The sequence below is a fragment of the Gracilinanus agilis genome, chromosome 2 (assembly GCF_016433145.1).
Source record: "Gracilinanus agilis isolate LMUSP501 chromosome 2, AgileGrace, whole genome shotgun sequence".
Taxonomy (NCBI): domain Eukaryota; kingdom Metazoa; phylum Chordata; class Mammalia; order Didelphimorphia; family Didelphidae; genus Gracilinanus; species Gracilinanus agilis.
Window position 1 is genome coordinate 299,378,616 of NC_058131.1, and position 72,089 is coordinate 299,450,704.

Here is a 72,089-nt window from a genome sequence, read left to right on the forward strand (position 1 = left end):
ATGTATTAATGTCTCTTGAAAAGTGTCTAATGGCTTTGGAATTACACATTTTATTGGTACAGTGACTCAAAATATACTGCCTAGTTGATAAATGGTGAAGACAGAGCTGGTTTGAGCCAATTTTCTGTAAGCAAAGCCAAACTGTGAATTCAGACTCTTAACTACATTTCTCTGCATTTCTAATTGTCTACCAGACAGTTCCACCTAACTATTCCATCATCTCTCCTTCTAAGCCCCAATTCCTTTCAATTTACTGTTTTTCCTGTTTAAAACCTCAGTTATTTTTGCCATTTCTCTCCACCTCACTCCTCAGACTTATTAAGACCCATTGATTCTACTTCCATATTTCTCACATCTGGTTCCCTCTTTCCTGTTGCTACCACCATCACACTTCTGTAGGCTCAAAGAAAGGTTAAGCAATCCATGAAGAAAGGCAGAGGGAGTGAGTGTATTCTAGCCAGAAGGGAATAGCCTCTGTATGAAGTTGATAATATGATTCGCATGGAGAACAGGAGGCATGGATGGCCATTGGATAGCCAGCTTGTGGCAGGAAGAGGAGTAATGTATAAACCTAGAAAGGTTAGGAGGAGCAATATTATAGAGTAGTAGAGTAGCTAGGTGGCTTAGTGGATACAACACCAGACCTGGAGAGGGGAGGTATTGGGTTCAAATGTGACCTCAGACATTTCCTAGCTATGTGACCCTGGACAAGTCACTTCCCCCCATTGCCTAACTCTTGCCCCCCCCCCTTTTTGCCTTGGAATGGAGAGTATAAATTCTAAGACAGAAAATAAGGGTTAAAAAAAGAGTTTAGTGTCAAACAGAGATATTATCCTAAAGGCAATTGGGAGCCTCATATTGGAACTTCTTGAGCAAGGGGAGTAACCTAGAAGGTGGAATGAAGAGGAGTTTTTGAAGGAGCGAGTGCAATCAGGAGACTACTACAATGATCTAGGTGAGACATGATGAGGATGTTAACTTAAATCTATGATTGGAGAGAGGACCGATAAAAAGAAATACTACTGAGATAGAATTTACAGGATGATAACCAACTGGCTATAAAAAAGGAGGAGAAGGGGCAACTAAGTAGCACTATACCTGGGGTTAGGAGATCCTGGGTTCAAATGTAGCCTTAGACACTTCCTAGCTGTCACCCACAGCAAGTCACTTAACCCCCTTACTATTCTTCTTTCTCAGAGTTGTTATTAAGACAGAAAGGATTTAAAAGGGAAAAAAAGGAAAAGAAAAGAATGATTTTTAATACCTGGGTGAACTAGTGAAGGAAAAAACCTCGAGGGAGTGACTATTTTCAAACTTTAAGTTGCTTTTTCCCAAAATATAACGAAACACCCCTTTGAAGACAAAATACTCTTTCAGTTTAGCAACAAAAAATTTAAAGTTATAAACTTTTGACTTAGCATCACAAATGTGGGGCTTAAGCAGACTCCCAAAGGTCATTTAGTTCAATCTCATCATTTTATAGATGAGGAAATGTAGGCCTAAAGAGACCAGGTGAGTTGTTCAAGGTCATAGGAGTGGTAGAACCAGGATTAAAAACCCAGGTCTGAGACTCCAAATCCAGTTCGTCATTCTGCCTTACAGACCCTTTAAGTTCATGGTAAACTGAAAAATATCAAGCAAGAAATGCCAAAATTTCATTATCATTTTTATGTGCAAGTTTAGCATTTATGAGTATTTATGGAATAACAAATAAGGTATGAATCTTAATACAAAACGTGTGTGAAATACAACCAGTGTTTTCATCAAAATATTAAAGAGTTCTTATTCAGCACCTTGATGAGTTTATGTTTCTATTCCAGGAGTGCATTAATATTCTCAGAGAGGGATAAAGGAAGAGAGAGTCCAGTTAGGCCAGCATTCTTAAGTATGACAGCACTGTATCCGGAGTGAGAAGACTCAGGTTCAAAACCTTGCTCTTTTTCTGAGTGTGAACAAGTGTGAACTTATGCAAGTCTCTGCTCTGATGTAAGTTTCTCTTAGAAACAAGAAGCAATTGGATTAGACAGCCTTTAAGGCCCCTTCCGGCCTCAATCTATGAATATATGACACATCCTTAGGTAAGGCATCATGGTATGACACAGAGTTCTGAATTTGAAGTTTGAGGATACAGGTTCAAAACCTGATTCTGCTACTTATTACTTATGTGTATTCTTACTCCTTTGTGTGTATTGGGGCAAGTCATACCCTCTGTGGGTCAGTTTCCTCATCTAAAAAATCGGGGCAATTCTGCCCAACCTAGCTACCTGAATGGAAGCAGAAAACCCAGGTCCCATACACCTGGGTCTAGCAAATATCTAAAAATCTCACCAGACTGAATAATGACCGAGAAATGCAAAGAGAAATTACAGGAAGTGACTTTATCAACACCGAAATGCAGAAAAAGTCAGAAATCCACAGACAACAGAAAAAGTGATGAGCAAGGCCAATGCCAGCCCAGGCAAATAAGCCTACATGTAGCTAACTAACCAGAGATGCTTGTCTACAAGGCTCTTTTTCCCAAGGCAGCAAGATGGAGAAATCTCCTAAGAAAGGCCCTTGTAAACCCAGAGTAGAACTTTAGATGCCAGTGGAATAGACAGTGATCTAGAGTTAGTAACTCAATACTTGCAATCAGAGACTCAATGGAAAAAAATGAAATGAAGTTAAGATTTTAAAAAATGAAATAAATGTCCTTGTAATGAGAAAAGTATACAAACATGGGTCAGTGGGGATCTTATGAAATTTACTCATCTAAAATTTTACATGTGAAAGTTTAGTGCAGAAATTAAATCTAAAAATTGCACTGACTTTTTCCTCTTATACATCAAACAAGGAAACAATTACAGACAAGGAGAGAAGTAAGATGGACAATATTAGAAAGGAAATAGTCTCAAGGAACACAAACTTCTTGATTGTGAATGGAGTATTAAAGAGATGAAGAACCTGTAAAGTGGGTATCCAGCAACTAGGGAATGGCTGAAAAAAATTCTAGTATATCAATGTAATAGATTATGAGACAATCTGAGAAAATCTGGGAAGTACAGACTGATGCAAAGTGAGTAAATGAAGAGAAATTTTATATGATGCTATAAAGAAAAGTATCTTTGCAACACTCAAAACAATGATCAAAGCAATGAGAAGTTGTCTATAATATGATGAAGCATGTTACTTCCTCTTCATATAGAGGTGATGGATTCAAGGTCTAGAGGACAACATACATTTTTCGACATGGGTTGGGAGTAGATATTTTGTTTGATGAGTCTTATTTGGTAAAAAGGGTTTTTTTTTTTTAAACTTGTTCTTAATTTGGCATCAGGATTCTGAAGGAAGAGTACTGACAGTAATGCAAAAAAAAAAACAAAAAAAAATTAAAGAGGGCCACTGAATCCTTTTTAAAAGTACAAAGAGGAGGCAGCTAGTGACTCAGTGGATAGAAAGCCAGACCTAGATAGAGATAGTGGATAGAGACCACATTAGTGCACAGAAAAGGCAGCTAGATAATATAGTGGATAGAGCACCTGAACTGGTATGACCCTGGTCAAGTCATTTAGCTCTAATTGCCTAGCCTTACCACTCTTCTGCCACAGAAGGTAAGGGATAAATTTTTTTAAAAAACCCTTACCTTCCATCTTAGAATCAATACTGTGTATTGGTTCCAAGGCAGAAGAGTGGTAAGGGCTAGGCAATGGGGGTTAAGTGACTTGCCCCAGGTCATACAGCCTCTTGTCATGGGACTGCCTGTCTTTAGGCCTGGTTCTCAATCCACTGGGCCATCCAGCTGTCCCCCAAAATTTTTTAAGTGCATTGAACACACATAGAACACGGGAAGTTCAAAAGACAAAGTGTAATTTTGAAAATAATGGATTGGGTTTGTTATACACGTTTTTTTAAAAATTGGTACAGAGTTACTGTTTCATATGCAGTTCCTTTTTTGGTTGTACTTTGTGTAAAGAAATATTTTTATTTTAAGATTAGAATAAAAATTTTTTAAAAGGTTCAGACTTGATGACCTTTGTGTTAGTTCTTCCAGATTCATAATTCTTTGTATAATTTAAGGTTTTGTTAATTAAAAAAAATTCCCCTCAAAATCAGTTTTAAATATGAAGTTTGGTGATCACTTTTATGTCCCATAAGCTCAATAATGTTTTTTGTTGGAGAATTTTTTGTATTCATAAAACTAAAAATTCAAAATATATTACTTAGACATCTTTATATGCAAATTAAAATTCCTTAAACCAATTATATTAAGAAACAAACTATTGAACCCAACAAACTAAGTCAATAAAAGATTAGAAGTCATTTTTGGAGAGGTTGTTGAAAGATAACTATTTAGTGTTGACATTCTTATCAATTATTTCCATCTTAAAAAGCAATTTAGAATTATGCTATATAGAAACTGAAATGTTCATATCCTTTAATCTAAAGATCCCAATGCTAGCTAGGAATATAACCCCCTAAATACAAAAAATTTTCATAAATATCAAAAGTACTAGTAGTACTTTGAGTAGTAGCAAATAATTAGAAACAGACTCATGAATTGGGAAATAATCAAATTGTGATATGTGAATATAATGGAGAAAAATATTAAAGACATACATGGGAAAATTTTTAAGATGCTGTATAATTATAATGATTAAGGTTGGCACCTTTTTTTCTTTGTAGAAAGTATGGAAAGCATTTCATGTAATGTTAGACTTGGTTAATTTTGCTTATCTCCTTCTCTGTATTCCCATCTTTTTCTTTCTTTCTTTTTGGAGAGGGAGATGGGAAGTTTATAAATAATGGCTCTCTGAGTTGGAGAGAGAGAAGGGTTACATTTCAAAATGAAGATACAAAAGCAAAAGATAAAAATTATTGTTATAAAAGAATTAACTTGTGAAGTTAGTTAATTGTCAAAGGAGTTTTATTTAAGAAGAATTCCTACTTCTTTGATATTCCTAAAAGTCATTTTTCTAAACTGAGTTAGCATTTTCAACATAATCTACCAGGAAAATGATATAAATTACATGGACTTCTTTTAAAAACTTAAGTTTTACTATGTGAGTCAAAATTCGCTTTTTAAAAAACCTTACTTTTGGGACTGAATTTGTCCTAACTAGGGTTTAACTGTAATTAAGAAAAAAAATTTAGTTTTTGAATGCTCTCTAGAACCATTATGCAATGTCTTGCTCTTAATGTATATACAAGTTGCCTTTATTTAAGTTCAAGTTTTCAATACAACTCAATGAACAATAATAACCGAGTCTCTGCAATGATTGGTAAGCCATTACTTAAAACTCTCTGAACCACTTTCTAAATTTAGAAAAGGCAAGGTTTTGACCTAAAGTAGATGACTTCTAAGAATTCTTCCCATTCTAAATTTATGATCCTAATACTGACTTATGAGTCACTGAAGCTTTGACTTTAATGATGGGCAATATAACAAACCCCAAAGCTTTTCCCCTTAAGAGACTACTATGCATTTACAATTCTTTGAGTCTTTCCAAAGTTAAATGGCTTAAAGTTAAACTAAAGCTAAAATGGTAGTCTGAATTAAAACACTTCCTCCTTTGGTGGGCCAGAATTTCAGAAATCATATTTCAAAATTATTCCTGGGTAGACACCAAATTTATATATATTTTTGGTTCAAAGCAAACAAGAAATGAAATTTGGTTAAAAGATGTTTCTACATTCAATCTGAGAGGCAGTGTGGTGTAGTAGACAGCTGGCATCAAAGCTAGGAAGGCCTAGCTTTCTGTTTTTGATCCCTGGCCAGTCACTTAAAAGTCTCAGGTTTCTAGGAAGCTACGGCTTTGTACCAATCTGTGTTGGTAAAGGGAGCTTCCTCAGAGGGCAGTTCACAGGTGCCTGGCCTACATTCCATATGCAAAAGTAAGAAGTAGGAAAAGATGTAGTGGGGTCCAGGACTTTTTTGGGGGAAATGATTTCCATATAAAGACTTTTTTTTCCTTCACAAGTAGCTCTCTCCTTCAATTTATAACAAGGACCTGCTATGAAACAGTAATTTATCCATATTATTTAACTGAATTTTATCAAGGGCCTGGCAGAAATCTTAATCTCACCACTTATGATCAACTCTAAAATAAACCCAGCATTAAGTTACACAATATTTTTGATCTTGGTCCTCTTGTACTTAGACTTACTTATGTCTACAGAACAGAGAGCCTCGTTTCATTTGGTTTGGGCAACTCAATTTGTTCAGACCAAAGTTAAGGGAAAACGTGTTTAACATTGCCATCTCAGAAAAAAAGCCAAGAAAAGTTAACAAAGGTTAGCTTTTTAAGCTAAGAATTATTTGAAAATCTACAGAAAGTAAAATAACTTCCCAGGTTAGGTTCAAGGGGTTGTTCTTTTATTATGTTATAATCATGTTAAAAACTGATAGTAACAGCAAAGAAATGGAACCAGGAGTTCTTTTCTTATGTAGTACATAAAAGTTGTAAGGATACTTAAAAAGAAACTGATTTCATTTAGTTCTGAATGCTTTACCACCAATTAAAAAATTTACCTCTCCATTTTCCTTAGTGACCTAATAAGAAGTGCTATTTTTAAGTTGGGAAATTTGTCAAATTAATTTTCAGTTAAAGGCAAGGCAGGTTTTATTTACGTGGAAATAAAAGTATAAAAGACTGCACTTGTGTCATTAATTTAAAAGAATTATTTTATGTGAACAAAATGGCATGGGTGTGAAGCCAATTGTTTGCAAAAAGGAATGTTTTTAAATTCTATAAAATATCCTAAAGTAACAATTTTCAATTCATTCTAGTTGAAAACAAAAGATGAAATAGAGATTCTTTGAACTGAGTATATATAACCTGCATGTAGATTTAATATAATCAGGTACTAGCTTGACTTTAAAATGGGCATAAAATACATCTGACAACGGAACTGAGCAGGAATGTTCTATAGAAACAAGGCTTTTTCATCTTCATAATTCATATGTATGGTTGTGAAATAGTAAATAATGACAAACCTGAAAAGTTGAGGAATTTAATCAACTGTTTCAAAAGCTGAATTCTATTTAAAATTTTTTTTCCTCCATCTTAATGAACAAAAAAGCTTTAGGTTCAAAATTATAGCATAAGGATTGTTATCCCATCTTGTACTCTGATCTTAAAAATACACATACTCACATCATTTAAGATAATTCAGGTTTGGGGAACAGATTTTCTTAAGATTATACCTGAAGGAAGTCTACTGAAACATGAAATATGTATATACACATATCCTTGGTATACTTCATTGTGAAATCCTTAGTTTGTGTCATGTCTGTCTGTCTGTCTCTCTCTCTCTCTCACACACACACACCCCCACCCCACCACAAATGCTAGTGGATTCCAAATGGTATACACAAGGGAAAATACTGCCCTCCTAGACTAGTAGCACTATCCTAGTAAAGTAGTAGCATATTATTATCATATCGTAGTATAGTAATACTATACTAGTAAAATAAAATTCTACTGTTCTCTAAAGACTACAGCATAAACAGCTTCAAATATAAAAGAGATTTAAATACCTTCCTGTTACATTTAGTTGGTTAAAAGATTTCAAATACAAATCAAAATAGTCATTGCTCAGAGTCCAGAAAAACTTTCACTCCTTTAAGACTTTTTAATCAATTCCACCAACTGATCCTTTATACAAGTCACTTTCTGCGTCCAGGAATGTATTTACAGGTTGGTTTTCACTGATTACAGGTTTCATATAAATATGGAAGGCTACAATGTAACACCATTATAAAATGATGGCAATCAAAAGAAAAATGTTTTTTTGAAAATATACTTTGTCATACAATGTTTATTGATAATCTCTATTTTCTTTACCTGATCTACAAGAAATCGGAATTATGTTAGTACTGTAAAAAGGCATAATATAAATGAAATGTGGAGTAGAAGCTAATTTTACAAAGCTATAAAACTAGCCAATAAAAATTAATATGCTGTCCATTAGCACTCCCCAATATATTAACTGTGCTTGAACAGTTGAGATGAGATAGACCCTTATCTCTAAGAGAGATGTTGCTATCATCCCCTACTTTCCCTACCAGAGCAAAATGAAGTTCTGTTAGCAGTCAGTTCTCTCTGTTCTTCTCATCCCACCACATCTCACCCCTACCCACTGCATCTCTGCAACTATAAACCCTTGTCTTTTTATCCTCTGGTCTCAAACAGTTTGGGAGGAAGTTGATACCCTTCAGAAAAGAAAGGCTAGAATGTACTACTTTATGTGTCTTAAAAATGCTATATACATTAATGAGCAGATATTCAAAGTTTGAATTCTCCAAGTCATTAGATATCTGTACAGTTTCAATATGAAGTTTTTAAAAAACAATGAAAAAACTCCAAAATTCCTCAACTTCCCTAGGCACACTGAATTGAATGGAGTCTCATAATTACCACCTACACTATTATTAACTACTTGTAAATTCCAAATTGGAGGAGCTCACAAATTCAGAAAAAGTGAACACGATTGGGAAACCTCAGGTCATAATTTGTTCTTTTATGTATTCTATTTTTAAAATTTTAAAAACTATATTAACTTCCCACCGTAAGTACTGTTGAGAGAATCCATTCTGCAAAATTCATCTAAAACATGATCATTTAGCGATTTCTCTTTTACTCACAGTTTAGTTAAGAACAATCCAATTCCTTTAAAATATGATTTCCCTAGGAAATAATGATTATCCACAGAAAAAAAATTTTAAAGCATAATATCAAACTCTGTAAAACTTTCCAAAGGCATTAAAAACATATATCCCTGCCATTTTTTAATATTTAAGAACTGAAAATATGTAATTTTTAAAAATTGCATATATTGTAAAATACAAGTGGCATTTGAGATAAAGGCCTCCATTTTGTAATAGTAAATACTCCATAGCAATTAAAGCAAATGAGAAGAATCAGTTTTCTGGTAGTTCAAGGAGTTAAGTCTTTTCTCTACAGTCTCTTGATAAGCAATAAATCTTCTCAAGTTCATTTTCACATTGTCAAGAACACAGAGTTGATCTGTACTATGTTTTCCTCTTCCTTCTTTTCGAATCTGTAATTGGGAGGAAAGAAAGAGGGAAATTTGTTGTTTGTGACAATTATTTAACCAAAAATTTGATGACTATAAACATAATAGAGAAATCTTTGAAACAACAGCTACTAGAATATGGGTGGTATCTCCAATTTCCTCCTCTGAATGACACAGTGCAACTGAGGCATTTAAAACTCAAAATTAATACCTTCAAAATTACACCTGCAAAGTCAGTAGTGCATTAGCAATGAAACAGACTGTTACATAGCATAAACAGCCTAATAACCATGAGAAACTGAGCATCATGGACATCTGGCTAATGCCATTACCAGTATTCAATTTCAGTTTTTAACATCCAGCATATACGATCCTCTAGAGAGTTCTTTGTTAGAAAGCAGTGTATTGGTTTTAATGCAATTTAGGGCTAAAACATTTAATGAAGTATGTTTAATATAACTGGTTTCATTTTATACAATGCTAAGTACTTTAGAAGCAAAACTTAGCTTTTTTTTTTTTCATTTAAAGAAGAATTAAGTCAGCTACTACTATTTGATAAACTATTTAGTTTAGTGACTTGAAAATGCTATACAGGTATCAGTGTAAATTCAAGTTAACAGCAGGTTCCCAAAACAAATTACTTTTATTGCACATGTAAAACTTTAAAGTTGTTCTTTCTTACAACAGGAAATGTTTTGTGTTGTTAAAATTTAAAATACTAAAAAAAAAAAAAAAAAAAAAAACTAAACTAAACTACATAGGCAACTTACATAACTTCAAAATGATTAATGGAAAGATTTTAATCTAAAATCACAAACACCAGATCTTTATAACTCTTGTTACACTAGGGATAAGCAATAGAGACTAGATCTCAAATGTAGAAGGAAAATGCATTCCCACTCCAAGGAATCAATGTTATTTTCCTAAGAAAATGGATGACAGGCTCCTTTTTGTTTGAGGGCTCCCCTCTTAGTTATATCTTCCCTCTAGCAACATAGTAGAAATTGGCAGTATTATTTATTCATGAAAAAAATGAAAGTATATGTTCTTATGGAAAACTAAGAATCTGAAGTGATCTGAATCCAATTTGGTTGACAGTTTGGTTCCTAAAAGATATGAATGAAATAAAAGCTCTGATAATTCCTTTTAATTTGGAAAGGCTTTGAATATTTACATTTTGTGCCTGCTGAGCAAACAATCAAGAAAGGTAATGATGTCAGAAGATTGGCCACAGCAACTAGTGAAAATATTATCTACTGTGTTATCAAAGAGGTTCTATCAAAGAAGAGGGATAGTTATGGCTCTTTTATTATTATATGAGTTATCAGTTATATCAGAAATACTGTTCATACCCTAAGTAGTTCAATGGATAGAGAATCACAGGACTGGAGTCAGGAAGACCAAAGTTCAAATCTGGCTTCAGACACTCACTAGCTGTTTGATTCTAGACAAATCATTCCAGTATCTTTGCTAAGAAAACCCCATGAACAGTATTGATGTGATATGGCCCATGGGGTTGTGAAGAACTGAACACAGCTAAATAACTGAATAATAAATTCATGCTATGAAATATAAGCATTGGATTTAGAGTTGGGGAGGTCAGGGTTAGATTCAAAACCTGGCTGTCAACTAGTGCTTCTGTGTCCCTGGGCAGATTACATTCTCTGGGCACTAGGCTCTAGGGTCCCTTATTTATTCAATGAGCACTAAGTGAGATTGTGCCAGGCACTGGGGACACACACACAAAAAAGGAAACAGTCCTTGCCCTCAAAGAGCTTATATTCTACCAGGAATGAACAATGTGGTTTGTTTTTTTTAATTATGACAAAATATATGCAAAGTAATTTCTAGAAGGAGGGCCTTGCAACTGGTAGGATCAAAACTGGTTCTTATAAGAGTAGGCCGTAGAGTTATGTTTGAAAGCTAGGGATTCTATGAACCAGAAGAGAGCACTGTTATAAAAACAGAGGGAAGAGAAAGTGGCCAAATGCTGCTGAAAGGTCAAGTAGTGTGCCAAAATCCTTCTATAAGCCTATATAATTTGTTGTTAAAAACAACCTGGGGGGGGGGGGGGGGGGGGGGGGAGAGCAACTGGGTGGCTCAGTGGATTGAGAGTCAGGCCTAGAGACAGGAGGTCCTAGGTTAAAATCTGGCCTCAGACACTTCCCAGCTGTGTGACCCTGGGCAGGTCACTTCACCCCCATTGCCTAGCCCTTACCACTTTTCTACCTTGGAGCCAATACACAGTATTGACTCCAAAACAGAAGGCAAGGGTTTAAAAAAAAAAAAAAAAAAAACCCTAGGGGAAGTAGGTGGCTCAGTGAAAAGAAAGCCAGGCCTAGAGACAGGAGGTCCTGGTTTCAAATATGACCTCAGACACTTCCTAGCTGTGTGATCCTGAGCAAGTCACTTTACCTCAATTGCCTAGCCCTTATTGTTCATCTGTCTTGGAACTAATTATTTAGTATTAATTCTAGGACACAAAAATAGGGGTTTTCAGAAATCTTTTAAGTTTAAAAAAAAAAGTGTCTGATTAATCTTGGCCTTTCAGTGCTGAAAAATTGTTTACAGTTAGTACAGAGGGTATATGCATGTGCTGGGAATGCCTTTCTTAAATGCATATAAGGAACTGCTTTGTATCTGGCAGCTAACCTCTTTTTCAATATAGGATTTAGATTAGGTATTATTAACAGTTCTGAGTTCTAGTCTCAACTCTGCTATGTATTTTCTAGCATTTCAATGAATTTTCATTAAGCTTCAGTTTCCAATTCTGTGAAACAAATGTGGAGATTCAACTAGTTGCCCTTCGATGCCTTAAACTTTATGCTTCTGAATTACTTTTCCCTTGCCCTATCCTTCAACCAAAACATTAATACGTGAAATCTATCTATGCTGTTATTTGGAGGGGGGAGGATTATTTGCACATAGTCTCAAATAAAAAATGCAATTCCAAATGAGGCTAATTCTATAAAGTTCAGCTTAGCAAAAGTGATTTTTTTTTTCCTTAGCAACTCCTTTTCTGAAAATGAGTGCTTGACATTCTGCAGAAAATGATATGCAGCAAATATAGTAATTTTGTTTTACTAAAAAAAAATTAAACTTTCTAAAAAGTTTTTGTTTCTGTCTTCTAAACTGGAAAAACTAAGATGCACAAAGTTTAGTGACTTATAATAACTATTGTAACTGAAAATGAAAACATTTAAAATCAATTTTGCTAGTACTGAATCTATTTTAACATTACATAGTACTTATGGTTAAAATCCAAGTTATATTAAAATAAGCTTATTTTAATTCTGTACCAGGTGCTTCTCAGAATATTAAAAAGAACACTTGAAGGTAACTGAAAAAAGTTAATTTTATAGAATCCTCATTTCCATTCCTGCTTCCACCAATTATAAAAAAAAAAACAAAACTCCACATTTAGATTTCTTTACATTCCACATTACAGCTTAGTGTAACTTTATAAAGATTTTACACAAGAGAAAAAAGTAATCTAAAGTATAGATGGACTACTCAGAGGAAAAACGGATCTAATGTCACCCAGGACAATTTTCACTAAGCAAATATGCAAGAAACAACAGGGTAACATAGCACAAGATTACTCAGTCTTTTCTTTAAGTGCTCATTAGAAGATTAACTGGAGTACTAATATGACTTAGATAAATCTGAGTCAATTTACACACAGTGTTAGAAACAGTAAGAAAATAACCTTCCCAATCATAATCTTTTCCTGCTTTTAGCAAGAAAGACCCAATAAAAGTACTACACGGAACATACTAGTTGGCTAATCAACAGAAATCTATTAATAAATAATACTTGTGCTATTTATTAGTAAGTACAGCTATGCATTAATCAACGAGATACAAGGATCCTGTGCTCCAATTCATCATATACATATCCATTAAAATACATGATTACAGGGGCACCTGAGTAGCTCAGTGGATCGAGAGCCAGGCCTAGAGATGGGAGGTCCTACTTCAAATTTGACCTCAGATGTTTCCTAGCTGTGTGACCCTGGGCAAGTCACTTAACCTCCTTTGCCTAGCCCTTACCATTCTTCTGCCTTGGAACCAAAATATAGTATTGATTCTAAGGTGGAAGGTAAGGGTTTAAAAAATAAAATAAAATGATATACAGGATTACCAAAAAAAACACCCCACTGTTAATCCTTATGCCCATAGCCTGCTAAAACTCATCTGATTCGAAGCACAGGGCTTTAAAAAAAATACACACACACACACATACCTTCATTTTGAAAACTGGCTGGAATTCTTTCAGTGCAGATAACAATTTGATCTCAACTGCTGCCTTTTCAGCCTCTTTACCATCTGCAAAAACATCAAAGATGGCATCTAGAGTTTCTCCAGCTACTACAAGAGAAGAATCTTTGGTGGCTACTTCAAGAAGAAATCTGCCAATAGTCTGAAACAAAATAGAATTATTAATTTATTCTTGAAAGGTTACACTCCAAAAAACAATTAAAATATTTTTAAAGTACATCATAATCTTTAAAAATGTTTCATATAGGGGGCAGCTGGGTGGCTCAGTGGATTGAGAGCCAGGCCTAGAGATGGGAGGTCCTAGGTTCAAATCCGGCCTCAGACACTTCCAAGGTGTGTGACCCTGGGCAAGTCAATTAACCCCCATTGCCTAGTCCTTACCGCTCTTCTGCCTTGGCTCCAAGACAGAAGGTAAGGGCTTATTTTAAAAAAAAAAATAAAAAATGTTTCCTATAAAGTTATTTGAAAAACATTTAACTCTTAAAAGAACTACAGGTGTAAAATTCTATGAGCTGTGGGTATATGAAGAATACCAGATATTAGATGGTATGATTTTTGAGTTGTAGTTATATTGTCTTATTGCCCATATAATTTCTCAGGCAAGTCATTTTCCCTCTCTGGATTTAGAACTTTTTATCTGAGAAACTAGGTAAGGCCACATTGAACTCTTAACAACCCATGACCCTTCCCCACAGGGAAAAACAAGAACCACAAACATTTTTCATTGATGCCTTATTTTCACATCCCTTTGGTCCTCCTTAAGTTACAAAAATAAAATCACTTCCCCACAGGCTTGCATATTTCTAAACTAAGTATGAGATACATATTTTTATCTTTCTAAACTATAATTATAGGCCTTTAATAGGTGTTTAAGAATGCTAACTTTTCCAAATTATGCCAAAATTGCATACTACTTCAATTTTAAAAAATCCTACACAAGACACTAAAGGATTATTAAAAAAACTAGATTTTAAAAAATTAAACTTCAAATGAAATAACATATTTTATCATTTCTACACCTTCAATCACAGAATGAAGTGGGATGGTAAATTGTGAAGAGTATATTTAAAGGACACAGTATGGTGGATATTAAGCTGGCCTTGAAATTAAGAAGGCCACAGTTCAAGTCCCACCAGTTCCCCATTCCAACTATGTGGGTCAAGTCACAATTTCTCAGTGCTCTATGTAACTAACACTACAAATTTGAAAACTAGCATTTTATTCTAGAAAAATATTTTACCTTCAGTGTTTCAAGGGTACCATCTTCTTTGGCTAGGACACTGCCTGTGATTCCTAAAATACTAACGACATTTACTCTAACACCAATATTACTGCTATGAATGCCAGCTTCACATAATGACATCAGCTGCTCAGGAGTCATGCACTGTTCAGAAAGTAGAAGACATATAATTTTATGTTAGATTGAATCCATTTAACACTTTAGGACAACACATTAGATTTCATTTGGCTAGCACATTGGAATCACTTGCTGAGAACATACCATATAAATAATTAAGAATCCAGGAAATCAAAAGGCATTTTTCCTCATTTTCCTCATCTATTTCCTCATTATGAAATCTAGAACTTTGATGCTATTGTTAATATCAGTGTTATCATAGCAGTAAACTTAGCCAAGGTCTTACCCACTATTGTTCTCCACTTCATAAGTCTTTCTTTTGCACTCATTCTCATATTTTATCTTAGATATATTACATATGTTGTAAACATCATAGGAGATCAACTGCTGTGTTGGACCTGATGATCTGGATTTGTATCTTGCCACTAGTATATTTGAACTATCTAATTATGAACAAGTCATCTAAGCTTTCAATAAAAAATATTTTTAAAAAAATAAAGTGAAATATGAAATAAAAAGTATCCCTCCAAATAAAATTAATTTCCAAGTCATGTGGATTAATTTTCCTCAATTTAGATTTGAAGATTCTCAGAAAAGATGTATTTTATTTTATACGTTTAAAAATATTATACTGGGGGCAACTAAGAGGCTCAGTAGATTTAAGAGCCAAACCTAGAGGTGAGAGGTCCTGGGTTCAAATCTATCCTCAAATAACTTCTTAGCTGTGTGACTGTGGGCAAGTCACTTGTCCCCCTTGACCTAGCCTTTACCATTCTTCTGCCTTGGAAGCAATACTTAGTACTGATCCTAAGATGAAAGGTAAGGGTTTAAGGGGAAAAAAAGATTTAGTTCTGATGAAAAAACTGAGAAACCCATCAGTTAAACAGATTAGGTAGGCAACATACAGAAGCAAATGATAATATATCTGATAAACCCAAAGACCCCATTTACTGGGGTAAAGAATGTGTATCAGACAGAAATGTCTGGTAAAACTAGACAGCAGTCTGGCAGAAATTAGGTTTATACCAGTAACTCATACATATGTTTAAAGAAAACACCTCCAAATGGATATACGACCTATATATAAAAGATTACATTGAAAATAATATGAGAAGAGCAAAGAAAAAATTATCTTTTTAGATCTATAGAGAAGGAAAGAGTTGATAGACTAACAACAGGAGACCACAAGATAAAATAGACACTTTTATTAATATAAAATTTTAAAAATATAAAATTAATAATATAAAACATAAAAAAGTGTACAAACAAATTATACATAGTTAAAATTATAAGGGAAATGTGTAACAGGAAAAATCCAAGTAGGAAGTTTCTCTGATAAGGTCTTATATGCAAGATATATAAAGAATTGATTCAAATTTATAAGACTTAAGATACATTTCCCAATGAATAAAAATGTCCAAAGGATACAACAGCATCCTGAAAACAAGCAGTTTTCAAAAATATAAATTCAAGCTATCAATGACCATATGAAAAAATGTTCTAAATCACTAATAATCAGAGAAATGCAAATTCAAGAATCTTTCAGAGTTCTATCTTAATATGAAAATTAATCTTAAGATGAAAAAGACACATGCACCTCTTGCCAGAGAGGTAAACTTTAAAATGTAGAAAGAGATGGACATTTTTGGGTGTGGTAAACGTGGGCATTTGTTTTGCTTGACCATAATGTTTAAGACAGAATTTCTTTTTTTGCTGTTCAACTAGAGGGACAGGCATATGGACAGATTATAAATGCATACACAAATAAATCAACTTATCTTAAATAAGAACCTCAAACAACAAACATCAGACTAACAAAATTCACAAATTTGACTTTCTCCAATTGATGGAATGCTTTTCTTTTTTTATAATGATATTTTCTTCCCCTCCCCCCCAAATTACATGTAAAAACAATTAATTTTTGTTTTATCTGCTTTTTTTTTTAAACTCTGAGTCCTGAATTCAGTTTCACTCTTCCTCTTCTCTCCCCTTGTTGAGCGAGTAAGCAATCCAATTTAGATTTTACATATGAAATCATGTAAAACATTTTTCCATATTAATTCTTTTGGGAAAGAAAAAAATGAAGAAAGTGAAATATAGTATGCTTTAGTTTGGATTCAGATTCACTGGAATGAGCTGACAATTTTTCGTCATGGGTCCTTTGAAATTGTCTTGAATCACTATATTGCTGAGAATAACTAAGTTATACACAGGTCATAAAACAATGTTCTCCTGGTTCTGCGTATTTCACTCAGTTCATGTAAATTTCCCCAAGTTTTTCTGATATCCTACTGCTCACCATTTCTTATAATACGATAATAGTCCATTACAATCATATATCACAAAAAGAACTGTTATAAACATTTTTGTACATATAGGTTCTTTTCCTTTTTTTTCTTTTAACTCTGGGATACAGACCTGTTAATAGTATTGCTGATATTTGATATTTTTCTTAAAAGGTAGCACAACCAATTACCAAAGAAATATTTGGTTAGTCCTCCGTTACTCTACAATTGATCTCTCAAATTAGTTCATAAACCTACATGCTTTTAGTTCCTATCAGAAGTATGTAAGAATTAAAATTTAGTTATTATAGCTATATATTAAAAATATGTGGCCGCCAGGAATCAACAAATCAGGTTGATTCCGTAATTAAATCAGACCCAAGTCAGCATCGGGTTGAGGAGTTTATTTACAATCAGGAAGGTAAAGTAGGGATAAAGAGAAGAGGGAGGTTAGAAGTCTAAATAAATGAAGCTTTAAGCCACAGGGCCCAACAGCCAGACAGGCAGAGTTTAGAATTGGCCCAGCTAGGCCAAGGAAGCCAGCCTAACTTACCCACGTGACAATACAGAGTGTAAGCTGTCTGTGGTCTCAGGAGATGCTTCTTCCTCCAGTTCCAGACGGCAACTGCCCCCACAGGAAGTTCACTCACTTACTTAAAGAGAACGTGTCTTTCATCACTTCCTGTGGTCCACCTCTAATTCAAATAGACAAATGGCAGTTTCTACATTGATTTGGACTGCCCAAAGGGCAGTCCCTTATTCTTGATTTGTTACTTATTGTCACGTGTGGGTAACTCGTCTCCCCTCCCCACTAAGGGAGGTGGGAGTGACATCATTAGCACGCCTGGGTTGAGTAGATTTTTGACTATTTATGGGATCTGGCTAATTCTATTTACACAATCCCCCCTGATGATCATTGGGTGCCTAGTCACCCCAAGTGATCATGTTACACAAACATCTTCTACCACAAAGGTCCTTCTAACTACAATAGTTAGAGATAAGAGGGAAATGGAAAAGAGAGAAAGCAAAACCAATGTTTTGCTAAGCGCGTTGACAAGAAACCAATTGGTTTCTTCAACCCGATGCTGACTTGGGTCTGATTTAATTACGGAATCAACCTGAATTGTTGATTCCTGGCGGCCACATAATTTTAATATATAGCTATAATAACTAAATTTTAATTCTTACAAGTAACAAGAAAAAAAAACTAGAATCAGATAATTAACTTATTCATAATTTTAGAGAAAAATAAAACAAATGTTTACTAAAAAAAAAGTTGTGGCTTATGATTCCCAATTTAAAATCAGATTAAAATCCCAAATATAGTGAAGTTTTTATAATTAAAATTTTAAAAATTCTACTCTTTATAATACAACTAAAAATGACAGACACATATATATTTACTGCAATAACAAAACCATGCTCCATTTTAAAAAGCACATTAACAGGAAAATACAACTTCCACCTAAATAAATTAATTGATTATAGAATCTCTAAAAAGTAAAGTTTGAACACTCTGTACTCAGAATAAAATTTATCCTTGTCTACCCTCCTCCAGGAATAACAGGGGGCTACTGGTCGGGAGAAGGGCAAAAATCATTAACTGCTTTTTACTATCAACCATCATTTATTACCACCAAATACAAAGCATGACTGAGTCAATAATCCCTATCATTATTTGTAAAGCCAGAAGATAGGTGACATCGTGAATAGAGCACCGAACAGAAGTCAGAAAGATCTGAGTTTAAATCTGGCACCAATCTCTTTTTAAGCTGTGTGACCTTGGGCTTTGCAAACCATAACATCTTATATAAATGCTAGCTACTATTAGTTTGTTTGTTGCTTCCAGGTGTTTGCTAGCAAGATTATTCAAACTACAGAAATAAATCATTAAACTTAGTTTGCCCATGTAACAAATAACTTCCACTTAACCCCAAATTTTATACAAAAAGAAAAAATCTCACCTGAGAAATGTTCTTGGATGCCATTATCTGCAAGAGAGTCCTTAAAGCACTACTTATGGCTTCCAGAAATTCTGTGTGTTTGGCAAAATCTAAACATACACAAAATACAAAAATATAATCCAAGAGACCTCATCTTACAAGTGTTTTAATTTGTTTTTTTTTTTACAAGAAAAAGTGGCAAAATAAATTAGCACTCTAATATCAATACCCTAGTATAATAAGAACATATCTGACATGTCTTTCTTTAATCAACAAATCACAAGTCCCTATCAGCCAACTATTTTGAAATGCCTTTCTTTGCATATACATTGATAATTTGTGATCATAAGTTACAGTAATGAAAAAGGAATGGATTTTTGTACTTACATTCAAATACAACTATATTTGATCTTTTGGAATTTGTAACCCATCATAAAATTTGGAATATTTCTCAGGTTTCTTAATCTGCCTCAAGATCAGTTCTTCTCCATCCCTTATTCCTTGCTGGTTAAGAATAGAAGCACCTTTTTGATTCAAACTAATAACTTAAACCAAAATGTCTTTTGAGTTTTCTTCTTTTTTAAACCCATACCTTCCATCTTGGGAGTCAATATTATGTATTGGCTCCAAGGCAGAAGAGTGGTAAGGGTAGGCAATGGGGGTCAAGTGACTTGCCCACGATCGAACAGCTAGGAAGTGTCTGAGGCCAGATTTGAACCCTGGACACCTCCCTGTCTCTAGGCCTGGCTCTCAATCCCCTGAGCTACCCAAAAAGCTACCCCTTTTGAGTTTTCTTGCTAACTCATACTATTTTTTTTATTGGAGAACATTTTTTTCAGGTTTGAAGGTAGATCATCTCAAACATCCTTCCCATTTTGAGGAATTGTAATGACAATGCCACTGTTTAAGCAAAATTCAACTATAAAATAAAGGTAAGTACACACATAATATTGATAAGGGGCATTATTTGGAAGATTACTTTATTTACAACAAATCTTTGTTGTTTATGAAGCTGTATAAAAGGAAGACAATATTTTGTAAAACATCTTTTTAACTCTTTCCTTTGACATCATTCCATTTGATGACCTTCATGCATTTCCCCTAAACAGTGGCACTGTCATTACAATGACTAACAATACAGAACTGTCTTTCCTCTCATTTTAAAGCTTAATCTGCATAACATTTTCTCCTTCATTTTAAATCTTTAACCAACAAAGCAATTTAAATCAAGCCCAGATTTGTAATAGCATTTGCTGATTTCTTAAAAGTATAAATGTTCACACTAAAAACTTTGCAGTATGTTGACAGCCTTATAGAGCTGGCTCTAGCACATCCTTACCTTTAACTCCTCAGTTCTTTTCTAGGCTCTACCACTCCTATATGCCCTATTCTTTTTCCTTCTTCATCCAGATCCTTTTGATTGTTCAACTGTCAAGTCCCTTGCCCCATTTTCCTATCAAAGATTCTGCCATGTTTTACCTTGGCCTTGGATTATTCACACAATCTCTGTCATTGTTCTATACTCACATGTTACTGAATGAAGCTGAAAAATTTTTTTTTGCAAAATTGTGCTGACTGGGTCCATTACTATATTATTATATAATCTCAACAAGGTCCTCACTGTGGCAAGGCAATCCTTTTATATCTCCTCCATTCTCCATTGCCTATGTTACTTGCCACAGTAATTTTTGGTGGTTGTTTTTTTCAAACCCTTACCTTCCATCTTGGAATCAATACTCTGTATTGGTTCTAAGGCAGAAGAACGGTTAGGGTGAGGAAATGGGGGTTAAGTGACTTGCCCAGGGTCACACAGCTAGAAAGTGCCCGAGGCCAGATTTGAACCTAGGATCTCCAGTATGTAGGCCTTGCTCTCAGTCCACTGAGCCACCCAGCTGACCAGCCGCAATAGCTTTTCCAAAACTTTTCATCCATATTCAAGCCTCTCACAGGTTTCATTTGAAAACTCTATATATTTCACTTTGAAAAACTGAGGCTATTCACAAAGATTTTCCTTTTAATCCCTCCTCATCTCTTATAACTAACATGCCTCTTACTATCTATCTCCCCCACCTTACTCACAGAAGTAGCTCTTCTCATTGTCAAGTCAAACTCAAGTGATTCCATTCCATCCTGTCTTTTCCTGCAAATCACCCTCTCCATCATTTCTTATACTCATTATATATTTACAATCTTCATTTTTTTTTGTACATAACAGAATTTCTTTATCATTTTGTGTAACTATCAATTATAAAGACAGATGTATTTACCATCCTTTACATTTATGGAATGATGAAAAACATCTGAGAAAATTTATTATTTTGAAAAAAGTGTAGAGGACACATGGATTCTTACATATTTTTAAAAATTTTACTTTCTTTTCCCCCAATTACATGTAAAAACAATTTCCAACATTTTTCAAAGAAATGAGTCTCAAATTCTCTCCCTCCCTTTCTTCCCACCCTCTCCACTGAGATGGTATGCAATCTCATAGATTTTACATGTGCAATCATGTAAAATATTTTTCCACATTAATCCTTTTGTGAAAGAAAACTCAAATAAAAAAATTTAGAAAGTGAAAAAATGTTTGCTTTGGTTTGGATTCAGATTCTATTAGTCCTTTTTATGTGAGAGCAAATGGCATTTTCTATCATGAGTCCCTTGGGATAATTTTGGATCCTTATATTGCTGGGTATAGCTGTTATTCAGTTGTTTTTGGACAGTATTCTTGTCACTCTGTACAGTATTCTTCTGGTTCTGCTTATTTCATTCTGCTTCAGTTCATGTTAAGTCTTTCCAGGTTTTTCTCAGCTCCTCCTGCTTGTCATTTCTTACAGCACAATAGTATTTCATTACAATCATATTATTATAACTTACTCAGCCATTCCCCAATTGATAGCCTCACTTTCCAATTCTTTGCCTCAACAAAATAAGTTGCTTTAAATATTTTTGTGTGTATATATATATATATATATATATATATATATACACACACACACACACACACACACACATACGTACATATGTATAGGTACTTTCCCTTTCATTTTTTATCTCTTTAGAAAATAAACTTAGTAATGGTATTGCAGGGTCCAAGGCTATATAGAGCTGTTTAGGTATAGGCCCAAATTATTCTCCAAAATGACTGAATCGGCTCAAAACTCCCCCTATAGTGCATTCATGTTTCAACTTTCCCATATTTCCTCCAAGTTTTATTTTTCCTTTTCTGTCATAAGTCAATTTGACAGATGTGGGATGGTGCCTCAGAGTTGCTTTAATTTATATTTTCTAGTTAATAGTGATTTAGGGCATTTTTTTTTTGCACAACTATAGAAAGTTTAAATTACTTTGAGAACTGCCTATCCATATCTTTTGACTATTTATTAATTGGAGAATTACTTGTATTCTTATATACTCAACTTATTTCTCTATAAATTTAAGAAATGAAGCTTTTATTAGAGACTTGTAAAAAGCTTTTTGCATCATTGTAATTACTGTGTATTACTCTGTCCCATTTACCCTTGTTTAGTTTCTGACCTCCACAACCCACAATTTGCCCTCTTTTCTATTAGTTTCTCTCCCTTCTCTTTTCTTTCCCTTCCTACTTTCCTGTAGGATAAGACAGCTTTCTATATCCATTGATTGTGTATGTTCTTCCTTCACTGAGCCAGTTCTGATGACAATAAGGTTCACATGTTTTTCTCCCCTGTAAAATTACTTTCATGTCTCTTATGTATGATTATTTACCCCATTTTGTTTTTCCCTTCCGTCTCCCAATGCATTCCTCTTTCTCATGATTTTTTTTTATATCCCCCATTATTCAAATCACACCCTACCCTCTGTCAAAGTTCTTTGGAGTTATGAGAATCATCTCCCCATGGAAGGATGTACACAATTTAACCTTATTGAATAGCTTCTGAGTTCTCTTTCCTATTTACCTTTTTATGCTTTTCTTTAGTCCAATTTTCCATTCAGCTCTGGTCTTTTCAACAGGAAATGTATGAAAGTCCTCCTTTAATTAAATACCCATTTTTCCCCCTAAAGGATTATGCTCAGTTTTGCTGGGTAAGTCATTCTTAGTGGAAGCCCTAACTCCTTTGCCTTCAGGAATATCATATTCTAGGCCTTCCAATGCTTTAATTTAGAAGATGCTAAATCTTGTGTTATCCTGACTATAGCTCCATGATATTTTAATTGTTTCTTTTTGGATGCTTGCAATATTTTCTCCTTGACCTAGGAATTCTGGAATTTGACTATAACACTCCTGGGAGTTTTCTTTTCATTTCTATTTTACCCTCTGGTTCTGGAATATCAGGGCCCTTTTTCCTTGATAATTTGCTGAAAGATAATGTCTAAGTTCTTTTTTGATCATCCTTTCAGATGGCCTGAAAATTCTCAGATGATCAGGATTTATTTTCCAGATCACTTGTTTTAACAGTGAGATAACTTTTCTCCTATTTTTTCATTCTTTTGACTTTACTTGTTTCTTGATGTCTCAGTCATTAGCTTCCAGTTGCCCAATTCTAATTTCTAAGGCATGCTTTCATGATTTTCTTTAGTGAGCTTTTGTACCTCTCTTTCCATTTTTCCAATTCTACTTTGTAGAGTTCTTTTTCTCAGTGAATTTACATATTCCTTTTTCCAAGGGCCAATTCTGCTTTTTAAGTCATTCCTTTCTTCATTGGATTTTTGTGCCTCTTTTACCAATTTTTACCAGCCTATTCTGTTTTTTAAGATATTAATTTTTTCAGCATTTTTTGATGCCTCCTTTACCAAGTTGTTGACTCTTTTTTCATGATTTTCCTATATTACTCTCACTTCTTTTCCTGTTTTTTCTTTTCTTTCTCGGTTTTCCTCTCTTATTTGATTTATACATTTCTTTTTGAGCTCCTCCATTAATTCTTTTTGGACTTGAGATCAATTCTTATTTTTCTTAGAGTCTTTGGGTGCAGTAGTGTCGACTTTGTTGTCGTCTTCTAAGTTTGTATTTTGGTATTCCCTATCACCAAAATAACTTTCTATGTTGAATTTCTCTTTTTTGTTCGTTTACTCTTTTTTCCAGCCTTCTGCTTTCCTTTTTATTTTAAAAATTGTTAAAGATGGGCTCTATAAGTGTGAAGAAGGGAGCACTGATCCAAGCTTCAGGTTCTTTGTGCAGCCGCCTTAGAGACCTGGCTCTGGGGTTCTATCTGCTTTCAGTTCTTTCAAGATGGTATGATATAACTGCTCTCCTAAACTGTGCTCTGGTCTGTGAGTAACCCCCAGTTCTCTTCCCCTTGGAACTGTGACCAGTGTTCCCTATTCTCCTATGGCTACAAGCATTGGTGTCTGTTAGTGCTCCTTCTCACCCTGAGATCACAGATTGTGACCTGGTTTTGTATTTAGGCAATGGGACAAAAGTCTTGCACCCAAAGCCACCAAAGGAACTCCTGTAATCTCCTTCTGCCCAGTTGTCTAACCCTTTCCTATAAACATGTGGCTGAAAGCTCCAGAAGCTTTTGCTGCTGCTTTAGCTGTACTCGTAACCTATTGTTCCAGTGGGGCTTGCCTTGGTACATTGTGCTCTACCCTCTACCCCAGTGCACTAGAACCCTCGTGCTGGTCTTCTAAGTTCTTTTGGACTGAAAAATTACTTGACCTTGTCTTCTTTGTGGGTTATGCTGCTCCAGGATTCATTTTGAGGCTTTTGTATCATAGTTTTTTGGGAAGGAAATTTGGTAGAGATCAAATGAGTATGTGTACCTCTTCCACCATCTTGGCTTCACCCCCTGATTCTGCATATTTTCAGCAATGAAGCAGAAAAGAGCAAATGCCTCTAAGTTTTAAAAAATACTTTTAATACTTCTAGAAATTAAATAATTTATGATCACATTATGTAGCAATTATTGAAAAAAGTTCTCTTCATTCTCAAATATATACAGATGGATACTATGTTAACAGTACTCATGACACACTCAAACTGGAATCTTATTTGTGTAAAGTGTTGGAGGAAGTAGACAAAAGCACACCACTGCTACATTGCTACACAATCCCAGCAAAAATACTGCTGATCGATACAATATGTGAATTTTCCATCTGACACATTCTAATTTCTGTAGCTTACTAAAAGGATAAGGTGTTAGAGCCAGGACAACAAAAGGAGGAAGGTATGGGTGAAAGGTATAGGATGTAGGATGCAACTTTTTGATCAATAAATAAATTGAAATTTTAGGTAACAGAGAATCACAAGTAGTTTTTTGAAAAGTAGACTAGCTTGTGTTATTAGTCTTTGTGCATTACTTATTATTGAGAACAATGGCTCAAATAAGTGGCCCTACAATTTAAATAATTCTTAAATCATTTGTTCTTACCAAATAAAAATATTAAAAGATATTAACAAGCTTAGTTTAATTGTAATAACGTCATTGATTAATCTTTCCAGCCCACAATTAAATGAAAATTATCTTCCATGAAGTAGTAAATTTACCTGTTTGAAACACCAATGGTTAGCATTATAATATGCATTTATAAATCCTTGTTGAATTAAATCAGCATGGTTTTATGTTATGTCAGGCCTGATTACAATTCACATTAAATTCAGACTATAAAATACAATACAGAATAAATTCTCAAAAAGCCATTAGCTATGGCTGGTAATAACTACTAAAATGATAGCAAGGGATATTTAACATTTATGTAGTGCTATCAGAGTTACACATGAATTCTAGGATACAAGTAAGATCATAGGATTTTTTTAAGGAAGCTTAGAGATCATCTAATCTAAACCCCTTATTTTAAAGATGATATAACTTAAGACATCCTTTTTTTGGAAAAAAAAACACAGAAAAAGGCAATTTCTTATTTAATTTTTAGCCTACTGATTAATTTGCCCCTTTACAAAAAAATCCAAGCCATTCTCCAAGCCAAATTACTAACCATATGAAAGAATATTCCAACTAATAAGGGAAGTGTAATTCAAAACAACTCTGAGGTTTTACCTCACACCTCGAAAATTGGCAAAAATGACAAAAGATGGGAATCGTCATGTTGAAAGAGCTGTGGGGAAATAGGCACAGAAGTGTCTATAAATAAGGTACAGAAGTTGGTAGAACTGTGGATCAGTACACCCATTTTAAAAAGCTACTTAGAATCATGCAATTAAAGTGTCTAAAATATCCATACCCTTTAACCCACAGTCAAAGGCATACTTTAAAGGTATTGCTAGCCTTATATCCCAAAGAAACCACTGAAAAGAAGAAAATTTTCACATATCCAAAAATATTTCTAGCAGCACTTTTTGTGATAACAAAGAATTGGAACAAAGGAGATGCCCATTGTTAATGGCTTAACAAACTGTGGTCTATGAATGTAATAAACTCTTACAGTAATGTAAAAATGGAATTAATACAGATGTAAAAATTAACAAATGGGATTAATATAGAGAAGCATGAAACTAAACAATACATGAACCTGAAGCAAAATTAAGTAAATACAGCCAAGAAAACAATTTCCATGGTAATGAACTACAATGGAAATAGAATCATAAAAACCCTAAAATTTTCCTTAAAAAGCCCTTACCAATTAGAGATAACCTAAAGAATAGCTACTTTTTTCAAACTACTGAGGCCAGAGGCATCAGATACATGACTGCTATTTGCCAACCCTTTCCATTGTGCTCCTTGCAATTCCTGGTCCATTCTGAACATCTCTTTGTCCAGGAACTCTTTCTATCCCACTCTTCTTTACTAGCCCTGACTGTAAGGTAGTCTTCTCTCACTTTGTCAGTAGTCCTCCCTATCACTGGCTGTACTTTCATCTACACCACTGAACAAATTGGTCCATGAAAGGGAGTTGGAATACTCATTCCTCTCCACTACCACTTTGAGATTCTCCCTTTACCACAAGGGATTCTTAATTTGAGACCCATAAGCTTATTTTGATCACTGTATTTCAACATAATTGGTTTCCTTTATAATACAAGGCATTTTATTTTATGAATTTAAAAATATTGTCAGAAAGGGTCCATGCTTCATCAGATTGCCAACTGGATTTATTACACTCCTTTCTATTCAATTCCTTTTTTTTCCTTTACACAACAGACCCTCATTACCTTAATTATTGCAAAAGCTTCCTAAACTGATTTCCCTACCTTAGATTTCTTCCTATTCTAGCCCATCCTACACACTTAGTGCCCCGTGACTTTTATTATATATACTTAGTAACCACCATCAAAGAACATTTCACTAAACAAATGCATAAAAAAGATTATGTATAAAATCACAAACTCCACATTATTTACAATCTGTTTTAAAATGTATAAATTATATATGCATACTAATATAAGTATCCTCTGCTTTTGAGTTCCCTTTGGATTTGTTTTATTTGGATACTTTTACTTTTGTGGCTGTTTTTTAAAAATGTAATCATGATATGTATTATTCTCTTTCCTTTTCTTTTCAACTCAATTTCTCTAATTCTCTTTATATTTCCAATATTTGTCATTCCAATAATATAACACAATCCACTACATTTCACAATCTATTCAGCCATTTCTCCCATTCATTGCATTTGTGTTATTTCCAGCTATTTTATCATAATAAACAAAGCTTCTATAAATATTTTCCTACATAGCTTTTTATCTTTTCAATAATGCTCTTAGGGCCTACCCCTAGTAATGGGATCTCTTGGTCATTAAGCATGAGTAGCTTTACAGCTCTTAATGTATGATTCCATCTAGTTTTCTAAAAAAAGGAAAATTCATAGCTGCTCTAGCAATGTAGTATTAGGCCTGTTTTTCTATGTTCCTATCAGTATCTCACATTTGATCACTTTAGCCCAGCTCAAAGTGACTTTCTAATAAAATTCCATTAGCTCCTGTTGACCTTTAGGATAAAATACAGACTCCTGTTTTAGCTTTTAAAGCCTTTCATAACCTATCTTTCTGGATTCAATGGGCATTACTTCTTATCACAAACTGTGGGTCTTGTCTCTGTCCTTCATACACAACATTCCATTTCCCACCTCTGTGCTTTTGCCCTATCTTCAACTCTTAGAATGTAAATTCTGAGAGGTCACTTAAACCTTCCATGAGGTGTTTTTTTTAAAACTAATTTTCTTAATCAGGTGCTCTCTTTCTTCAACTATTTTGTATTTCTCCTCATGTATATACTAACCCATGCCTTTGTTATCTCCCCTACTGGAATATAAATTCCTCAAGAAAAGGTTTCAATTATTATATTTGTATTCCCAGCACATAGTGCAGTTATTGGTACATAGCAGGCACTTAAACACCTGTCGATTGATTAAATTTGCAGGCTGGTTTGTCAACAATTCTAATTCTCTGACCCTTTAAAATTTAGCTTAAGGTTGACTTTCACCATACAGCTTAAACATTTACCTGGCTGAGAAAAAACAAGCTGTGACAGGTGCTGTGCAAGTGTCTGAAGTGCTGGGGCTCCTCCAAGACAGTCCATGTCTAAAACAGATAAGATACTGTGAAGGCACACAAGGGCTCTACACTGTATAGTGTTCATCCTGAAACAAAAGTACAATGATAAGATGATGTTCAGAAGTCAATGATCTATTATGAATTTTCAGTTTTTCTAAAGTGACAAGATAATGGAATTGAATATTAACAATTAATGTATATTCTGCATTAAAATTAATAGTGACTATATACTTGGTGAAAAGGGGATGAAATCCATGATAGTTAGTACAGGATTGATCTTGAGGTAAAATGAATTTTAAGGTCTTCCAAATCAAATAGCTTACGCAATTGTGATGTATCCAGAGCAATTCTTTTTTTAAAAAACCCATACTTTCTGTCTTAAAGCTGATACTACGCATCAGTTATAAGGCAAGAAGAGGGTAATTGTTAGGCAATTAGAGTTAAGTGACTTGTCAAAGGTCACATAGCTAAGAATTGTGGTTTGAGGCCAGATTTAAACACAGGACTGGCTCATCTATTGAAGCACCTACCTTCCCCCCAATTCACTCGAGTCAGAGATATAGTATCCGCTTATAAATTTAAAAATGGCTTAATATACTCTAATTAAAGAGCCATAATTTCCTATAATAAGATGAAAATATATTTCAAGTATAAAAATTCCTACTTTCTAATCAATGGCTTCCAAGTAGGATTTCTGGAACAGATGTCAATTGCCATGCTGTTTGGAAAAGCAATTTTCTCAACAATCTAGGGGACAAAAAAAGGGCAGTAAACAATAAATTACAACATACTAGCATGTTTTCACAAGTTTCCACTATGCTATTAATACACAACAGATAATCTCATAGTTAAGAAATGACTTTATTCTTTAAAGGGATTTATTAGTCAATTATCACCAACCCCCCAAAAGAGGAAATATAGGCCTCTACATTTTAGGTTTTTAACTATAACATGATTTATTTCTCAAGCCCTGCACATCATCCCAAAATATAAGAAGAAAACAGTTTACCTTCTTGGGAATTAGGTAGTTTGTAAGAGCAGTATGAACTTCAGCAGAAAGGCAGAGTGGGGACATTAGTTGTCCATTGGATTCACTGAAGGAATTATCCATAAATGCATCACTTTCATCACTGCTAGAAAACTCATCCCACTCATCATCAGAAGGATCTGAGTATGAACAATACAAACCACAAGTAAAAAACAATAAAGTTCAAATATAACTTGGCCCCTACCCCATGATTACATAGGCAAAAGGCTACAGCCAAAATGCAAACTTAAAACAAATAACATACCTTCGCTGCAGCACATGTTGACAATAATTTCTAGGGCAATCTGCTGAGCAGTGAGTAAGGCTACTGTCTGTTTCAATTCCTTTTCAGTTGGCTATAAAAGGAAATAACAAATATTCAGTTTCTGAAAAAGAATTTTGTGATGGTATTTGGCTGCTTTAGAAAGACTACTTTCTCATCTGGAACTGGGCACTGTAGAGAAAAATAGAGTAGAAAGACTCAAAAAGGCAAAGATACAAAAAGTATAATTATAAACTATAATAAACTATAAATTATAAGATTAAGTTAATGATATCAAATAAAATCTTAGGGTGTTTTGATAAGCATATTTATTTACATATTTATAATAAATCATGTTTATATTATTATTGTTATATATTTATATAGATATATGAAATATATAGATATATACATATGATTAGGAATACACGCACACATATAAGACTGACTGCAGAAAGTAGAATTTTAGCTGAAACTTGAAGCAAAGAAAGCAAGGAAGTGAAAATAGTGCTGATCATACAGGGTTATTATAACTGTGGGAGCGAAGTGAAATAATCATAAAAATCTAAAGATTTTTTAAATTATTTTTTTTAATTAATGAAATCTTGACTTCTCTCCTTCCTACTCATTCCTAATTGAGAAAAACAAAAACCCAGTAGTTCAATTAAGTTTTTCCAGGTTTCTCTGAAACCATCTCCTTTATTTCTTACAGAACAATAAATTGCACTCCATCAACTTTACATTTGTTTAGCCATCCTCAGTTGATAAGCACTCCTTCAGTTTAATTCTTTGCCACCTCAAAAAAGAGCAATAAATATTTTTGGTTCATTCTTAAGGCTTGTTTTGCTTAGGACTAATCCCTCCTTTTATCTACCCCAACTCTTTAAGTCCACTTTTCCCTTTCCTCTTCTATTTCTCTGAGTGAAATGTATTTCTATAGTCAACTGTGTATTCTTCAGCCCCTTAACAAGTTCAGATGAGTGAGGTTCAAGTGTCAGTCACTCCCCATACCCCTTCCTCCTTGTTTGTGCAGATTTCTACTTGGGTACCCCGATTATGTGATACTTTTCAGTAACCTTCCTCTCCTTTTCTTCCCTAGTGTATCATCCTTCCATTCTTCTTTTAAAATCATAAAGACGTAACAAAACCTCTCTTAAGATCATATCTAATTAAGAACTCCTTATGAGAGGATTTAAAGTGGATATAGTTATCATATCCCCATATTAAAATGTTAACACTTTATTTTTGTTTTGTCCCTTATAATTGTTCATTTATGTTTTATACTTTTTTTATGCTTCCTTGACTCCATTGTGTAACATTAAAGGTTCCTATGCAGCTCTGGTCTTTTCATAAGGAAAGCTTATTAGTTCTCTACTTCATTAAAGATCTATTTATTCCCTTGTAGGATCACATTCAATTTTGCTGGATAAATTATTCTTTTATATAAGTCCAAATTTTACTTTCTGGAATATAGCATGCCAAGATTTCTATTTTATAATTCTATTGGCTACTAAATCTTTTGTGATCCTGACTATGACTCCTAAGTATTCAAATGTTTTCTTTCTGGTTACTTATAATTTATATTTCCTATTTTATCTGGAAGCTTCGAATTTTGGGCTATAAATGTTGGGAATTTTCAATTTCAGGGTTCTTTCAGAAGTAATGAGTGGGTTCTTTCTATTTCACTTTGCCCTCTATTTCTAAGAGATATGAACGGTTTTCTTTCATGATTTCTTGAAATATGACGTCCAGGCTCTTTTTATTTATTTTTTTATTTGGGCTTTTAGATTGTCCAATGATTCCTAACTGTATTTTCTAGGACAGTTGCTTTTACTATAAGATATCTTGCAATTTCTTCTATTTTTCAGTCTTTTGATTTTGCTTTACTATTTCTTGCTATCTAATAGAGCTTCTATTTGGTTCATTCTCATTTTCAGTGAGTTTATTGCTGAAAAGGTTGTAAAGTTGTAGGAAGATTGGAAAGGCATGAAGGGTTTTTGAACACTAAGCAGGATTTTCAATTTGATTCCGGAGTTTACTGAGAGTGAGGTAACATTTATCCTGCTATAGGATACAGACTGGGCTAGAAGCTGGAAATGAGATTTTACTGAGCTCCTAGAATCTAAGGCGTATGCTCCTTGCTTAGCACTCAGCCTAGAACCTAAGTTTTCCTTATCCTGGAACACCAGCTCTAGTTGTAGGGCCCCTCCTGAATCTGTCCTGAATTGATGACCTCAATTTATAAGCAGTAAACAACAGAATTGCCAGATGACACCTCTTCATACACTCTGCATGAGTTTAGGTCTTTTTATGCTGGACCTAGGACCTTTTCTTCCCTAGTACATAGCTTCTTCCTGCTCTGGAATAGTCTATACCATATAATATTGGATATATTCTGTCCTTAGTATTTGTAAAATTCCCTACTTCCCTATGCCAACCTGGGCTTGACAATTTTTCTTTGGATCTTCTAACCAGGATTCAGTCTGGCATATTATCTAGATCTTTTAGGAGTTTGGGGGAACGTAGGAAAGCTCATCGGACTTCCTGCTACTTTGCCATTTTGACTACATCTTGGTCTATAATATTTTGACTGGTACTAATAATGGCAAAATGTAGCACCTCTATTCTTTGAAAATATATGAGGTTGATATAGCAATCACTAATGCTATCTTGAAAGGAAACTAAAAAATCTTTATGAAGTTAATAACTCAATCATCTTTGAAGATAGATATACTTTTTTTCAGTGCTGTATAGTGCAAAAAATTCTATTTAACATTAAAATGTAGTATTTTTTTACACTTGCATTCTAATTGCTATGAAAATTATTAAAGTAAAATACTGAAATCAAACTATGAAGTCCTGATTTGGTAAGAGATATAAATTGCTTTGCTTTCCTCATGTTTCTGGCCTATTTAGGATTCTTGATTCCCACTTCCTGATTTAGAACATTATTTTCCAAATTAAAAAAAAAAACAACTTAACATAGCTCCATATGTACATAGAGGGTTATAACTTTCTTAGGTTACAGTACATGTTTTAGTTCAAAGGAATTGCTGTATAAATTACTAAATTAAAGCAAAAGATATTATAACAACAAAGAATTTTAACATCAATTATGTTTAAATTACCTGAAAATAAGATTTGTTCAAGATAACTGAACTTTTCCAAAGTATCATGGATATACTACTTCAAGAATTTAGGAACATATAGCAAAGGTGTATACTGGAGTTCCTAATTACAACTAAATGATATATAAATAATTTAATCTACAAAACTACTGATTTTTAAAATAGAAGCATTGATCTAGTTATAAAACCTGAAGCCTGTGAGATTTTTAGGTTGATATACATCATCTATTAAGCCATTGATTGACACATATAAACAAATATATTAAAGATGGTATAATATATTGGTGGGTCTTCTACTTCATGAATGTTTTATTGTATGTGAGATATGTGTATTCTATCATAACATGAACAGTACGGAAATATGTATTGCATAAAAGCACTAGTATAACCTGTAGCGGCCTATTTACCCACTGGGGCAAGAGAGGAGGAAGGAGGAACAAAATCTGAATCCTAAAATGACAGAAAACAATTGTCAAAAATTGTTTCTACATGTAACTGATAAAATTAAAAAAATTTTTTAAGATTATTTTGATTTCGTGTTGACCAGAAGTAACTGATCTTTTTAAGATCAACAAAACATTTTACATGTATTAACTCATTTAAGCCTCAGAGTAGTGTGCACAGATGATATGTTCAAGATGAAGCCCAACCTCTTGTCCTGACCTATTCCCTTCCTAGGATCCTAAAGCTCAGGGTACCAACAAAAGAATATCTCTGATAATAATTTTATTGCTAGGTTCAGCTAGACAAGCTCCCAAATATGTGGCTTCTATCACTCCACCCCCCACTCTAAGCCACCAAGAACTACTGCCTTTATGGTTGCAGAAAAATAGAAATAAAATGGTTGCCAATTGATCAGAGAATAGTTGCATAAACAGTGGCATATTAACATAATGGATTACTACACTGTAAGACACATTTAATGTGATGAATTCATAGAAATGGCAAATCCCATGTGAACTAATGAGGAGTAAAAAAAGCAGAATAATATAAACAAAGGATAATAGAACTTTGATTAAATGTAATAATGCCTCGTCTTGATCCTAGAAAACTACTGATTAAACAAATTTCCATATTCTTGATAAAAGTGGTAGAAGAAATGTCTAGAATGTTGCATATACCATCAGAAAAAGGGACTCATTTTTTCATTTTTTCTCAACTGCTTTTCTTTCTTATAAGTAAGGATTCTATGTACAGGTTATATCAGAACAGATTAAGGGGTAAAAGAGGTAATAAATAAAATAAATGAAACAAAGAAAAATAGTAGAGAGCTAGAAAACAGAAAAGAAAGATGGTTGGAAACTATGTTTTCATTTTATAGGGAAGACAAAAAATTTGTTAAAAAAAAAAAAAAGATTGCAGGGACAGCTATTTGGCTCAATGGATTGAGAGTCAGGCCCAGAGATGGGAGGTCCTGGGATCAAATCTCTCCCTAGAAACTTCCTAGCTGTGTTACCCTAGGCAAGGCACTTAATCCCCAATTGCCTAGCCCTTACTGCTCTTCTGCCTTGGAACCAATAAACAGTATTGATTCAAAGACAAAAGGTAAGGGTTAAAAAAAAAAAATCACACAAAAGAAAATAAGATAATTTTTTTTTTACATTTTTTTTAAACCCTTAACTTCTGTGTATTGGCTACTAGGTGGAAGAGTGGTAAGGGTGGGCAATAGGGGTTAAGTGACTTGCCCAGGGTCACACAGCTGGGAAGTATCTGAGGCCAGATTTGAACCTAGGACCTCCCATCTCTAGGCCTGACTCTCAATCCACTGAGCTACCCAGCTGCCTCAAAAATAAGATTATTTTAATTACATGAAAATATTTTGCACACACAAAAATTAATACAAATAGGATAAACAAGAAAAACTGTCATTTGAGGAAATAAATCTTTACATCATTGCTGTATATCATCAAGCAATCTTCAATCATTAGTATTATCATTCCTTAAAGAGAAAGAAACAAACACTTAATGAACTATATTGGAAAGGTGATTAAAGGACATACTGGCAAAGTATAATAATGAAATACAACACTAGAAAAAACACTGTAAATAGTGATATAAAAGAACACATGCTAAGTTCTAAGAGATACAAAACAATAATCAGCCATTAATTCCTGTTGTCTGAAAGAAACTGGGAAACAGTTTACGACAGCAGAGGAGAGAATCTAGAGACTAAAAAGGACTGGAAAACAAAAACTAATCTAATTTGCTAGTAGCATTATATTTTACTTTAAAAATAAATTAATCTGAAGTCTTTTGATGCTTCTCTGAATTCTTAATATTTATTGCTTTTTATAAGAACAACAGCTTAAGTAGAATACAAAATTACCCCCTCAAAAAATCAACAGCAATTCCACATAATAAAAACAAAATCCTGAAGGAAATATCAGAAGAGGAAACTCTATTCAATGTGAACAGAAAATGCATAATACTAGCTAATATTTATATAACACTTAACTATATGCCAAGTACTGTGCTAAGCACTTTATAATTATTGCCTCATTTGATCCTCACAACAACCCTGGCTTAAAGTGGTTGCTATTATTATCCCCATTTTACAGATTAGGAAACAGAGGCTAAGTGACTTGCCCAGAGTCACAAAGCTAGTAAACCAACAGAGGCCAGATTTGACCTCAGGTCTTTCTGATCTCCGGTCCATGGAACAGCCACTGAAGGACCTAGTACAAAGTACCTGGGAGAAAAATATCTCTATCAATGTAACAATGTAACAAAAGCATTTCCAGTACAACATCAAGCATCATTTAGGCCTGATTTCAATATTACCTCACCAAATATTTTTCAATCTGTATTTTGTGGGATTTTTTTTTTGGTGGTAGTGTTGGGGCGGAGGGGGGGGGGCAGGATAAGAAGGGGGCGGGAATGGGAACATAGCTCTAATTTTGTCATGAAAATAAGGAGAGATAAAGGATTGATTTTAGTAGTCAATTTCACTGGAAAATCTATAAAGTAAAGGAATATGAAATATTCAAAGGAAAGACTTGGATTAACTGGTTTTAACTGGCATCACTTAACTTACCGGAAGTAAGTCTGAAATGAAAGTTTTCCTTCTGACTTTCTTTTTGTGGGGAATTTCTTCCATTTCATCATCTTCTTTCAAAGTATCACCATTCATTTCCTCTGTTTCCTCAGTCTCAGCCTCTGCAGCATTTAACCTTTGAGTTTCAGCTTCCTTCATCTGAATAACCACTTCCCCAATATCCACTTCTAAAACATCAGAGAAAATCTTTAGAAGTGCATTTATGGTATCTGCTTGACTCTTGGATGGAAGAATATCCTTTAGATTCCACACTGTCCCTAAGAAGAACAAATATGAGAACAATGAATCATCATATATAAATTTCCCGATCTACATATTCTACTGGCTTTGGATTGCTTCCAAGATTAAATACAACCCCTCTGGTTGACATCAAAAGCCTGTCACAAGCTGGCTTTCCAACTTTATTACATCACTCCTGTTTATCCACTCTAAGGTAGAGTCAAACTGTCTTTCTTGCTATTTCTCACACACAACATTCCATCTTCTATGTCTTTACAATAGATGATACGGCACTTTGCTTACAATGAATTCCTCTTCTCACCTCTGTCTCTAAGAATCCCTAGTTTACTTCAGGGTATAGCTTAAGTATTGAGGCTTTCTTTAGTGCCTCTCAAACTACTTTCTCCACATTTTATACAAGTTTACATGTTCACATATTATCTTTCCCCTGATAGAAGGCAAATTCCTTAAGGGGAGAGACTATTTTGTTTTCATCTGTGCATCACCAGTGCCTAGCACACAGTAGACACTTAATGCTTGTTTATTTAAGATCAGGTTTAATTTCAGCACTCAGTCTCATCACCCAATTCAAGCTTACATTAAATGTCAATAAGCTTCAAGTCAGTGGCAACCTTCCTTTTATCACAAGGCTTTCCTTCCCTTAACTAAAGACAATACCTTCACTTGGTGTGCCTACATTTATTAGATAAGCTTACCCAGAAAACACTAATCAAATTTCTTCTTAAACCAGACAAACTGTTTGGTTTTCTTTTCCATCTTAACATGAGCTGCCCTATTCAACAACATCTTATATTTCAAGAGTGGAATGGAATGTACTAAAATTCCAAGATCTCTCATCTAGTATATAGTTGTTTTGAAAACACACATTTTGATAAGCAAAGTAAGTTAAACAAAGAGGTAGGGCAGAGGAATATAAAAAAGATGGCAATTATGAAAATGAATGCATTTTTCAAAATAGACATTTGGCTCATCTAACTGCAATGTGGAATCTATATAGAATTATAAAAAGCACGATACTCAGGAAGAACAAAGGAGAGACATATTAAAAAGAAAAGATATCAACAAAAATCATTTTTTACTTTTTTTTTAAAACCAGCCTCTGCCATTTCTCTATACAATGAAACAATGGGGTGCATGGAGAAAAAAAGAGAAAGATCTACAATAAAATTATTGGCCATACAGCTTCAGTTTCTTCATCCAAATTCAGTAGTTAATAATTAAGAATAGAAAATCCATAATAAGTTCTTTAAACAATTAGTGGAAGTTCATTCAACTTATGACAAATTTTAAATGAAAGCTTCTTAAACAAACTTAAATCCTCTACGCAAAGACCAAGATTTTCTGAAATATAAGAAGTCAATCCAAATTTTGCTTCTCACTATAGCATTTTAATTATTCAACAAAGCTATGAACTAGTAAAAAGTTTCAACTGCTCACATAAAAATTATTAAATACATATACCATTCATTCCTTTAAAATTATACCTGCCAATAATGTTTTCAGAAGAGTGTATTCCATAGAAGAGATAGGTGAGAACATTGCTGATTCTAGCACCTGTAGAGCTGGAGCACTAAAAGATTTTAAAAGCTCTGGGTTATCTTCTGTTACTGCTTGTAAACAAAATGCTGTGGAAACAAAAATTGAGCAACTGAAATAAATCCGATCTGAATAAATATACAGTAACTGGACAACTTAAAAAGTATATACATTTTTATTTTCTCTAGTCATGTTTAGTTTGGATATTTATTTTTTCTGGTACAGTTCTATCTACAAAACAGCACTATTAGCATGTTCTTTTAAGATAATACTAGGTTTCAAAGGTTTCTGAATTTGGATGTAACTTTATTAAAGCTAAAATGAACTGCTTCACCACAAATAGTCCTATGAATGATATGGTCACATGTAAAAATATAACCACATTTACAAATGGCTGAGATGTTAATATAGTGAAATATTTATAATTCTTTTAGAGCTTTAATGACAAATCATCCCTTAAAGAAATGAATCAGATCATAATCTGTCACTCGGATAACACTTGGAGATAGCCTATTTCTAGATTGCACAGCCTTTGAGAGCTTGAGGCCACTTCTATTCAATAGAACAGAATCCAAAAGCACAAAAGAAAAATTTATCCTACATTTCTCTCTTGAAAGTCTCTTTAAGAGCATAAATGCCAACACAACCCTACTGAATTTAAAAATTAGGGTTTTTTAAAAGCTTAACCAGATCAATAAAAAAACATGACTTTTTAATGTGAACCGGCTCTAATATACTGTTTGCTATTTGTAACAATTTTATTCTCCTTCAGAGCTTAGTTAAATCCAACTATGTGAATGACAGGTAAGAATGACAAACTCTAAGCCAGGAGAATAACATTAAATTCTAAAAAGATAAAGGAATGTTATATTAAAATAAAAGACATAGCCTAGTAGGACCTCTTCATATTTATCTTGTTATTTCAAAACAAAAGCCTTAAGAACAAGAGAACATATAATCCACTACAATCCACTGGATAGTAAAATTAAAGTAAAACTACAATAGATGACATTAAGGTCTTGAAAGTGCTTTACTTTATATCATTTGAATCCTACAAGGTAGGTATACTCTAAGTATTATTATACTTGTTTTACAAGTAAGAAAATAGGGATGAAGAGATTAAGTGATTGGCCCATGATCAGAGAGCTAAATGTAAGATGAGGACTCAAATCCAGGCTTTCCTAACTCCAAGTCTAACACTTTTATTAAACACACCACATTGAAATATTTGGAATTGGCTCAAAGGATTTCAGTAGGAAAAAAAAGAACTAATAAGATGCTGCAATGGTTCATTCTGTCAATAAATGACAAAATCAAAGATTTGTAAAAGACTTGGAAATTTTATTTTATAAGAGTGGCAGCTTTTTATTAAGTCCCTTAAATTCATTTTAAAAATTAGTTAATATGTTGCTATCGTTGTTTTTAAAGCATAACAACTGCAGGTATAATTTCCCTTTTTAAAAAAAATGTCCTCACATACCTTTCTGGAGAAAGTAGAAAGAAATGTGGTAATCAATGGAAATTTATTTTAAAATGTTTTAATTAAAAACATCCTCATCAATATATTATTTCTCTCTTTTGCACTTCTATATCTTCTCCCTTTTGAGAGGAAAATTCATCACTTTTGCCCTTCTAAAAGAAAATCGGTTGTTGTCAAATAGGGTTTAAGTGGAATGTGCCATATTCTTGTCAGGGAAAACAAATAGTTGAATCAAAGAGCAGCTAAATGCTTACCATTCTTTACTGTAGAGGGGAGAAAGGAGCAAGGCAAGAGTTCATCAGAATATCCTTATTCTACTCCCAATCAAATATTACTGATTCTTCTCGCCCCCTATCTTTATTTCCTCTCATCACTTCTAGGTTGGAAGAGGAAAAAACTGAATTCAGCTAGCTTTCTCAGTGACCACTCTTTAACTCTGCATAATCATAATTTTGTAAGAGGGATATAAATATCAAAGATTAATGATTATAGTTAAAGAGGGTAGAAAACAAGGACTCAAATTTTATACCTCCTCTTTTTAAAGTGAGAGTGGTGGTGGTTTATTTAAGTAAATACAATAAGATCAAACTAATAACTGTTACTTTTATACATTAAAGAATAAACATGTAAGTTCTATGAAAACTCCCCCCCACACACACACCACTATACTGTAAATACTTAATAAACCATCACTTTTTCTTCACTTACCTACTGAAATAGCCAGGTCAACATTGGTGGAAAACCTACTTAAATATTTTAATACAATCTCCAAGCACCCTTCTTTGTTGAATATAGATACTGCTCTACTACTGCATTCACTAAATTAAAGGGGGGAAAAAAAGTTTTACTATTCACATTTTAACATGAAAAAGCCAAGCACATATAAACCCATGAACTAGCAAATTTTAAAATTAGGTAACAAGTTTAAAATATTAAAATGACTACCTGGACTTATTAAAGGAAACTATGAAGTGAAAAAAGGTATAAAGGAATAATTTTGAACACTACACAATTCAATTATAGTTTAAACCTCAGGTACAATCTATGTTCTAAGAGACTTTAAAAACAAAAATGGCCCAAAGTTAATATTCTTAACGAAGACTAAAATTGTCATTAATAAAACACAGCTACTCCATCCAAAAATTAAAAAGTCACTTACATCCATATTATGTCAACATCTAAATAACAGAAATATTCAATTATCTTTTTGCATATATGCAAATACACAAAGAAAACTAACATGGTCTTCAACAAAAAAAAAAACTCTAAAGTTGGGAATTTTTCTGTTACTTAGGCTTCCACTGAATTCCTAAAGCTATGTCTTATTATGACAAGTACATGGTCTTTGGTTCTTATATCAGTAGTGTTTTCTTTGGCATCTACGGACCAGCCTAATTTCAAAACCTTCTGACTTCTCACCAGATTTGCAAATTTTGTTAACAAAAATTCATGAAAAATCTAGTGAGGTGGAAAGATTACAATCTCTATTGGAAGGACAAGCAATTTTGATGAAACCATAGATCTACTGACATATTTTTAGAACTTTAATTTTACTTAAAAAATATGCCACATGCTCAATATGTATAAATTATTGTACTAGATGTTTCTGGATCAGAGACAATTATTCATGCTTTCAAGTTGACAAATACTGTAGAGTTACAACAGATACACAAATAAGTACTTAAAGGGAAAAAGAACACATTAATCTGAGGGATCAGTGAAGGCTTCAGAGTCTATAGCACCCTAAATGAATGTTAAAGGAATTTGTTAAAGGATATTGAGGAGAAAGTGTGTTCCAGGTTATGAGAGATGAAGTCTTGGGTTGATTGCACTAAGGTAGATGATATGTTGAATTGAATGGAACATTTAGTTGTCCAATATGACTAGAGTGTAATGTGAAGAGGAGAAGATGGAATAATATGAGAAGGGCTCAAATCCAAGGCTGAGAAGTTTATATTTTCTCTTAGAGGTCACTGATTGCTTCTGAGCAGGGTAGTGATACATTTAGACCTATGGTTTAGGAAAATTATTTTGACAACTATGAAAGACAGCCTGGAAAGAGCAAACACTAAAAAGCAGGGAAATAAATTAGGCTGTTTCAATAGTCTAGGTGAAAATTTGTTCTCTAGCACAAATTTTGAGAACTATGGATTACCTCCCATGTCATGACAATTTTGTGCTAGATGCTGAGGGGGATACAAACATAGTAGCATTAACTAATTGCTTCCAAGGATTTTTTTGCTACCTTCTAGAGGTATTTTAAAGTCTTCTATACTTATTACTCATTTCTATCAGTTTGCTAAATCTAAATTTCTTTCTTAATATGAATGGAGTTATGGTCAACAGAACCAGGCAGTGGAAAATCTGCATTTAATTTCTATCCTTAAATAACATTCTTTCTACTTAGCTTCCTCCAATTTTCCCCCAGGGAATAAATGCATCTCCCACTTTAATAATGACTCAATTTGGAAATATTTATAGACAGCTTTTTAGAAATTTTAATTCTTTACCACAGAAAAAGAAGTTACTCTTTAGGGTCAGAAGGTATGAATGAAAAGAAGCAACAAAATGTAGAGAAAAAAATGAAGCATGAAAAAACACTTATTGAATATTTGTCATGGTGTGTCCACTATCATTTCTACGCTCCTATAAGGATAGAATGGAGGATCAAACACACGATGTTTTAGTTAGTGGTGTTTGGTTAGTGGTGGGCAGTAGGGTAGTAACTTCTTCCTACTAATTAGCTTCATTATTATGTCAAACTGTCAAAGTATTGCTAGAGAATAATGTACTAGGAATCTTGTGTTTTTTTTCTTACTCTAGTTGCCAAATTAATGCAACTATACTTTACCATGCTTCACATGCCAGACAGAGAATATCAGTCTGCAAAAGATCTGAAGGAGGGTCAATTACTATTGTCTTTAAATATCCAAAGGGGTGTCATGTTGAAAACGGTTTATATATTATATTTTGCTTGGCCCTAAAGAGAGACATAGGATCAACTAGAACATTTCATGATCAATTATAAGACAAAAATTCCCAACAATCATAGCTATACCCCCCCCCCAAAAAAAAGTAATGGGCAGTTCTACAAGGTAATGAGCTAGGACAGTGATGGGCAAACTTTTTAAAGAGGGGGGCCAAAGGAAAGGAAACGCTCATCTGTCAGTCTGTTTCTAAGGCAACTCCTTCGAAGGTTCTTTGTATTGTATCCTACTCATTGTTTTCATCAGATTAGGAATAATGTCCATAGTTTGCCCGTCACTGAGCTAGGAGAATGGGGTAATGAGACAAAGAGAGAGTCAAGTTTCATTGCAATGATATGTTCTCCTGGCAACAGAAGTAACCAGTTCTAGGAAAAGAAAGGTAGGGAACTGGAAATGGAAGAAAGAGCTGATATGAACAAAGAGAACAGGGGTTGGACCATACATAGGACCATTCCATGAGGGGGACCTAGTTTCCCAAAAGAACAAAAAAAAAATTGTAAACTAAGTAATTGTAGTAGAGGTCTACTGTAAATGGAAAGATGCTCTTACCATATATTCCATAGCACATTTACAGCCTCATTAGCTATATCTTCGATATAATTTTTATTCAGATCTTTGTTTTTCTTCAAAGACGCTTCATTGGAATCTAATCCAGCACTACACTGTAATCAAATGCTATCAATTAGTTCCCTGTTTCATAAAAATATGAACACAAAAAACACTAGTATGAAATAGAAAAAGGGATCGAAAATGGTGATTAGGAATGAAGTTAACATGACATTGTGTCAGTTTCACTGAAATTTATTTCCCCTTTTAGGATAAACAAATGAAAATTAAATACCTACAAGTCACAGTAAAATATGGATGTAAAACAATTTTAATTTCAAAGAAAATTAAAAATTAGTTAAGAAATTGAGATATATATATAGCAAAGATGGAAAAAATATACGAGATACTTTTTAAAAGGAATATAAATAGCATGTATTATAAAAAATTGTGTTATTAAATATAAATCATGAAACAATGTAAAAAACAGTAGCACAGAAGTAAATCAAAAGATTACAAAAACTAAAAAACTAGATGACCACTGAATTGTCAAGATACAACTAGACCACGGTCATATAAATTCGAACTATCTTAAAGATAAGGAGTTTTACTTTTTCTATATCATTATGAGGATCAATTTTTCAAAGACAATAATTTTATATAAATGTTTTGTTAGAATGATAAATTGAGAAGAGCAGCCTTTTAAGCCTTTTCAGTTGTAAAGTTTTCAAGAACAAAAAACTAATGCTTTCTCTGGATCAATCATCACAGCCTTCTCATAAAATGAAAAGCCAGGAATATTAAGAAATGATATGTATGCAAACAGTTGTTTTTTTTAAATTTCTGAAAACTATCAAATAGGGTGATGTTAACAAATAAGAATCTATTGTTCATACTGAACACTTATTACAAAAGCTTATGCTCACTATTGGCCAAAGATGCTGAGTTTCTAGCAAACTATTAAATTAATTTTGAATCTTCTTATATTCACATGTAATGAGTTTAAATCTATTTGATATTAAAACATAAAATTGTACGCTTTTTATAGTTCCTACCTGATATTTATACAAATATATAATCATATGTATATATAAAATACACACAACTATTGAAAACAAATGGTCATATTTACAATATAATGTTTCTTTTTATATGTTAGTTATATGTAGTTTCTATCTGGTTTTAACGTGTATTGATAAATTATAAATTAATAATGTATTCATAGATATATAAATAGGTAAAAAAAAAAATGGTATGAAAAGAGACCAAGTAAGATAAAAAGTATTTCCCAAGTCCTAAAGGACACTCTACAGGAGAACTAAGTGTCTACTTAAATAATGAACTTTTCATCTCCACAAAGAGGAAGCCACATAAGTTTATATTTTCAAAAAGTTTACAATTTTAGACTGCCATCCAATATTACCAAAAAAATAAATTTTTTTTTGAACCCTTACCTTCCATCTTGGAGTCAATACTGTGTATTGGCTCCAAGGCAGAAGAGTGATAAGGGTGGGCAATGGGGGTCAAGTGACTTGCCCAGGGTCACACAGCTGGGAAGTGTCTGAGGGCAAAATATTTTTTAAAATACATACCTCTCTTAACAGTGCAACAAGTGGTGTCATGATGTCCTTAGTAACCATGTCATCACAAACTTCAAAACCCCCACAAGCACTGAGATTTCTAAACAAGGAATTAAAATTATTACATTCTATTCTTGGATTAAGTATTACAGTATGTGGTTAACTCTACACTGGAAATATTCATATTTTAAATGGTTCTTAACTTATTTCCTAAGTGACATTATAGGTGGGAAAAAGACAAGCTAGAGAATACAGAAATGGACAGTAGAATGATAAAGGGCCTACAAACTATGCCAAAAAAAGGACAAGTTTACAAAAACAGGCATGTTTAGCCTACAGGAGAAAAGATTTGAAGGGGAACTAGAGAGAGACAAGAAAACAATCTCTAAAAGGAATGTCAGGTGGAAGAGTAACTTTGTCTGGTCCTGGAAAACAGAACTAGGAAAATAACAGAATATTACCAGGTCATATAATTCAGCTCAACATAAGGAAGATCTTCCTAACAAATGAATAAAGAAAGTGATCTACACTGTTATAGAAAGTAGTATGGCAGAAAGTAGATGTAGCACAATTTCTCACACCCTATCCAAGATAAAGGTCAAATGGATCCATGACTTAGACATCACAAATAAGAGGAACAAGAAGGAATTAATTTTTAAATCTCTGAATGAGGGAATATTTCATGACCAAACAAGGGTTAGATAGGATCACCAAAGAAAAAATTAACAATTTTGATTTCACGAAATTAAAAAAATTTTGCACAAACTAAAACAACATAGCCAAAACTAGAAGGAAAGTAGATAACTAGGGGAAAAAAATCTTTACAGCAAGTTTCTCTAATCTCATTTCCAACATCTATAAGGAACTGAATAAAATTCATTTCCAATGGCTATGAATGGGTAGTTTTTTAAAGAAGAAACCCAAGCTATCAAGAATTCAATGAAAAACATATTCTAAATCATCAGTAATTAATTAAAACAACTCTAAAATTCTACCTGCTCAGGAGCATAAATGGAAAATGGCATTATAGAGGGGCTATGGAAAAATAGGCACATTAATGCATGCTGGTGGAGCTATGAACTGGTCTAGCTAGTCTGGGAAGCAATTTAGAACTATGCTCCAAAAGTTACTAAACTGACCTTGACCCAGCAAAACCACTACTAGGCCAAAAGCCAAAAAAAGTCAAAGGAAAAGAGTTCATACATATAAAAATATTTATGGCAGATTTTTTTTTTGTGGTGGCAAGGAATTGGAAACTAAGGGGATATCTATCAACTGAGGAATAGCTAAAGAAATTATGTTACACAAATAATGGAATACTATTGTGCTAGAAGAAACAATAAAGGGTATGGTTTTAAAGAGACTTGGGAAGATTCATATACATAAAGTGAATGGAATCAGGATAACAATTTATACAATATCAATAACAATATTTGAAAGACTTAAGAACTCTAACCAAAACAGTAATGATTTTAGATTTCTAACGATGAAGCATTCTACCCACCTCTCGATAAGAGTGCCGATGAGCTTGGGATGTAGAATGAAACATATTTTTTGGACATGGCTAATGAGGAATATTTTTTTTTTTTGCTTGACTATGCATATTTTGTTACAAGAGTTTTTTCTTCCTTCCTTTTTTTCCCCAGTGGGGAGAAGATAGGGAAAAATAGGTTTTTGTTCATTAAAAAAATTAACATTTAAATTTTTAAAAGTTACAGTATCTTGAGAAGGGTGTTTATGAAGTAGCTGAATGATCATTTGTCAAGAATGAAAGGGATATATGATGTCCTCAGAATTCTTTTAATCTTAAGAATCTAATATTACTACACTTTTCAGAAAGGCATCATAGTGTAGTAAAGGGTCACCCTTAGAGTTTGGAAGACCTGGGTTCAAGACTCCTCTGACTTATCCTTACTAACTATGCAAAAATAACCTCTCAGTGCCACAGGCAACTTTAAAAGACTCTTAAATTACAGAATACCATGGTAAGGTCACTGGTTTTAAATGTCAAGACCAAACTTCAAAATCCCTGCTTCTACTGTGTGATGATGGGCAAGTCACTTAGCCTCTTTATAGCTGTTTCCTTATTTATAAAAAATGAAGGGACTGAACTAGATGATCATTGAAATCCCTTTCCAGATTATAGATTATATGAACTTATGAAGTGATAATCTGTTTTAGAAATAATTTCTATACTGCCAAGTTGCATACAGGAATGAAATAACAGATGTGAATAAAAAAATTAGCTACAGAACCAATTCCTTTGCTTCCATCATTCTGGATTCTCTGGTATAAGAGGAAGGAAAAGTTCCTGACATTGAAAACAATCTGTTCAAACTAGTAGGCAACAAAAAGCAACAGCATTTAAGTGACTATTACACAAACAGGCTCTATACAAAGGTCTAGATATACAAGAAATAGTTTCTACCTACCAGAAGCTCACATTTTAAGATAATAATAATTAACACTTATGTAATTGGCAAAGCACACATTACATGTTATCTGATTTGATCTTCACAATAATCTTGTGAGACAGATGCTATTATTTACATTTTTCAAATAAGAAAATTTTGGAGTGGTTAAATGACTTGCCCAGGATCACACAGCTAGTGTCTAAGGCAGCATTTAAACTCAAAATCCAACACTTTATCCATTATACCATCTAGCTGTCTCCTAATTTATATCTAGTGTCAAATACAAATATAGGTAAATACCAGGCACACATAGATCAAATACAAAGTTAACTCTGGTGGTAACAGTTGGAGATAGGGGGAGGGTGGCTGGATGAAACACCTGAGCCAAAGTATTGAAGGAAATGAGGGAGATCATACCCCATCCCTGAGGATTGAGAGGATCCCTACATTGAAATGGCTCACCTAGTGGGAGTTGCAGATCCTCTACCCCCACCTAGGGATATAAGGATCCCTAACATCTGTGCCCTCATCTGGCTCTGCTAAGGATGAGGTGAAGGAGGCAGATTTCCCCAGGAAAGAGGGATCTGACTCATCCCAGAGAACTAGGGATTCCTACACCGCCCCTCCCCTCCACCCAGGCTCACGGTTCACGGCTCCCCTCACTTGCTTAGCCTAAGGGGTTCGGGGTGGGAGCAAAGGTCACTTTCGCTCCGCCCCCAGCACACCCACCCCTCCCACCCCGGGCCTTTGGACCTTTGCGGCCCCACCCGGTCCACTCACCTCAGGGCGCCGGCCGCAGTCTCCCGCACAGCCAAGCTGGGGTCCAGCAGCAGTGGCCCAAGCTGCCGTACGGCGTTCCTGCGGGTCAAGGCAGAGATGGCGGGTAGCTGCTGCGCCAGCCGCGCCAGCCCCGCACAGGCGCACTCACGCACTTCAGCGCTGGGATGCTGGAGCTGCGGGCAGAAGGGGAGGAGGGGGTGTCAAGAGTCGAGAGGACCCCGAGGGCGACAGTTGAGAAGACGTGCGGGGTGGGGTGAGGGGAGGGGGAGGGGGAGGGGAAGGGAACGGATGAGTACCGCGCGCTCAGCCCTAACCTCTCCACGCGCCCCCGCGCGGCGAAGAGGGGGAAAGGAGAAAGGATGAGGAAAGAGGGATCTGATTTCGGCCGCTTCACCTTTTCTAGGAGCTCCACAGCCGGCGAATCGCCAAGTACGGCCTCCTCATTCTCCGCTGCCTCACGTTCACCCGTGGGAGAGAACGGAGGCCGTTTGAAGCGCTTGGTCTTGCTCTTGCCCATAGCTGCAGCGTCAGCTGGGAGATGCGGAAATCTGCGGAAAGGGCAGCCGAAGGGGTCGGAAACCAAACTTGCAAACCTCAAGAAGTTCAGCTGGATCCGTCGTAATGAACTACAGAGCACACATGGGAAACAGTGCGCAGGCGTGGCGTGAGGGAAGGTGGGGGCTGGGGCTGTTGGCGCAGAGGGCACGCAAGCGTAGAGGAGAGGCAGTAGGAAGTGGGCGGAGACAGAACTTGGTCCCTAAAGCCCATAGGATTTTGTAGGTGGAAGAAGTTAGGATTTTAAGAATGATCGAAGTGGAAAGGACACTAGAATTTATCTACCCTAATCCTGTCGGGTTACAACATCCCCCCCCCCCTCAAATTTGAAGCTTATAGAGATAAAGTCACTTGTCCAATATTGCTCCGTAGCAGAGCTGAAATGCGAACTTGGGTGCTCTGATTTCTAAAGCCCTTTCAACGGCACTATACCACTTCAGGGAAGTTAAGAGGAACATCTCTAAATCTGGAAGAGACGCCACAAAGCAACCAGTCCAAGCTCTTCATTTTACAAGTGAGGAAACTAGACAAAGAGGGCACACGAGGTATTAAGTGATAGAACCAACCATGGAGACTTTAACTCCAAAATCAGTGCTATTTCCCCTTAATTAAAATGATTGTCGTTAAAGGTTTCCCTTTTTTTTCAAACCCTTACCTTCTGCCTTGGAACCAATACTGTGTTGGTTCCAAGCCTGGCTCTCAATCCACTGAGCCACCCAGCTGCCCTTAAAGGTTTCTTTTCCAAATGAATAATAGCTAGTGTCTGGGTCCACTACGGAAGTTAACGGTGCAGTACATTCGAACTTAGGTCTAGATTGGGCTGTCCTTGCTGAAGCTGGAAGGATAATTAGTAAATCAACCATAGTTTAGCACTTTGATTTAGGACTAGAGTTTTACTGAGTGTTAGGGATTTGGGGTTGATGAGCAGTTACTAAAGAGAATGGTTATATTTCCATGCCCATCAAGGATCCAAACCTTTCCTACCCAGCAGAAAATTAAATGCAAAGCCTTCCTGAAAACTGGGTGGAACTGCCTTAGGTTTCTGAAAAGTAGGGAGCAAATTTCTCTCTCTGAATCTCTGTAATTCAGAACCACTCAAAATTATCTTTGCTATCCTTGCCCCTCCCATATCTCTATCTTGTTTTGCCAATCCAGTCCATTGTACTTTTGCAACTCCAGTTAGATTATATTTATATTTATAAACCCTCTCTCATATTAGATCACTTCTTACGTTCCTTACATCTTATTCTATTCTAGGAAACCTGGCTCTCCTAGAATCTTGATCTGCATTGGTAGAGTTATTTTTCCTCACAAGGAATTCCCTAAGTCAATGAAATGGCAAAACCAGTCCTATTCCTTTATCCTGTAAAACAAATACAAAAAATAGCCATTAAAAAGAATAAGATGAAGGTGAAATAATAGAAAAATATCTATAGAAAATAGAAACCTTAAGAGAGAAGTTTATTGAGAAAGTAAATGAGATGATCAAACCTGTTTTTTAGCAAAAACACTGGCAACTGTGTGGATAATAGATTGGAGGAGGGACAAGTTTATGGCAGGAAAAACAAAAAGGAGGCTATTTCCTAAATGCAAGATGTGGTGGTTGTGTATGAATGGAAAGAAGAGAAAGATGTAATTGGGAGATGTTATGAAAGTAGATTTGATAAGATTTTGCAATGTATTGGATATGTAGAATGAAAGAAAATAAAAAATCAAGAATGACACTAAAGTTTCGAACCTGGGTGACTAAAAGAATCTTTGCCTCTCAACATATAAGGAAGGGGTAGGTTTTGGGGAAAACAAAGTAATGAGCTCTGAAATGTAGCAACCTATCCATAACTAAGCATCCTCTATGATTCACTCTGTACTAAAATGGAGGGAGAGCATCTTATGTTGGATGTGTATGTTGGGGGAGGGAAAAGGGATTTAACTTGTGTAACTACAGGTGTGGATTCCTAAGTTGTGACTAGTTATAGTTACTATGAAGAACTTCTTACCAGAACAGAAGGGGAGAGATTGGGGGGTGGGAAGTGATCATTATACAGTGAGGAAAGCCCAGTAATGAGAAGGAGTGGACTGGGGCAGTATTGAGGTGATTATGAGTGAAGGGAGGGTAGAATCACAATCAAGTACAATCATCACAAGGATGTTCGCATATAACCAATCTTCATACTGTGTTAGCTCCAAAACATCAGGAAACAATCACAGAGGAAGACTTTAGTGGAGGAAACCGAATATTGTGCTGTAAAAAAGCATTCAGTTTAAAAAAAAATTTTAAACCCTTACTTTCTGTCTTAGAATTGATGTATCTATTCTAAAACAGAAATGTATCTGATTGCCTACCTTTTGGGGTCATGCTTTTTCTCACCTACCCCCAACTTTGTAGGTTATTGCACCAAGCCAATAAAAATTTGCCCTCAGGGCAAGAATTTTAATGGCTTTAGTTAATGGAATTTAAAGCCTAACAATGGAATTAGATTTCCATCGCAACCAGAAATGTACAACCCAGGGATAAATTTGACTGGGAAAAAGATTAGCATTGTTTTTTGTCTACCTAGTCTGATTTAAATCACTTATTCACCTAGGGTTAGTCTGGAAGCAATGGGAGAGGTGGGGATGGATCTGAATGAAATATATCAGTTAAGGATGGCTTTGGTGGTCAACAACATTTGAACAATTAAAATATTCTTATCAAATCAAAAGTAAAAAAAATGCTTATAGTATACAAAAAAGCACTTATAAAAATCTGATATCAAAATGAGCAACTGTACAACTCCACATAGAAAACTTTACCAATTTTTTTCATTATGAATGTAAAATCACTATGCAAAGCAAAATAAAGAGCAATACTAGAAAGCCAAAAAAGTCTTGATGTTACAATTGGAAAGACTAATAAGACTGGTTTGTAATGTATAATTGGCAAAATAATGAAAATTTTTATAATGATGTTATCTTTGGCAAATAAAACTGGTTATTTTGAACAAATAACGGGAACATTGTTATGTTCTGATAGAAATTATTATAAACTACATTGTTACCAAATTAGAAGTTCTTTGAGGGCTCTGCTATAAATTGAAACATCTCATTCATTTGAAACATTATTTTAGTACTGCCACTGGAATTAAGCTGAAAAGAAAGAATTCTATTATTTGCTAAAAAAAAAAAGTAGCATTTCTACTTTCACATGCATAATATTATTAGAAATCACACTTATGCCAAACTCAGTCTAACATCAAACTAATTAATTTTATCTAATCTATTCAAAGAACCTGAAGATGGAGATTCTAGCTACAGATTTACCATTAGCAAGGTCATTTAAAGTAATATCCCAATAGGTAACTAAGTGAATTAGAGATAAATCTAAAAAAAAAAAAAAAAAAAAAAAAGATAAATAGGATAGAAATTAAGATCATGAGGAATTTTAGAAAAGTTAGTTATGACTAATGTTTGGGGATAATGAAATGGAAATACAAAGTAATATACTTATTTCTCATATGTGGGTTGTATTTTATAAAAACTGATCATGTGGGGCAGCTGGGTAGCTCAGTGGAGTGAGAGTCAGGCCTAGAGACGGGAGGTCCTAGGTTCAAACCCGGCCTCAGCCACTTCCCAGCTGTGTGACCCTGGGCAAGTCACTTGACCCCCATTGCCCACCCTTACCAATCTTCCACCTATGAGACAATATGCCGAAGTAAAACTGATCATGTGCTAGGGCATTAAAAACCTCATATACTCAGAAAAGCAAAAATGCTAACTACATCCGTTACTAACTATAATGCAAAAATAAAAAATCAAAAAAGATTTTTAAAAGAATTTAAATTTAAATAGAAACTAAATAATTTAATTAGTAAAAAAATCATAGAAACAATAATTCAATTAAAGAAAATTACGAGAATAAGACAACATACCAGAACTTTTTAGGAGGGATTAATAGACTAATTCTACAGTCAAAGCAGTCTTTAGGGGGAAATTATATCTCTAGACACCTCTAAACATTAATAAGAGAAACAATAAATGGGTCACACACTAACCATCTATAATTCTAGAGGACTGATGATGCTTTCTATCCACTTCAGGACAAAGAGGTAATGGATTCAGGGTGCAAAATGAGACATTCAATTTTTGAAGATAGTCAATGAGGAAATTTGTTTTGCTTGATTATGCATATTTGTTACATGGAATTTGGTTTTCTTTGGTTTCTTTATCCAAAGGAGTGTGGGGCTGGATAGAAAAAAGAAATTTCTATTAATAAATAATAAAATTAAAAACTCCAACCAAGCAAAATAGAAATTCTGAAAATAGATGAACAAGAAACTCCATCATATTGATAAAACCAGATGCTTAAAAAAATATAAATAAATCAGTAGCTAATCTGATTTTTAAATGTGAAAGACCAAACTGTATCAAAGAGAAAAAGAACTCACAACAAATAAAGAGATAAAGGAACAAATAAAAACTATTTTGCTCAATCATTTGCCAATAAAATTGATAAGTAAACTGGATGAACACTGACCAAACTACTTTGTCCCCAGTTTCCTCATTTGCAAAATAAGGGGGCTGGTCTTGATATTTCAATTCTAAATCTATGATCTTATAAAATAGACAATTTAAAGAACCAGTTCTCAGAAAAAGAAATCGAACAAACTAGAAATTCCCAAAACACCCAGGAACAAATCCATTTACAAGTTAATGCTACCAACATTTAAGGAAAAATTAATTCAGATTTGTTGGCCAAAATAGGAACAGAAGTAATATGAAAATAGGTATCAAGTGATAACATTTGTACAACTCAAGTGGAACTGCTTGTCGGCTCTGGGAGTGAGGAGGGAAGAGGGGAGGGAAAGAAAATGGATCATATAAATATGGAAAAATATTTAAAAACCAAAATCAAAATAGGTACAGAAGGAATCTACTGCCTATGAGGCAAAATTGACACATAAACCAGGAGTAGATAGAGCAAAAATCAAAAAGTCTAGACCAACATCACCAATGAACAGTGATGCATAATATTATCAAAGAGACTATAACAATATGTCAAAAAGGTTATCCACTATGATCAGGTTGGAGTTATACCAAAAATGGAGAGTTGATTCAACATTAGGAAAAGTATACACATCCATAGACCATATTAAAAATAATGACAATCAAATATTGATGAATCAAAAATTCTTAGCTGGGATTTGTTAACTTATGTTGGAAAATATTCTGATATTTCAATATAATTAATTGATTTCCTTCCTAATCCTATGTATTGATGTATTTTTAAAAATTTGAGAATATATAAGTTTTACCCCACTGTCAAAGGTATCCATGAGACACAGAAAGGTAAGTTCTGATAATAGCTACAGAGGAGAAAAAATCTTTTGGCAAAAATGCCCCACCCTTATGTGAAAAACATTTAAAACAAAAGAAAAAAACTCTTCTTTACTAGATTTTTTTTCTTTTTTCTAAAACCCTTAACTTCTGTGTATTGGCTCCTAGGTGGAAGAGTGATAAGGGTGGGCAATGGGAGTCAAGTGACTTGCCCAGGGTCACACATCTGGGAAGTATCTGAGGTCAGATTTGAACCTAGGACCTCCCATCTCTAGGCCTGACTCTCAATCCACTGAGCTACCCAGCTGTCCCTTCTTTGCTAGATTTTCATTCCAATCATACTAACTTTGGGTACCACTGTACTCTGTGTGGGTACCTATTTTTCCCCCAAGGACATTTATATGTTTTTGTTGGTGTGCCCCAAGTTTGAGGTAGAGAGGAATATTTTGTTACTGTTATTTATGTTAAACCACTTCAGTCTTTGAGCTAATCATGTCTACTATTTTAAGTACACTCTTACAGGCTTCTAAGCTATGGTTTCAGGAGCATAGACCCATAAAATACCTAATACCTAAAACCTATGTGAAGTTGGGGTAGTACTGTTACAATATATATTACCCACATCAAATGGCCTTCATTTCAGCAAGGAAATCTTTTATTCCTAATTTAATCACTTGCACTCTCAGGAATACCTCTTTCAACCCTTTTTTCTCAGGAATAGCCTCCAGTAGTAATCATCTCAAACTACCCTCATAGCTGTGGGCCTTCCCTCATAATTTACCCCGGGGGGAAAAATCAAGAAAGTTGCTAAGAACTCTCATCTCAAAAGCTCTTGACAGGATCTTCAAACATTTTTTAAGTCTCTGAAGTCTTTCTTGACAAAGACCAACCCTACTAATATATACCCATATTTTAATTAATCTCATTTTCAGCAGATTGCTCCCAGCAGCAACCTTTCTCTCTGGTGTTCAGACTCCCATCTGTTGTTGGTTCTATGTCACTTACAAACATGCCTAAATCTCCCATGCTTAAAAAAATGCCACCATCCCTGCTATTGTTTTCTCTACTCTTTCTCAGCCATACTCCTTTGAAAAATGTCATCTACACCTTCTACTTCCCCTTCCTCTCACTGTTTTGGCTTCCAATCTCTTAACTCAAACTGACTTTTCCAAAATCATTAGTGAGCTCCTAAATATCTAATTTAAATGACCTCTCAATTTGCATTCTTAATGCCTTCAGGAGCATTTGGCACTCCCCACTGGCTTTCCTAATACTGCTTTCTTCTGATTCTCCTTGTCTGGGTCCTCTTTCTTAAGTCTCTTTTGCTAAATCATCATACATTACACCTCTTGTGAGTGTTCTGTCCTGGACCCTTCTGCCAAATACACTCTTATTTGGAAACCTGATCAACAGCCATGAATTCAATTACCATCTCTAGGCATAAGACTCTACTTAGATGTAAATATCATCTCTAGTCTTATACCCCAGTTAGCTTTCCCTCAAAACTTAACATTCTTCAGATTTTCCTATTTCAAGGATACCAACATTCTTTCAGGAATCCCGCTTATCAAACTCCATGTCATTATTTCCCAACATACTCAATAAGTTGCCAAATCTTGTGATTTCTGTCTCATCCTTCCCTCTCTGCCATGGCCTGGACTAACAATAGAAATCTATTTGATTCTACCTCAAGCATCTTTCCATCCCAATCCATTCTCCATATCTGCCAAAGCAATTTTCCTAAACCACAGGTTTGATGTCATCCTATATTCAATAAATTCCACTGGTTCCTGATTACCTCTAGTATTAAAATTAAAGTTGGCACTTATTTCCTACTTTCCAGTCTTTGAATATGTTACTCTTCATATATTTACCCATCCACATATACTTCAATAACAATAAGAGTAATGAATAGGGAGCCAAGAAAGTATGCTAATAGTTCCAACTATGTGGATTTGGGCTCATTATTTTGATGTGTTTGGGGCTCAGTTCCCTCATCAGCAAACTGAGGTGTAAGGATTAAATAATAAATTCCCGTCTAGCTTTAATAGTTCATAAATTTTAGAAAGAATTGATGCAAAAAAGGTAAAGGGACCTGAATAAAGGTCTTACAGTGACAGCAAAGAAATCTAATTTTCCTTATTAAGAGCAAATTTAGACTGAAAATTAGAATTTGGTTTATTAGCCATAGAGTTTAAAGTAAAATACATAATTTTTAATAAATGTTTTGACAAATTTTCATATTTTAAGTCTAAATTCATGTAGATTTGTAATACAAGGAAAAACAAATAGAACATTTATATATATAAAGTGTTTAATTTTTATGCACATATTTACCTACAATATTTACAGAAAATAAAACAATGTAGAAACATGAGAATAGACATCTCTTCAGACTTCTTAGGAGCTGAGAGTCTTATTGCTATAGTTCAACCAAAGAATAACATCTTATACACATGAAAGCTGGGAGATCAATTTTAAGCTGAATGGCAGCCTTATTAAAGAGTTGTTTTTTTTTTAATTAAATTGCTACTGAAACTTCAGGTTTTTTGTTAAATGAAATTAAAAGGATGCTCATTAATAACTTAAACCTTTTCAAAATAATAAGTAAAAAGGCACCTCCAAAATGTTAAAATATTTATAGGAAACCCAGGCATTTACTTTTATGGGGTATTATAGTACATGTGGCTATTCTGCATACATGGTATGTCATTAACACTTACTCTCTAAGTAGTGAGAATTGTAGACTATTTTGTGGCACTGTTAATATGTTACCTTTTCAGATGGTAGAGTAAGATCATAAATTACACTTCTGCAACATGAGTGTAACATTATGATTACCACAGCATAAAATCCAATTATCTAAAACAATACAACTACTGAATTCCCAGATACTACATAATTTATAACTGAATTTTCATATTCAGAAACCTGTGAAGTGTTCTTAAAAGCATTTTTAAAATATATTTAAAGGTATATCGAACAACAAATGAAAATCAAGTTGAACTAGTAAGCAAAATCACAATGGTGGCTGAAGTTCTATATGTAGTTTAACAAAATGTATCTCAAAATATCTGTAATTTTCTTACCACATAATGGAGATGAGTTTTTCCTCAACCTAGGTTCAATTTGATGTTTTTTTGTTTTTAAATCTACTTTCCTACAACACCATTTAAAGAATAAGTTGGGAGAACAAACAATACAGCCATATGCAGTAACTATTAATAAAAAGCTGTGGGAATGGCAAATAGGTGTTCCTTAAATACTGGTGCAGGAGAACAAAGGTCCACACAACATGTTTTTTCTTTGCTTAACATTGGCATTGATTTGCTATTTACAGTAGTTTGCAAAAATACATTATAAAAACTGAATGAGGTTCTGTCTCTAAGCTTTAACTTAGTAACTGCGATACATACTTCATTTGCAATTACTCTTGCAAGAAATGAAGTACTAAAGTGACACTAATACTGAAATACAGGTAATCAAAAAGTACCAAAAGCACTGATAACATGAGAAATCATCAAGACAATCTGGGTTAATATTGCACACATCTTGTCAGTTGTTGCTAAGACTTTCATATAAGTAACTGTAAAAAGGAATCCTGTATGGCTTTTCGCTGTATCACATATCTGAAGAAAGGCTGTTTCAGGTCCCATGATAATGTATAGAGATTGTCATTGAACATGAGGCCTAGGTTTCAAAATTAGCTTTCCTGTCTGGGGAACAAAGAAAGAAAGAAAGAAAATTTAGTATTGTACTTTGTTATAAAGAAAGTTACTTTATATAAGGTTTTTTTTAAATTCTAACATCTCTAGTTATTCATGACCTAGAAATTAATTTTATTTTCAATCACAAAAGTTTTCTTAATAGCTTTTCTTCTAAACTTTTTGAACATTTCCTTCTAAATTCACATATCTGATGCCTTCCCTTGATGTTTAATTGAAAATCAATGATCCATTAAATAAGATAAAACAAATAACTATTGCAAATAGTGAAGAATATTTCATCAACAAGTAAAATTATTTTAATAATACAAATATAGCTGAATTGTTGACCTAAATTTCTCTATACAACACTGGAAATGGAGTTTTAAATATTTAAAAAGTATACTGGGATTTTGTAGAGTACTTCAGTTCACAATAAATTAGCGCAGAAGCAATATTAAAAGAAACAAAATAAACACCCATACTCTTAGTATTTGCCTGTAACTTTTTACCCCAATCCCATTACATAGAAATGAAATTAATGCTAGCTAAAAAATAAACACCTACAGTATTACTGTTAAATACATCATCCTGAATATGAATCCTATTAATGAAATTAGTCAATCAAAATTTTAAATTCTTTTAAATCTGAGATCAATTATTTAACAAATAAGACAAATCTAAAGGAGCCATAATGAAAAATGCTATCTACCTCCAGAGAGAGAACTGATGAACTTAAAGTGTAGATTGAAGCATATTTTTTCCCTTTATTTTTCTTGGTTTTTTTTTGGGGGGGAGGGGGTAGGGGGAGGAACATGGTCAGTACAGAAATGTTTTGCAGAAAAAAAAATTTTCACATATAATATACAAGTAAAAAAATTACTTACATCGTCACAAGACATATTATACTCAGCTAATACAGTTCGACATCGGGCTGCTATACTGCATATATGTAGTCAAAGGAAAATAGCAATATTTTAGAGAAAATTAAAAACAAAGTCAGATACAAGTGTCTGAATAGTGGTTCCAGAATAAAACTCAGCCACTTTTAAAGGATACATTGATGGTGCTACCACTCTCTTGTGTATTCCAGCAAAGAACAACCCTATCAGAGTGATACAGCTGATTGTAAAAAATGGATGGTTCCATAAAGACGTAAAGAAGGATACCTATATCAATAAAGTTTTAATTATTTTCAAAATTATTGTTATTGTTTAAACTATACTCTTACCTAAATATTCCTTTTAATCCTTTTGTTTTCTAAGATAACAACATAATGAAAATTATCCTAGTGTTTTTTATTGCTATGCTATGTAAAGACTTGGTTAAGCATCTGAAATTTATGTAGCTTGTTAATATTTCCTTATCCCTAGCATTCACTACACAACCAAAATCAGTACTATCACACACTCAGTATTAAAAAACACTTTATCCAATGTTAAGTAGAAGTGTAAAACATGAAGCCTATCTTCTAAGACCTTAAAATCTATTTGAGGAGGTTAAACTAATAGGAAATAATTTTTTTGAGCAACATAAGACTGTATATAAGTGCTAAATCATGTGATACAACTAGGTGATGTAGAAATTCAGAGAAAAGGGAAACCAATAATATGGACTTCAATGAAGAGGTAGATTTTGTGCTAGAATGGAAAGACAGTTTAAGTTTAGATGAGCAGAAAGGTCATTTCAATGTAAAGGCACAGAATCATAAATGTAGAACTGGAAGGATTTTAGAAGTCACCTAATCCGACTTTTCTCATTTTATAGATGAGAAATTGAGTCCTTGAAATGTTAAGTGCCTTGCTTAAGGTCACAAAGGTTTTAAGTAGCAGACTGGAATTTCTAAACCTAAATATTCCCTATAATACTTCTATATTCTAAGCTAACAACAAAATTTGTGGGCTGTCTCCACAATTATCCTAGGTTTTTTCATTGCTATGCTGAATAAAGATTTAATCATGCAGATTTCCTGATTTCATACCCATTACTCTTTTCATTGTGCATGTAAAGGATTAATGGGAGTTTGAGGGGTTAACCTTACTGGAGAAGATGATTCATGTCAGAGAACGGTAGGAAGTATAATATTGCTAAATCTAGTAAGCCTTCTAATTTTTTTTTCCAACGAAGAATGGTCATTTTATTATACCTGGTTTTTAATGACCAGAAATAGGAACATGAATGGAAAACAAATGATCTCATTGAAAATATTTCCCTCTCCCCAAAATGGAAAAGCATTAAAATTTACCCCACTTTTCATGATAACATAAGAAAATAGAGCATCTTTCTTCCCATTCAAAGCTTCTCTAAGGATCTAACACAAAAGCAAACATAATGGGATAAATGGGGCCAGCTACGTGGCTCAGTAGATTGAGAGCCAAGCCTAGACATGGAAGGTCCTGGGTTCAAATCAAGCCTCAGACACTTCCTAGCTGTGTGACCTTGGACAAGCCACAACCCCCTTTACTTAGCCCTTACCACTCTTCTGTCTTGGAACTAATACACAGTATTGATTCTAAGACAAAAGGTAAGGGTTAAAAAAAAACCTATAATGGGACATTTTAAACCAAGTTTCTTGATGGAAATCTTCAATGTTACAATTTAATCTTCTGGTTTCCTTAGGGGCCCCCTAGTGCATCATTCCTTCTGTTCCCTCCTCCCACCACAGGTTCAAATATATCCTTTAATGTTGGATACTTGATCCTGTACATCAACTAAAATTCACCAAGTGGAGTTACAACTGCAAAAATTCTCTAAGCTTAGGTATAAAATTAATCATTTGAGGTATCTTGGATTTTCAATGGTATTTTCAACTCCAATGAGGTTTACAGAGGCCCAATCCTAACTGTCTAGCAGCTCCTCTTTTCATGTCTCTATCCCAAATGACATAATTAGTGACCTTTGATATTAAGTAAGCACTTGGATCATATGATGGTTCTATGATTCTATTTACATTAGAAAATCATGACTCCATCACTACATTTTATTTTTACATTGCCTAAAAAGGTTACAGATACATTTTCTATAGGTGGTCTTCTTAAGTATAAAGGAAAAACCAGGGAATTTTTTTAAACTGTGAAAATTAAAACTATATTAAAAAACAAACAAAACTTATGGCAATAAAGTTGCAGGTTATAAATTAAGAGCAAAAAGTTTTATATCAAAGAAAGCTATAAATGAAAATATAATTTATTTTTTCTTGTAAAAATTGCTACAAAATAGTTTGCTTTTGGCAAATGAACACAAAGAATAGTCTTCAATATTATTTATTTTTCTTAAAAACAACAAAAAAAACCCAAAATACTTCTACCTTTTGTGTCTCAGGATCTATCAACCAGTTCCAGGCACCAGTAGCTGTACAGACGGACACCACTATAAGAATCACTGATGAAAGATAAAAACTAAGTTAGTAAACAAACTCCTCACATAATACCAGAAAAAACAATTTCTAATAAATAAGAGCTATAAGAGGCAGTACTAAGTAGAGAATACATTAGACCACAGAGGGAATACCCTAGATTCTTTTGACTTGCCATATTATATGGCTTTGAAAAATTCAACTTCACACTGGGACATAAAATTCAAATGACATATGCCTCATTCTGATTTAGGTTTCTTGGAAGTTAAAAGCTTAAAAACAAATTAGAAAAAAAAACAAAAAATATGTAAATGTGACACAATAACACACATAGAATCTAGAAATAAAAAAAAAAACATCATATCTCAGAACCCCTAAAAAACTATCATTAAAGGATTTTTCCTCCTCAATAACTGCAGATGAATCAATAGAAAAGTTCAACTAAAGAAAAAGAATTTTCTTCAAGGTACTTAAGGGATGTATAGAATATAAATTATAGAAAGGAAAAAAGGAATACTACTATTAAAGTAAGATTCCCTGAGCAAAGAATGTGTATTCTAGAAATTCTAAAAAGTCAAAATACTCTACCATTAAAAAGAATTCACATTAATTTTTTTCAAAGTTAAGGAAACATCTAAAATATAGAGCAATACGTTCTGAAAAGAAGATATAATTGTGTAATTTATTCTTAAAAGGCATGTATAGATTAAAAATGAGACTGAAATCATGCTTGTATTATCTGATTATGAGGCAAAACTAATTAATCAGATTTTTTAGCTACACTACACATTTAGAGGCTAAACAAAAGAAAATGCATGTATCTTCTTAGGGTTGGGTTCATTTTAAATATCAAAGGATATGGAAAATTTCCTAAATCTACAATAATAATAATATCTAACATTTATATAGCTCTCACATTATCTTATTTCAGTAGTGCTTTAATACAAACAATATTCATTACTATAATTCTGAGCACTGTGTGATTTTGAATCTTCAAAGATTAAATTATATTCATTATGCTCTGCTTAATTACATAGGAAGGAATGCTAATAAAGTTTTCAAAGATTTTCCCATTATAATTAAAACAAAATCAGTTTTCAGGTTAAACCTCTTAACCAATTAACTAAAATATTCAATTCCATGAGAATTCTGTTCAATCAGATTTTTTTAACCATATGGTATTAGTCAACACATAAAAAGAACTGTTCTAACAACATCTGATAAAATGGCCTGGCCACCAGTTTTTAAGAATTATAATAAAGTTCCCTCAAAATCTAACAAAATTGATTTGAAAAAGCAAACGCTTATGAAAAAAAATGCTATTCACCTCCAGAGAAAGAACTGTTAAGAGTAGAATGGCAGATGAAAACAGATGATTTATCACTTGTTTATCTGGGTATATGTTTTGAGGTTTTGGTTTTATAAGGTTATTCACTTACAAAAATAATATGGAAATATATTTTCCATGATAATACATGTATAACCCAGGGAGAAAAAAAGGAAAAATTGGAAAAAAGAAAAACTAAACAATTTAAAAAGCAGAAAGATTAGGGGAAGCTAGGTGGCTCAGTGGATTGAAAGCCAGGCCCAGAGACAGGAGATCTTGGGTTCAAATCTGGCCTCAGGCACTTCCTAGCTGTGTGACCCTGGGTAAATCACTCAACCCCCATTGCCTAGCCCTTATTACTCTTCTGTCTTGGAAAAAATACACAATATTGATTCCAAGATAGAAGGTAAGGGTTGTGTGTGTGTGTGTGTGTGTGTGTGTGTGTGTGTGTGTGTGTGTATAAAAAGCCGAAAGATTAAGAAATGAGAAAACCATAAAAACCTGCTATAAATGCTCTTATTTAACAGATTCAGTTAAAATGGGGGGGAGAATCATATGTTCATATACAATCACATATATATCATTTGGTATTTGGATGTTACAGACCTTCTGAGGTGCAACATAAGAGTTATTGATTCATTCATTTAAAATATTTTCATTATGTGTAGGATATTAAGCATCTACTGTGACAGATACTAAATGACATGCAAAGTTTAAATAAGGAACAATCCCTGCTCTCATGAGCTTGCAGTCTAGTAATGGGATAAGGCAGAAACAGAAAATTATAACATAGTTTTTGACATACAAGTACATCAGTTTCAAAGCAAAGTGCTATAGTTGGCATTGGGTTCATGTTTTAAAAGAAAGGTAGGAATCCAAAAGGTGATGAAGAGCAAAGAAGACATTCTAGAAATAGGAAATAGCATGAGTAAAGTCAGAGAAGTGGTAGAGTATAGGGCATGTCCAATGGAGACAGAATATTCTGGACTGTTTAGTGCCTCACAGGTATTAAGACAAAATGGCCCCAGATTGTAGAGATTCTTGGATGCCAGGGAAAACAGACAATAGGGAGCCAATGAAGATTGTTGATCTTTTCTGTTCATGACCAAATCTATTCAAGGAAAAAAAAAAAAGGTTATTTTGGCAACAAGAGATTAGACCAGTAGGAAAATCAAGAGAGACAGGTGTTTTGAAAGCAATGGAGAAAGTATCCAGTAGGAGACAGTAATCAATAGTGTTCAAACTCCAGCGAGGTCAGGGTATATGAGAATGGAAAAAATTGCTACTGAATTTGGCAATTAAATCATCATCAGTGACTTCTGAAAGAACTGTTTCAGTATGGTGGTTGGGACATAAGGCTGAGTGCAAGGGGTAAAAATCTATCATTACATTACGTTGCTCATTAAGAGTAGCAACTGTTTCATTCTTTGTATGTATGACCTCATTGCCTAGGATAGTTCTTGGATATAATGGACATTTAGTAAGCATTTATGTATTGATTAAAGGGAATGAGAATAGACTAGTGAAGCCTTGAAGGTACATGTAGACAATTTTTTTTTTAAAGTTTAGCATATGGGGTGGGAGCAGAATAGAAGAATATAAGAAAGTTTTTAGGATTATGGTGACTTAAACATGTCTATAGGCCAATATCAAGGCAGAGAATGAAGATGCATGAGATTAATTGACTGATGGATGGATTAAAGACTCAAAAAGGTAGGATGGAATGGGCCTTGCTGAATAGCAGTGATAACCTTTTTCTGTAAAAGTAAAGACTGGATGATGATGCTACAATCTGTGAGAAATGGAAGAGTTCAAAGAGCTCATGGTGAATGATCTCAACCTTCTTAGTGACAATCTTAGGAAGTTGGCCATGTTCTCTAAGTGGAGATGCTATTAGAATAAAAAGAGAAAATGCTGAGAACAGCTGCTATAGGAAATAAGAAATGAAGTCCAAAAGGATGATGTAATCAAACAGTAGCTAGGACTTATATATATTATATATTACAATATTATCTTGGTTGAAACCACACTATAGTATGATGTTGTGACTTTACTGAGCAAAATTCAACAGCCCTAGAGAAACTGTAGGATGGAGGTAATTCTGGGATAAGAATTCATAGAACAAGATTGATGGAAAGTTACAGAGACAAAGTTTTCTACAGTGGTAGTTAATGAAACATCAGTGAGAGATTATTAGTTTAAGACCAGGAATGCCAATGAATCAAGTCAGTCAGAACTAACATAAATGGTGAATGAAGTAGATTAATATAAAGTTGGAAATAGAAGAGACTAGAAGAATTCAGAGGATCAAAGAACTAGGTATCATATAATGGCAAAAAGTAGGTTTAACATGATAAAAGAGTTAGAATAGGAGTAAAATTTCAAAGTTCCATGTCTTGGAGATATAATACAATTCTAAGAAATGGTATGATTCTGAGATAGTGAAATCTTCATAATTCCCATAGGAACAGACTAAGAAATTGAGGCTATTAATTATTCAGTACATGTATAGAACAGACAAAACTTTATATGTCCATGTTTTTAAAAAATCTTCCCACAGGGAATAACTTTTTTTTTTTTAATAAATTTTATAGGGGGCCTGCTGGGCAGCTCAGTGGATTGAAAGCCAGGCCTAGAGACAGGAGGTCCTAGGTTCAAATCTGGCCTCAGACACTTCCCAGTTGTGTGGAAGACTGGGCAAGTCACTTGACCTCCATTACCTAGCCCTTACCACTCTTCTGCCTTGGAACCAATATATGATATTGATTCCAAGACGGAAGGTTAAGGGTTTAAAAATAAATAAAATAAAATAAAAGAATTTTGTACTATGCCTGAGGATGACTGAAGAATTGTATATCACCTTCAAAAATGTCATAAATACATCCTAAAAAGACTATTTACTAAGTATAAGTTCTCAATCCACTTCATGGTCTCTTCCATGATATTTCTTCTAAATAAAATTTTTCTCATTATTAATAATTAATGAAATTATGTATAACCTAACATACTATAAGTTTGGGCATTTTTATTACATTTATTTTATATCAATTAAAAAACAATTACAAATGTAAACATTTTAATGACAATGATACAAATAATCTGAATAGTCTCTTTTAATGGAAAACCACAGTGGTATCTTGCAAATGTGCACATTTTCCACATAAAATTTGAAACAAAGTAAATTACTCCTACAGAAGAGAAAAATATTGAATATTAATTCCTCTTCTCTTAGAAAACATTCAACTAACTTACTTCTCCAACGTCCTGTAGCAGGTTGTAAACAAGAAATATATTCAGTAAGTCTTCTCTCAAAAGCCTTGAGATCTAAGGCGAAAACATTTAAGAATACTAGTCACTGATATTGGTTTTCTCTTTTAAGCTAAACTACAATTATTACAAAATGTTTACAATCAGCTGAGTTTTTTCTGCTACAGAGTAATCTAAACTTTTATTTCTCTTAAACCCTCTTAGTACTGAAAATTAAACATGCAATAATAACATTTTATTAAACATATGGAGTTTTAATTTTACCTATCTTTATTCTATGCTTTTTCTAATTTGAGAGATGAACTAAACACATGACAGTTTGACTTTACAAACATGTAAAGATTTAAGAGTTGTTCATAATTGGTTTAAAAGGCACTTCCACTTCTCTAAACTTGTCTAACCTTAAGCAAGTTGGAAGAGGCATTCAAAATGAACTTCATAGCTTTAATATTTGTACCATTTTAAAATAAACAACAAAAGACTAATTCAGACTACTCCCATTAAGTGAACAGAGGCCTTGAATTATTTACAAAGAACTACCTACCCACTCAACTTGAGAGGGTAAGGTTACTGGATTGGCCTTGGAGTCAAGAAGACCTGGATTCAAGTTCTACCTCGGACACTTACTAGCTGTATTAAGTAAGCCTGTTAACCTCTCGATGACCCAATTTTCAAAACTATAAATTACATCAGAGTCGCTGATCTGCATCTGGAGACCAGATTTCCATAGAGCTTTACCCTACCGAATTCCCTCCTCCCAATTTATATTTTTCTTTGAGAATATAAAATCTGAAATTTACAATCGACTGTCTAAATAGCTGAAAGACGTGACTGAGTGTACAGTCTTAAGGCCTGATTTTACGCGGGGTTGGCAAGTTAAACTTAATTTTGTTTTCATTCAAAAAAGAGAGTCTGAAGTTCTTTCTTACCACGGTTAGTATCAGAAACCATTGTAAGGCACAATTAGAGTGGTTTAATGGCCTAATCTTGGGGGGAAAAACACACAAACCATAAAACCGATCAAAGTAGCAGAACCAACAGCCCGAATGCCTTTTCCCCAGAACTAAGGGGCTGAGGCTGGGACCGGGGCTGTCCCGAGGGCTCCAGGAAGGACCCAGAGTCTCCTCCACAGGACTTGCATCCCGCCCCGCCCTCCTACCTCCCCAGGGCCCTGGCCATGGCTCAGCTGGGCCTGGGCCTCCCGGACGCCCCGGAGATGAGGGTCTCCTCAGTTTCCCTCCCCTCCCCACACATCTCTTTCGGCCAGCTACGGGGTGCAGCCGCCTACTGGGCGGGCGTCGGGAGCCCCGAGCGTGCTAGATTCCCTACCTTCCGCTTGCTCCAGCGAGTTCATGTCGGGCGGCAGCTCCAGTCACCGCCACGGCCCCGTCCGCATCCCGACCCCGGCCTCAGCCCCGCGGCAGCCCCCCACCCCCTCAGACAGCCTAGGTCCCAACCGTCCCTCACCCCCTCCTCCGAGCCCGGCTGCCCCTCACCTACACCCAACTCGCTCATTGGGCCCCACCACCGTACCCCCAAACTAACCTGGCTTCCCATTGGCTAGGGAGAACGCTCGCCGCCGTGCCATTTTAGGCTAGGACTCCACCCCCTTACCCCCAAGTGAGCGAGTGCTTTGGGCAGAAGGACCAACTCCAGGTCTGGTCTGGCTCCTCCCGCTGCACCGGGTACGGAACTGCACCCTGTCATAATGTCTGGAGCTTCCTTACAGTTGTTGGAAAGAAGCACCTTCCTAAACATGCTCTTCAAGCTTGTTCTTCCTTCCTGGTTTCCATATTTGTCTTGATGGCATTTTCCCAAGCACTAACGGTTGAAATCTGTACTCAGTTAACCATGGTGGCTTCCTATTGCTCCCTAGGCTAAACTATAAATTCCTTTTTGTTTTTAAAAGTCCTTTACAAACTGGTCTCAATCTCTCTTTCCAGACTCCCACTGGGAAGTCCAGCTAAATAGGCCTTCTGTCTGATACATAAGTAGGATACTGCAGTGCCCCTTGCCAAGTACCGTGAGAGACAGAGACAACATATTCCCTGCACTAAGTGAAAGTCAAGAATCATTTTAAAATCACTGTCACTTAGTCAAAGAAGAAATCATAGAAACAATCAACAATTTCATTGAAGAGAATGACAATGATGAGACATCCTACCAAACTCTGTGGGATGCAGCCAAGGCAGTACTCAGGGGGAAATTTATATCCTTGAGTGCATATATTAACAAATTAAAGAGGGCAGAGATTAATGAATTGGGCATGCAACTCAAAAAATTAGAAAGCAAGCAAATATACCCAGATGAAAAATAAATTAGAAATACTAAAAATTAAGGGAGAAATTAATAAAATCGAAAGTAAAAGAACTATTGAATTAATAAATAAGACTAGAAGCTGGTATTTTGAAAAAACAGATAAAATTGACAAAGTACTGGTCAATCTAATAAAAAAAAGGAAAGAAGAAAACCAAATTGACAGTATCAAAGATGAAAAGGGAGACCTCACCTCTAATGAAGGGGAAATTAAGGCAATCATTAAAAACTATTTTGCCCAATTATATGGCAATAAATATAGCAATCTAAGAGATATGGATGAATATTTACAAAAATATAAATTGCCTAGATTAACAGCAGAAGAAATAGAATGCCTAAATAATCCCATATCAGAAAAAGAAATTGAACAAGCCATCAAAGAACTCCCTAAGAAAAAATCGCCAGGGCCTGATGGATTCACAAGTGAATTCTATCAAACATTCAAAGAGTAACTAATCCCAAAACTATACAAATTATTTGTTATAATAAGCAAAGAAGGAGTCCTATCAAATTCCTTTTATGACACAAATATAGTACTGATTCCAAAGCCAGGGAGATCAAAAACAGAGAAAGAAAACTACAGACCAATCTCCCTAATGAACATAGATGCAAAAAATCTTAAATAGAATATTAGCAAAGAGACTCCAGCAAGTAATTAAGAAGATCATCCATCATGATCAGGTGGGATTTTTACCAGGAATGCAAGGATGGTTCAACATTAGGAAAACCATTCACATAATTGACCATATCAACAGTCTAACAAACAAAAACCACATGATTATCTCAATATATGCTGAAAAAGCCTTTGACAAAATACAGTATCCATTCCTATTGAAAACACTGGAAAGTATAGGAATAGAAGGACCTTTCCTAAAAATAATAAACAGTATATACCTAAAACCATCAACAAGCATCATATGCAATGGGGATAAATTAGAAGCCTTTCCAATAAGATCAGGAGTGAAACAAGGATGCCCATTATCTCCTCTATTATTTAACATTGTACTAGAAATACTAGCAGTAGCAATTAGAGAAGAAAAAGAAATTGAGGGTATTAAAATAGGCAATGAGGAGACTAAGCTACCACTCTTTGCAGATGATATGATGGTATACTTAAAAAATCCTAGAGAATCAACTAAGAAGCTTGTAGAAATAATCAACAACTTTAGCAAAGTTGCAGGATACAAAATAAATGCACATAAATCATCAGCATTTCTATATATCTCCAACACATTAGAGCAGCAAGAGGTAGAAAGAGAAACACCATTTAAAATCACCCTACACAATATAAAATACTTGGGAATCTATCTACCAAAACAAACACAGGAATTATATGAAAACAACTACAAAACACTTTCCAAACAAATAAAACTGGATCTAAACAATTGGAAAGCCATTGATTGCTCATGGGTAGGACGAGCTAACATAATAAAAATGACAATTCTACCCAAATTAATTTACCTATTTAGCGCCATACCTATCAAACTACCAAAAAACTTTTTTACTGAATTAGAAAAAACTATAACAAATTTCATTTGGAATAACAAAAGGTCAAGAATATCAAGGGAAATAATGAAAAAAAAATGTGAAGGAAGGGGGCCTATCAGTACCAGATATTAAACTATACTATAAAGCAGCAGTCATCCAAACAATATGGTACTGGCTAAGAGACAGAGGGGAGGATCAGTGGAATAGACTTGGGGTAAATGACATCAGCAAGACAGTGTATGATAAACCCAAAGAGCCCAACTTTTGGGACAAAAATCCACTCTTTGACAAAAACTGCTGGGAAATTTGGAAAACAATATGGGAGAGATTAGGTTTAGATCAACACCTCACACCCTACACCAAGATAAATTCAGAATGGGTGAATGACTTGAATATAAAGAGGGAAACCATAAATAAGTTAAGTGAACACAGAATAGTATACTTGTCAGATCTCTGGGAAAGGAAAGATTTTAAAACCAAGCAAGAGTTAGAGAAAATTACGAAATGTAAATTAAATGGTTTTGATTATATTAAACTAAAAAGCATTTGTACAAACAAAAACAATGTAGTCAAAATCAGAAGGGAAACAACAAATTGGGAAAAAATCTTTATAACGAAAAACTCTGACAGGGGTCTAATCACTCAAATATACAAGGAGTTAAAGCAATTGTATAAAACATCAAGCCATTCCCCAATTGATAAATGGGCAAGAGACATGAATAGGCAATTTTCAGGTAAAGAAATCAAAAGTATCAATAAGCACACGAGAAAGTGTTCTAAATCTCTAATAATTAGAGAAATGCAAATCAAAACAACTCTGAGGTATCACCTCACACCTAGCAGATTGGCTAAAATGAAAGAAGGGGAGAGTAATGAATGCTGGAGGGGATGTGGCAAAATTGGGACATTTGCATTGCTGGTGGAGTTGTGAACTGATCCAACCATTCTGGCTGGCAATTTGGAACTATGCTCAAAGGGCTATAAAAGACTGCCTGCCCTTTGATCCAGCCATACCATTGTTGGGTTTGTACCCCAAAGAGATCATAGATAAACAGACTTGTACGAAAATATTTATAGCTGCGCTTTTTGTGGTGGCAAAAAACTGGAAAGGGAGGGTATGTCCTTCAATTGGGGAATGGCTGAACAAATTGTGGTATATGCTGGTGATGGAATACTATTGTGTTCAAAGGAATAATAAACTGGAGGAGTTCCGGGTGAACTGGAGAGACCTCCGGGAACTGATGCAGAGCAAAAGGAGCAGAGCCAGAAGAACACTGTACACAGAGACTGATATACTATGGTAAAATCGAATGTAATGGACTTCTGTACCAGCAGCAATGCAATGACCCAGGACAATTCTGAGGGATTTATGGAAAGGAACACTACCCACATTCAGAGGAAGGACTGCAGGAGAGGAGAAATATATAAGAAAAACAAATGCATGAACGCATGGGCTGAGGAGGACATGATTGGGGATGTGGACTTGAAACTACCACACCAATGCAACTAACAACAATTTGGAAATAGGTTTTGATCAACGACACATGATAAAACCAGTGGAAATGTGCGTCGGCTATGGGGGCGGGGGGTGGGAGGGGGGGGGGGGTGAAGGGGAAAGTAGGAGCAGGAATCATGTAACCATGTTAAAAACGAATATTAATAAATGTTAAAAAAATAAAATAAAATCACTGTCACTGTGAATGTAATATTTACAACAAACCTCAATTAACCAAGCATTGAGCAAAACATGAGATAAGTCTCTAAAAGGAAGACTCCATTACAATTATTTTACAAGATGAGAATGTGATCAGTTTAATAAGGCTGATTTTGAAGGCAATTTGATGTCTCTCCCCTCTCCACATATATCTTTGTTTTTATATAGCTTGTGTATAAATTTTATCTTCACAACTCTGTGAGATAGGTGCTACTATTACCCCCACTTTACAGATGAGGAAATTGAGGCAAATAGAAGTTAAATGACTTGTTCAGATCCCACAGCTAATGTGTGAGATCAGATTCCAACTCAGCTCTTTCTGGCTCCAGAACTAGCACTGTATCCATTGTGCCACCTATCTGAGAGATGAGGTTATATTATGGATTGATTGAATCCTGACACCATCCATCCATCCATCCATCCATCCATTCATTCAACAAGCATTCATTAGGTACCTACTTTGTGCCAGACCCTTCTGATATAAACAAACAAAACTAGTTGCTGGCTTAAAGGAACTTATATTCTTTTGGAGGAATTTATATTCTATTAATCATTTTGTGACAGTATATGATTTAATAATTTAAAAATAAATATAAATGATAATGAATAATAATAAACAACTTAAAAACAAAGTATTTCTTGAAGTTAGCAAAGAAAGCCCTTTATATATTTGAACCTTATAACAACTTGACAAGTAGTTTTTGCTGGTTATCTGTGGGCACCTTGGATAAGTCGCCTCTCTTCCTTGTATGTTTCTTCATTGGTAAAACAAAGGGGATGGACTAGATGGCTTCTAAGGGCCCTTCCAGATATATATATGTAATATATATATGATTCTAGCTCTTTATATCCTTACTTTATAGATGAAGAAATTGATCACAGCTAGAAGCTGATGGAGGTAGTATTGGAAACGAGGTCTTCCTAATTCCAGGAATTTCAAAGTTCTGGATTACAAGAATGGAGGGAGGGAGAAGCTAGTGAGATCAAAGATATGATCATGCCTATGTGGCAGAATTGACATGAAAATCTAGATTATGGGAAATGAGGAGACTGATGAGCTGGGAGGTGGAGGTGCTTAAAGTATACATTAAAGTCAGATAGTATGAGGGTAGGAATTGGGGTGGAAAGAAGACTGCGAGCCAGCTACTAAACTGTTTGAGAGTGATCTGGAGGTTGGCAGATGTCAGCAAACAAAATCCAAATAGATAGAGTGAATCTGAAAAGAGAAAAGATTGCAGAATGATGGTGACAGAGGAAGGGTTTAAGTATGACAGTGAAAGGCAAGAAGTATACTTTATTCTTTCTTTCTCCTAGTTCAGTGTGTGGTAGGGAGAGTAAAGTTTCCAATACTAGAGATGGTGACCAGGAATGCAGTGTCTCCTAGTGGGGAAAACAGGCTTCCCTGACTGTGGGATCTAACTATCTCTCCTCTTCCCAGAAGGCTATCCTGAAGTTCAAACTCAGGTCCTGACTCCAAATCCATATTCATTCTACTATACTACAATTCTATGAGGCAACTAGGTGGTGGATATAGTGGACAGAGTGCTGCCTAGAAGTTAAGAAGTCTCATCTTTTTGAGTTCAAATCCGACCTCAGATATTTATTAGTTGTAATAACAACTTCACAAGTCACTTAAATCCGTTTGCCTCTGTTTCATCATTTATAAAATGAGCCGGAGAAGAAAATGGCAAACCACTCCAATATCTTTGCC

At 34.4% G+C, this 72,089-nt stretch overlaps 2 protein-coding genes across 3 annotated transcripts; both read right to left on the reverse strand.

Annotated features, from left to right (window-relative positions):
* Positions 1–8,782: 8,782 nt before the first annotated feature.
* Positions 8,783–47,856, reverse strand: HEATR3 (HEAT repeat containing 3). Its single transcript, XM_044664161.1, has 15 exons — positions 47,734–47,856; positions 47,340–47,512; positions 44,158–44,245; positions 42,569–42,681; positions 39,741–39,850; positions 37,501–37,641; positions 35,756–36,033; positions 29,597–29,687; positions 29,314–29,471; positions 28,969–29,051; positions 28,254–28,390; positions 18,902–18,990; positions 14,536–14,679; positions 13,261–13,437; positions 8,783–9,039 (listed from the first exon to the last, which is right to left on the reverse strand). The coding sequence occupies exons 1-15, from the start codon at positions 47,854–47,856 to the stop codon at positions 8,881–8,883; spliced, it is 2,064 nt and encodes a 687-aa protein (XP_044520096.1). The 3' UTR covers positions 8,783–8,880.
* A 7,647-nt stretch (positions 47,857–55,503) lies between these two features.
* CNEP1R1 (CTD nuclear envelope phosphatase 1 regulatory subunit 1) lies at positions 55,504–66,448 on the reverse strand. Of its 2 annotated transcripts, none has more exons than XM_044661421.1 (6): positions 66,406–66,448; positions 64,846–64,917; positions 60,219–60,292; positions 57,971–58,080; positions 57,799–57,853; positions 55,504–56,923 (listed from the first exon to the last, which is right to left on the reverse strand). In XM_044661421.1, exons 1-6 carry the CDS (start codon positions 66,446–66,448, stop codon positions 56,882–56,884), a joined length of 396 nt encoding a protein of 131 aa, XP_044517356.1. In that variant the 3' UTR covers positions 55,504–56,881. The 2 variants fall into 2 exon arrangements, with proteins under 2 accessions (XP_044517356.1, XP_044517355.1); XM_044661420.1 differs by lacking the exon at positions 66,406–66,448 and adding an exon at positions 66,190–66,267.
* Positions 66,449–72,089: the final 5,641 nt, after the last annotated feature.

Bases quoted from the DNA above. Each gene is read 5' to 3' on its own strand.
- HEATR3 (XM_044664161.1), bottom strand. From the start codon at position 47,856: ATGGGCAAGAGCAAGACCAAGCGCTTCAAACGGCCTCCGTTCTCTCCC. The intron at 18,991-28,253 runs GTAAATGTTTAA...GTGTATGTTTAG, and splicing joins GCTTGTTTTTTCTCAGCCAG to ATTTTGCCAAACACACAGAA. The intron at 13,438-14,535 runs GTAAAATATTTT...ATTTTGTTTCAG, and splicing joins GTACCCTTGAAACACTGAAG to ACTATTGGCAGATTTCTTCT.
- CNEP1R1 (XM_044661421.1), bottom strand. From the start codon at position 66,448: ATGGCACGGCGGCGAGCGTTCTCCCTAGCCAATGGGAAGCCAG. The intron at 64,918-66,405 runs GTTAGTTTGGGG...TTTTCGCCTTAG, and splicing joins CCTAGCCAATGGGAAGCCAG to ATCTCAAGGCTTTTGAGAGA. The intron at 56,924-57,798 runs GTAAGTAATTTT...TTTGTTCCCCAG, and splicing joins ATAATATGTCTTGTGACGAT to ACAGGAAAGCTAATTTTGAA.